We start from the raw sequence: 72,089 nt of genomic DNA, 5'->3' as shown, positions 1-72,089 counted from the left end.
TCACAGAAGGTATGAATTGTATATGGAATTGAGTTCGCTTTGAAAGGGTCATTATTATACTGTGGGTTCAGGGAGCCGTGGGACCGGCAGGGTATAAATAGAATGCTTTTGAGATCCAAACCTGCCTCGTCTCAAATATTGATTCTACAGTTTGCTAACTACGAAGGCAAATTGGAGCATTACATTCTCTGGGGAGCCGATGATAAGGTTAAATTTTAGCTCTTTGTGAAATCTCTTCTGATCCTAAATCTTTACCACCACAAGCTTTACCATACCACTGTGTTCACATAGAACTGTATTTCTATTCCTATATTAATGCTGACCCATTTATCTTTTATCGTCCTTGCATGTCAAGTTCGTAGGCTAGACAATGAGGTCTTTGAGGGCTGGGAGAGTTTATCTTCTCCTCCTAAGTACTTAGCACAGCTATGACTATACGGTACAGTAAAAATTCAAAAGAGTTCACAGAGTCCATGAAAATTGAAGCAGAGTATTATTTTTAAATCGCCACCACAATAAGCTTTTCAACAGACGCCCTTGTATTTTCAAAAGCTGATTTTTTCAAAATTATCACACATACACTTAGAGAACCCAGCTGCATACAGATTCTCAATGTCTTGAATTTTCTATGATCATTCAAGTCACAGAAAATATAAATAACTTTCTTAGAAGACATGAGATTATTTTTTTCTTCTTGCTGAAACAACTCAGACTTGATCAGCCCATTTCTGTGAAGCAAACTTTTAGGTTTGGATCGTTACTCAGACAGCAGGAAATAAGAGCTTTATTCTAAGTACACAAATGCATGATTTCCTTTAATTTTGGTATGCATTATGACTTTCTCTAAAAACATCTTTCTTGACTGCCAACAATGTCCTCAGCTCCTGATGTGGCACTTGGGGGCGGAGGAGGGGAGGCTAAAAGAGAGAATATGGTTCCATTCTTGCCAGGCAAAGGGACACAAGATGTAAATAAACAGCACAACCTGGTCAGTGTTATAATAGATCTTAGTACATTATACTGTGTGGAGGCAGAAATGCCCAGGTAACTGTGAAATGTTGGGGGAGGGAGGATTGGGAAATAATTGTGAATTATGCTAATAATGAAAGCTAGGTCCCTGCTGTGATGGGGTCCTTCCCTTTGAAATGCCTTCACTTTAATGGCTTTGTGGAAGTAATACCCGGTACTTAATGACAGATAAGTTTGGGAAAGTAGACCCTGATTTAAAAGAGGAAATGGCATTATAGGGACATCATCACGATGCTGCCCGTGCTTTGAAACTGATTTCAGCCAACAGTGAAACTTTATCTGACACCACAGTGATCTAAACAATAGTGTAATAAAATGACCTGTAATTAGAGAGCAAGATTTCTCCCCAAAAGCTTCCCTTTGGGGCGCCTGGAAACAACTGAGTTTTCATTTCTACTTGGCAGGGTTATGATGTTTGTTTGGATAAATGAAGAGCGGCATGTATAAGACCGTCTTTCCAAAAACAGCCAATGGGAATTTGGGGAAAAACAATTAGGCTGGCAAAGATGGATGTTAAGACTGCTCTTACGTCACCAAAGACAGCTCCTGTACCTCTGTCTAGGACGGCGGATACTGAGGACTTGGAAAATGTGTGTGTGTGTGTGTGTGTGTGTGTGTGTGTGTGTGTGTTTTGCTAGAAACCATCAGGTTCCACCACTGTCTCAGAAATGTGACGTGATCTTTATATTGAGATGGACATCCGTAGGGACGTCATTCTCAGAGCCTCAGTTTCCTTGTATGCAGAGAGGGGGATGAAGGTTAAACATGACCTCCTCTGGGAAGTCCTGCCTGAGACAGCCCTCTCCCTTCCCTGCCCACACCGGACACAGGAAGAGGTTTCCAGAGTGCTTGGCATCTTACCTTTTCTGTGTGTGTGACAGAGAAAGAGAAAGGGACTAATAGGGCCAGACAGGCAGGAAAGAAGAGAGATGGGAAGCATCAATTCTTCATTGCAGCTACTTAGTCTCCTTAGTTGTTCATTGAATGCTTTCTCATATCTACCTGTACCAGGGGGAGGGGGCAGAGCGAGTGACCCCTCACTCAAACCAGTGACCTTGGGTTTCAAGCCAGTGACCCTTGGGCTCAAACCAGCAACCATGAGGTCATGTCTATGATTCCAGCTCAAGCCAGCGACTCCATGCTCAAGCTGGATGAGCCCACGCTCAAGCAAGTGAGCCCTCACTCAAGCCGGATGAGCCTGCACTCAAGCCAGATGAACCCACGCTCAAGCCAGATGAGCCCGCACTCAAGCCAGTAACCTCAGAGTCTCAAACCTGGGTCCTCCGTGTCCCAGTCCGATGCTCTATCCACTGCTCCACCACCTGGTCAGGTCAGGCATAGTGTCTACCTCTATTTCCTCTGCTCAACCCATTGTAACCGTGGAGACATGCGGATCAGCAGCCCAGGGCAGTTCCCAGCCTCCCTCCTCATCTCCTCCTCCCACGTACAGATGCTGGGGGGGGGGGGGGGGGAGATGATTTCCTGAAATACGAACCGTGTCCCCATAGGTCCATGCCCTCCCAGCCCGCCATTATTTAATCAGGTGCATGCATTGCTTCAGGAAACTAAAGCAATGAGTTTTAGATTCAAAAACTTAGGTAATTAGATTTTTCTAAGTTCAGGGCCAAGAGGTATGAGGACATAAATGTAAGGGACTGCTCTCACAGATAAGTGCTTCCATCCCGGGAGCAGAGGGGAAGGGAAGGGAAGATGAGCACTGGTCTGCCTGCCCGGGCACGCATTCGAGAGCCGTGGCTACCTGTGCACCTGTTCTCCCAGGGAAGCGGGCAGGTGGTGGGCACTTTCGTGAGGGCGGAGGAAACCGCCGCGCGGATATCTCAGCAGCGGATTTGAGATGGTCTCCCTGTACCAGGCATGGATGGGGTACCAGGAGGTGTGGCCGCCTGGGCCCAGAGGACACAGGAGTGACCAGTGTCCTGTGCATCTTACTGACAGCCGGGTACAGCTCAGTGCCCCCGCATTTCCAGAGGGTACCAGTCCCCCAGCCTGGAAGTAGACGGTCGCTCTGGAATACCCACAGCACGTTACCATGCTTCACTTCCAAAGCTTGTTACCTTTTCTCTCTGAGTGAGTTGAAAATTCTTCAAAGGCAGCCCTGGCCAGTTGGCTCAGCGGTAGAGCATTGGCCTGGCGTGCGGGGGACCTGGGTTCGATTCCCGGCCAGGACACACAGGAGAAGCGCCCATTTGCTTCTCCATCCCCCCCTCCCCCCTCCTTCCTCTCTGTCTCTCTCTTCCCCTCCCACAGCCAAGGCTCCATTGGGGCAAAGAGCGATGCCCCGGAGGGGCAGAGCATCGCCCCCTGGTGGGCGTGCCGGGTGGATCCCGGTCGGGCGCATGTGGGAGTCTGTCTGACTGTCTCTCCCTGTTTCTAGCTTCAGGAATAATACAAAAAAAAAAAAAAAGAAAAAAGAAAATTCTTCAAAGGCTAAATCAGATTTTTTTCCTTTTTTTTTTTTTTTGCATCCTTGGTGCTTAACATAGTGCAGATACACTACGAGTATTCAATACAGTGCTGAAATAGAGATCGAGTTAATGTATGTATGTTTAACCATGTGTTAGAGAATACCGTGATGGAAAACGGGAAAACCAGGCAATGTGACTGAAGCCAGGTGAACATGAAAGGCTTGTTCTGAATGATGATGATGTTAAAATGAAAGAAAAGAGAAATCAGCTTCATGTCCAAATTCCTGAGGCCTCTGAATAGAACCTTGACAGGAGTAATCTGCCCTTTCTCTCCTGTTCTTTAAGTACACCCCCCACCCCAAAATCAATATAATTAGCCGAAGTAAAATTTCACCCTGATAGCACTTCCTCAATGGCCAGGAAAGAATACTAGGTCTTGTAGTGCTATTTGGGTAACTGGAAATGTCGATATCAATTAGTTCTGCTTTTCCTGCCTGCCACCTCCTATCCACAACCAATTCATAACGTCGTTTCTCAAACTTGCGCCCAAATAGATTGTTCTCCCAGTAAAGCCTCCGCATTACCCCTTCTGGGGGCCGACATTCTGTGATCTCCCGGGATGCCTTCAGAGAATGCTCTGTCCCTCTCACACAAATAGGAACAAAAACCCCTTTCTTCCTCGACCGAGAAAACGAAGAGTCTCTTTTTCTCTCTTTGAAGCGTGAAAGAAAAGGCCTATCCCCATCAGACTAAGTAAATAAGCAATAAAGCTGGAATCAAAGTGCAAGACGAGGACTTTTCAATCTCTGCCGGAAGAATGTTTTTATAGGTTGGCTACTTCCCCAGAGAAATGATTTATTGAGTAAAATATTTATCTGCTGCGGAAGTCGTGGTTAAAAATAAAGTCACGCTCTCCCATGTGCAGATGGGAGAAAAAAGACTCAACAAAATCATTGTAGGGAAATGTCTAAAGGTTTTACCCATTATGGATACTTTACCTGGGTGGAAATCATGGCATTGGAGTAAGTAAAAATAGAGGATTTGTTTTTGTTTGTTTGGATTTTTTTTTTTTTTTTTAGTATAGCTTAAAAAAAAAAAAAAACTTTGTCAATTATATGGAAGTATGATTCCTGGAAGTACTCTTCTTTCTTATTAAAAGACAAATCAAAATACTGTAGTCCCCACATCAGCGACACTCCATAGAAGGCTGAGCAAATGGTCCTCTACTGGAGAAGCCTGTTTGGTATCTTCGATCAGAAGCCAGATCTGATGGATGTTCGTATGCAGAACCAGTGCAGTCTTTCCCCAACTCTTGCCAGAGAGGAAGAGAGAGAGAGAGGTGTGAGAAAGAGCGGGCTACCCCATAAGCTTGTGGGAAATGTGATGGACTCTCAGAGATACACGGCAAGTATTTAATGAGGGAAAGCAAGTAAGCCCTAGATGGCCAAACTAATCAGTCAAAGGAAAAGAAGAAAAAGAAGGTGAAGGAAAAGAATTGCTGAGGCAAAATGGAAAGGAATTTAAGTCTCGGTAGCTCTAATTATGCCAGAGACATTTTTCTTCTCGGTGACTGCACTTTATTCAAAGGTTTAGTTACTTCTCAGCAAATTCTGAACCATTAAAATGCCCCTCTTCAGAGCAAAAGGAGCTAAGCAAAGCAGAATAATGAATAGAACTTTTTATCTTCCATTTTATTTAACCTGAGTGTCTAATAATATGGAACGTTTGATGTATGACCAAACCATCAACAAGCCTGTCTTCCCTGTAAATTAAACTCAATTCAAAGTAAAATTTAACAGCTTTTAAGTATCCAGTATTTCTTTCTTTGTTCTGTCTCCTCTTTTTCTCTTTGACCATTTTCCCAGTTTATCCCTGTATTCTCCTGTCTTTATTGCTATTAGTAAAGGAGGATTTCAATAAATCTTATTTTAAAAGGCTAACGTGTGATTTTTGGATTGTAATTGATATTTTTTTCTTACCCATGTCTATATATAAATATAATGACAGATGCGAAACCCATGTCTATATATAAATATAATGACAGATACGAATCGTAGTCAGTAGTAAATGTATCCACAGTAAGCAGGACACCTTTACGGCTGAACACACAGACTTTGTAGGTAGATAGATGGCTTGCGTTAAAATCTGAGCCCCAAAAGGTTCTACTGATACCTGGGTAGAGCTGAGCATCTCTCTGACAATGAGTGTACTTACCTCCTAGTGGTATCGGCAGGAATCAATAAGTTATGTCATGTGCTTAGAAGAGGGTCTGGCATATAGTAAATGAGAAAATAAGGGTCTAGGGTTATAATTATCAATGATCAACTTAAAGCAATGTCAGGCTTCTCCACCGAGTCATTGCCCAGGGAGAGGGCCAGTTTGGGGTTTTGTGGTAACAGTAAAGGACTCCTATTAATTAGGACTCCATTATTAGTCAGCTGACATGAAGTAATTTAATTGTCATGTATGGTTTTAAACCTTTTCTACATGTTTCTGCATTCATTAAGTATATATATATGTATATATACATATATATATGTGTGTGTATATATATATGGTCCACCCTATGATTGAAAATTATATAAATGATATTAACTTGCAGTCTCCCCTTGATATTAGGTTTTAAAATATCTATTCACATGTAAACATATGGAGCTAGTTAATGTAAGCTTAACTATTGCAAATAATTACCTTTTATGAATACATGTTTATCTGTTCTGCTACTAATGAACTTTTAGATATTTTCTAGCTTTTTGTAAAAAGCTAACATCCGTGTGAATCTTTTGCGGGTGTAATAAAATGTTTCTATGACGAATGCTTAGGATTGTATATTCTCCATCATTTGTGATAGACATCTTCAACTTCAGCGGGGGGTTCCAAACTCGGCTTCAAAGCCAACTACTGAGATATCAAATTAAAGTTACCTTTACCCTGCCAGTGTGCATGAAATGGTGTTTTACTGAGTCTTGCATTTTCTTAACGAATAGTAAAATTGGGCTTATTTTCCTATGTCCACTGGCAGCTTAGGCTTCTTTCTCCGTATGCTGCCTGATCAAATCCTTTATCCATCATTTGATGGGAATGACTATCCCTCTATTATTAGCTTCCAGAAACTTCTTCAATATTCTCCATATGAAGCCATTATGTATTTTAGATGTTGTAAATATAGCCTAGCCCTGACTTACCTTTTCTACTTACTTGGTGGTGAATTTGTCTATTTTAGTAATATTTATGTTAGTGCAGGTGAATTTATCAATCTTTCCTTTTATTGTTTCTGCTCTTCTGCATTTAAAAAGAAAATTTTCCATACTTCATATCATTGGGGTGACAGTTGTCCTAACCTTTCTTCTAAGTGGTTTACAAATAGGAAGTATAGTGGTTTCATTATATGTAAAAATTGGAATAATCACATCTATCTCATGAGAGTGTCATGGAGACTTCTTAAGAATTTCTGTTAGAGCCTGGCACTTGATATGGTAGATTTTCAGTAAATGCTAGTTGCTATGTTTTTCCACTGATGATAGGAATTGATTCCCAATTAACAGGAGTTAATGTCAAGATTCGGAGAACTAGAAGGGGAAGGGAATCTGAAGGTACCTTTGGAGGAAGAGAATTAGAAAAATAAATTAGTGTGAATCCACATTTGATTTTCTCCCTCCTTTCCTCACTGAGGGCCTGAGTTCCCAAAGAGCAGACGTGACTCAGCATCCGGGGCTCCGGGAAGAAAACAAAAGCATGTGATTTCTAAGATGCCCACGAAACAAGGTAAAACCGAAGTGCTTTCTGACAGAGTGTATTTAAGACAAAAGTAAACTACCAGGGGAATCTAGGCACCTTGCTAAAAAAGGATATCTAATCTAAGAGAATTTAATGTCAGGCATAAGCTCAAACCCTTGAGTGAAAGGTTTGAACAGAGGCTGGGAAATTTGGTGATTAGAGGCTTGAGTCAAACTTAAACACCCAGAAGCAAATCCTAGAAGTGAACTTCCAGCTAACAGACGTAAAGTGACTTAATTTCACCCTTCCCTTTGGAAGGACAAAGGTTTATTTTATGCTGGCACATATATAAGGGGAGAGTAAATATATCTGTCATAGGGCAGATGAATTTTATCTATCCCAGTAAAAGTGATCATTAATATTCACTCTGCACCACCGCCCTTTGAGCAGGGGAGTCACAGGACTGCGACGTGTGCTTCCACTATATTAGTTATAAATCTTTCCACGGAGCTTTTAAAAAGAAATAGCCAACATCCCTTGTCAGATTGAAATAAATCTATTGTTGAAGTGTTTATTCTCTTTTTTGAGGGATGGCTTTACTGCCATTTCTTTACTGGAAAAAAAAGTTACGTTAGTTGAGATTCCGTTTTTGGCGATTCTGATATTGCTGAAAGCATTTTGATGTGCATAATTCATGGACTGTGATGATATATATATAATAATTTATATATAATCATTTATATATATAATCATTTATATATATTTATATATAAAAATTTTTATATATTTATATAATAATTTATATATATTTATATATAATAATTTATATATTTATATATAATAATTTATATATATTTATTTATATAATAATTTATATATTTTTATATATATATAAATTTGAGATGTTGAAAAGTATCTGCAAAATTGGAAACCAGTACTGAGAAATTGGGTGGAAGGATGAACCTCATTTCTAAAGCAAACCCCTATAGTCCTGGGTTTTCGTTTTTCTTTTAATTTATGATGTGAAGACATTTGACGTATACTACCCCCTGCCCCGCCCCCAGTTTGCTCATTGGTAGTTAAGTCTGGAGACATAGCCCCGCCCAGTGCCTGAGCCAATCCTGAAAGAGTATTCAGAAGGTCACCCAGAAAGGCAAGCAGGACTTGAAGGAGGCACGCCACCTTCCAGCCTGGTACCCAGGGAGTCCTGGCTGTCGTCCCAGTGACCTGTTTATCTGTCACAGTGAGCTGTCCTCCGTTCATCCTGTAGGCTTTCTTAGACCTGGAGGGAGATTTCCTTCACAGGGCACAGTTCCATTGTGGTTTTTTAACCCAGCCTGCGAATAGGAGGACCAAATCTTGCCTAAGTTTTGTGGACTATCCTCTTTCCCGAGGGCTTACTTTTTTTTTTTTTTACTGGGCCTCTGAAGACTGTCCAAGCTTCAGCATGATCTGAACCAACTCACTTCAAACAATTCGCCAGCCTCCTGCACACACCTTCTTTCTATCCTCTCCTCAAGGGACCCTTGCAAAGAACCTGCATGTCGGACCACTTTTGCTAATACGGGGGCCGGATTGCAGCCCTAATCTCTCCTTGACCATTATAGGTTTATGCCTAGGACACTGTGTCCTCAAGTACGAGTCTCAGCCCGCAGGCTTGCGAGATCCCTATCTATGCCAAGCCTTTCCTCACTGTTGTTTTCATTATGTTAAATTGTTTTATTTATTTTGTTGTATGCTTTTCACCGGAGACAGATGTCTGACTATATTTGGAACATGTTGGTGATGAACCAGTTCACAAATATATTTCCGATGCCATTTTCTCCAAAATTAATTTGTATAAATCACTCCCCCCCCCCCCAGTCACTTTGCTCCAACTGCTCTCAAGTCCTTTTTAGAATATAGTATAATCTGACTCTAAATTCAAATGCTATTTTAAAACACACCAGTGGATTCTGCTTTCAATGATGGTGGGTTGGGTAATTTTTCCTGACCTTGCCAGAGAGGACAACTTAAAAATTAAGAAAAAAAATATATAATACACATATATATACACATATATGTATTATATATATGCATATACATAATACATATATAATACATATATATGTATATACAAATATACACATACATATACATACATACATATATGTATGTATGTGTATGTATATCTGTGGAGAGGTCCTCAGAGAGCTAGCATGTTAATGAAGAATAAACGAACAAGATTCCAGTAGAGGAGAGGCCCGTGGGTGTGTGTCCAGCTTTGGAACTTCTTTTCCCTGTAAGGCATTCAATGACTTAAAGGAAAGAAGGCCAAGCAGTGATTGGACAGCCTAATGCCTCTGGGAGGACAGATGCTGGCACTCAGGGCCGACAAGGGGAGATCCTGTTGGAACCCTTGTTACCGGGCTGAGCCCTGCGAAGAGAGGTGCTCTCACAACAACACAACCCAGGCTACAGCGTTCTTCGCAGCAGCTGAGCCTCGGCCCCAGAGCTGAATTCCTAAAGTTCTGTGAGGGTCCAGATTGGTTCTGTCCCCAAGTACCCGGCAGGAACAAACACACATCCTCTAAACTGAGTGCTACAAACAACTCTGCAAACATAATCAAAGATAACTGGGAAAACAAAGTAAAACACTCGTCCGTGAAAGTTGTTGCACCAGCAACTAGAAGGAACAGCAGGCAACGTAAGTCCACCATCAGGGACGCCCGCTGTGGCCACGTGTGTCTGCTTCCTGCATCTGCTGTGGGCACGTGTGTCTGCTTCCTGCATCTGCTGTGGACACGTGTGTCTGCTTCCTGCATCTGCTGTGGACACGTGTGTCTGCTTCCTGCATCTGCTGTGGACACGTGTGTCTGCTTCCTGCATCTGCTGTGGGCACGTGTGTCTGCTTCCTGCATCCGCTGTGGCCACGTGTGTCTGCTTCCTGCATCTGCTGTGGCCACGTGTGTCTGCTTCCTGCATCTGCTGTGGACACGTGTGTCTGCTTCCTGTGTTCGAGAAAAGAGAAGATTGAGGATTCTAGGAGAGAATTGCAACATAATAAATAGAGTAAAAGAAAGACTCTGGAACAGGTAGAAATAAACAAACAGAACCCAACAGAGTTATGAGTTTGGAACCGGTAAACCACAGCCAAAAATAGAATGGAAAGGAAACATCTAAAAGACCATCCACGTTGCCTTCGCTGACTTGGACCCTCCCTCCTTCTTTATTGTTAAGTACCCTTGCGATTATACATATTGGGCTCACGCTGGTAATCCAGGATAATCTTCCCATCTCGAGATCCATCCTTAATAACACTTGCAAAATCTCTTTTGCCATGCAAGGTGACATTTTCACAGGTTCGGGCAGGGTAACACGCACAGATTAGGATGGGGACATCTTTGGGGGTGGGGAGCATTATTCTGCATATCACAAAGCCTAGGTGGTTTCAAATGCCTCTTAGGTATCCAAGTGGAGATGCCAGGTAGATAGTTGGATATATATCTGGATGTCAGGAGAGAGGTAGAGACTAACTGTATGTGCGATCAACATACAGGCATGACTGAAAGCTAAGGAGTGGCAAAGACTAAGGAATTCCAAATTTAAAGGGTATGCATCCCAGTGACCAGAGAAAGCAAGGCACGTTCTATACACACAACTGGCCAGCTGGCAGGGCAGCCCCATTCACGTAGTGCGACCTGAGTTGATTACAGCTGACGTTAAACAAGGGGAAAGTGATCTGTTGCATGTGTCGTAATAACTAACGTCAGTAATATCAGTAAGAGAAGTTTCAACCTAATTGAAGGGGGTTGAATTGCGGTGGGGATCCAGTGAATGAAGCAGTGAATATGCAGGAAGTCTAGAGAAAGATTCGGGTCAAGGAAGATCGGTTTTCCTCTTCTCAAGAGATAGGGGGTCCTAGCTGATTTGTTCAGTGGATAGAGCATCGGCCTGGTGTATGGATGTCTCAGGTTCAATCCCCGGTCAAGGAACACAGGAGAAGCAACCATCTGCTTCTCTCCTCATCCATCTCCCCCTTCTCTTCCTCTTCCACTCTCTCAGCTGGTGGCTCAATTGGCTTAAGCGTTGGCCCTGGGCCCTGAGGATAGCTCAGTTCATTTGAGCGTGTCAGCCTCAGGTGCTGAGGATAGCTCAGTTAATTTAAGCATCGGCACCAGATGCGGATTGCTGGGTAGATCCCAGTGGGGGTGCATGTGGGAGTCTGCTTCACTGTGTCCCCTCCTTCTCACCTTAAAAAGAGAGAGATAGAAAGAGAGGATATACAAGAATATTCTTGTTTTTCTGTTTGGTTTTTGTTTTGTGACAGAGACAGAGAGAGGGACAGATAGGAACAGACAGGAAGAGAGAGAGATGAGAAGCATCAATTCTTCATTGCGCCTCCTTCGTTATTCATTGATTACTTTCTCATATGGGTCTTGACCAGGGGGTTAGGGGCTCCAGCAGAGTGAGTGACCCCTTGCTCAAGCCAGTGACCTTGGGCTTCAAGTCAGCAATCTTTGGGCTCGAGCCAGCGACTATGGGGTCATATCTATGATCCCACACTCAAACCAGCGACTCCAAGCTCAAGTTGGTGAGTCCATGCTCAAGCAGGCAACCTCGGGGTTTCAAACCTGGTTCCTCTGCATCCAGTCTGAAGCTCTATCCACTGCACCGCCTCCAGGTCAAGCGAGAATATGCTTGTTTGTTGATAGAAATGGTCTAGTAGTGGGGGAAAGGCTTGTAATGACAAAGAGAAGGAGTAAAGGAAGGAGGGAAGTCCTTGACAAAGGAGAAAAGAGGGTCCATCAAGGAAAAGGATGTCTGATGGGAGCGGAGCACTTTTCTGGGAATAAAGAAGAAAAGGCAAGAAGGGTGGGAACAAGTGGGAGCTGGTAGGCCTGTTTATGGAGCCACCATGAGGGCGCGCCCTTCCAAAGGCTCCGTGTTCTTAGTGGTCAGGTGAGTGTGAGGGAGAACAAGCTCGTGGGTGCTGCAGGTAGGACTTTGTACTGGACACAGAGCGGGTGGCTTGTCCCTGCGCCGCAATGTCTGTGGGCTTATCTGAGCAGACTCACAAGGCGGAGGCTGGAGCCATCCAGAGACCGCCCCGCACACGTCTGGCTCCTGGGCGGGGATGGCTGGGAACCTGCCCGTGGGCTCTTTGTGGGGCGTGGGCTCTCACCACACCACGGCTGAGTTTGAGAGGAAGTGTCCAGACAGCGAGCGAGCCTGAGAGGAGAACCCAGTAGGAGCCGCCTGGCTCTTTTCTCACCCACCTCCAGGAGTCACGTGGCATCCCTTGACCTTATTCTATTGGTTGAAGCAGTCACGGCTCAAGGGCAGGGAAACTTGAGTGCTTCTGCTGGGGAATGGTGTGTATAGCAGAATCCGTGAGATGGAGGACAGGGTCAGGGCCACCTTTGGGAAATACAACCTGCTACAGAAAATCAGAAAGTTACAACTAATCCGACATGACCGTAGCTGACGAGAGCGAGCGAGTGAAATGACAGTGCAGGGTCCCTCTTAGACAGTGCGCTCAGGGGAGCCATCCAAGGAAAAGCGACCCGGAGGCAGAGACATGATGATGAAAAAGAGTGGATTGTGTATCAATCTAAGAAAAGCCGGCCCTGGCGGAAGCAATAGTTAGTGCCCTTGCCCTGAGATGGGAAAAACTTAGCCTGTTCGTGGAGAAGAAGGAAGGCCAGGGTGTCTGGCGTGCAGCGAGGGTAAAATCGAGAAGTCAGGGAAGACGGTGGGAGAGACAGCGGGTCCCAACTGATAACAGAGCCCGCTGATTATTGATAAGACATGGGGAATTTATTCTAATTGTAATCGAAAGTCATCGAAGATGATTTTTTTAAGCATGATGAGCAAAGGGATCTCGAAGTTATTCTTTTAATAAAAGATCGAGCTTGGTGCCCCCATCAGAGAAGAAGGTGTGAAGGCCGGGGTCTGGAGAACGTGGTGTAATAACCGGAGGGGACACAGACCACGTGATAACGGAGAAGGCGGGAAGGAGAGGCCTACGGCATCAGGGAGATGAGGAAGCCTGGTGGGTGCTGCATCGGAAGCGGTGTGGGTGACTGTGGTTTGGGCAGGAGTTACCCAGTGAATGGGGTGCCATTAGCTGTGATGGGGAAGACTGGGGAAGCAGAGATTTGGAGTGGGGGAGGAAGTCCTAGCTCCAGAAGCAGCTTTAACGCCGGGCACACCGTGCGCGCGCCCTGGGCCCCGACTTCTGAAGGGCCCCGCAAAACCCCAACGATACACTTTTTTCTAATGACACCAAGTTTGGTTTCATATGTGAAATTTTAACGTTAATAGTACATAATATTTTTTAGTTATTTAAAAATATGGTTGCCGACCAGGTGGTGGCGCAGAGGATAGAGTGTTGGACTGGGATGCAGAGGACCCAGGTTCGAGACCCCGAGCTTGCCAGCTTGAGCGTGGGCTCATCTGGTTTGAGCAAGGCTCACCAGCTTGGACCCAAGGTTGCTGGCTTGAGCAAGGGGTCACTCGGTCTGCTGTAGCCCCACGGTCAAGGCACATATGAGAAAGCAATCAATGAATAACTAAGGTGCCGCAACGAAGAATTGATGTTTCTCATCTCTCACCCTTTCTGTCTGTCTGTCCCTCTCTCTGTCTCTCTCTGTCTCTGTCACACACACAAAAAATATATGGTTAACATGTATTTTTATTTTCCCTGTCTCTCTTTTTTTTTTTTAAGGGGCCCAATGTCTTCTGCGCTTGGGGCCTCAACTGACCTTAATCCACCTCTGCCTAGTTCTCTTTGGACACGTTGCCTTTGAAATAATCCGTTAACCAACACGCATTGTAGGCATCAAAGAAAAGGAATCAAAACACTGTCTTCATCATCACCTATTACAAAATGCACTAGAATTACATAGTGATTCACATAAAACAGTTGCATGACTCAAGAAAAAATAACTTAGAAACATATTCCTGGTTAAATGCGTATAATGCGCAGGTCAATTTTTCCTGCTAAATAGTGTTCTCTCCCCAACAAATAAGAAACCACAAGGAGAAAGGGAAAAAAAAAAAAAGGCCAGACGGGGCCTGTATTATTTAACGCCACACTCAGTCCCTTACAACATTTAAATTATTCACGTTATCATCAAAGTCAATACCCAGAGACTGCAGACCGCTGGCCGCCTTATTTCATTATTCAGCGCAACTCTGAGGCCCTGCTCTCAGCTGAAACTCCTGGGTCCTCTTCCTCCCGGACCCCAAATCATGCCGTTCTACCACTTCCCGGCTTTTTAAAAGGAAAGTGTTTGCTGTTTGCCGGAGGGTATCTGGCCTTTAGCAAAATGGACTTTGGGGACCTTCCTGGTCTTTTCCTCAGGCTTCCAGGCACGAGAGTCTCTCCTCTCTCTCTCTCTACCTCTTTCAGAACAAATGAAAGAGTGAAGATGTTCCCTGGTGTATTCCATTCTAGAAAACGTGTGCAGAAAAGTTTTAAAGAACATCCTTCTCTAGTATCAAAAGTAGTGGGAGGAAAAAATCAACCAAAGTGGTAACTTCTGATTTAAAAAAACAACAACAGAAAATTAAGAAGAGATTATTGGAGTCAGATTTGATTCTTTTGAAATTTCCTATATTGAGTAATTTTAGCTACGTAAGGTATATGCTCTGAGAATACTACACACAAGTAATCGCTACACGGATGCTTTCTCGTTGGGACAGAAACTGAATGTCGTGCCCAGCACAGCCATCTCTGGAGTCAGACGCTGCATCTGAATCCTGTTGGTGCTTCCTGTCAGCTGTGTAATCTTGGCCAAACTTTCAATTCTTTGAGCTTACATTTCTATATATGTAAATTGATTATCACATTAATAGAAACTTCCTCAGAGGGTTATTTGGAGTACTAAATACTTAAAGTAATTCAATAGAACTAAAGCACTTACAAAGACATGGCACGTAGTAGGTCTTGTGACAGCTAAGCCTATGGCTCAGCTATTATTGATTCTCTTTAAGTCTTTAATTGGCATCCTATGCAAGGTGACAGTAGTCATTATATCCTTACATGGTCCACAGAGATCCTTTATAGCCTTGGAAACCCAGAATTTCTCTTCAGAGGTAGGAAGGTAATTATTCAGAATATTGTGGAAAAGGGTAGGGAACAAGCTTCATTTTCCTTTGGAAATGTAAGAATTGTCATTTTTTGCCACCTGTTTGCCTGCTACAGTTGTTTCAATGACAAAGTCGTATTGAGATGATGTAGGTGTTGCAGAAGTATGGGGATGTGAAGGAGTGTGACCCACCATGGGTTCTTGGCTTTGCACGGGAAAGAATTCAAAGACGAACCCTCAGAGCTTACAGAGTTTACAGCGAAAGTGAGTTCACCAGTGAGACAATGAGAATGAGCTACTCCGGACAGAGAAGCCCCTCCCTGGGAGGACTGACCTCTTTCATTGGGGTGTATTTAATCAGGGGGGAGGGCATTCATGAAGGGGAAGAATATTCAGGCTTTTTCAGGGAAAGGGGCGGAGACTTCTCAGAGTAGTAGTGTCCTTTTAGGGGCTTTCCTTTACCCATAGTGGTGGTGGGGAGGGGTGTGTCGTTGAGCGTGCTGATGTGTTACAATGAGTGTCGAATGAGGGTAGGGGTTACCGTTCGGTAGAATTAGTCACTGTGTTGGGTCAAGCTGATCTCTGTGGTTCCAAGCTGTATATCGGTTGGGGATTAGTCTTACTGTCTCCTTGAAATCCCTCCAACCCTTATCCGTCACAGCCATTTCTCCACATACCTATCTCATAAAGACTGTTCGAGTCCTCTCGGTAGAATAAATCATTCAGTTCTCATATCAACCCTATAAGGATGTATTAGTTGTCTCATTTTACAAATAAACAGGATAAATGTAAGCCCCCAAGTCCCATCAGTGGTAGAAATGACTCCAAAATCCATGCCTGAGTGCGCGGTAGTAATGGCAAAATAGAAATGAAAGAAAATGACATAATTTATTGCTGTATTGAAGTTTCTAGATGTATATAAAACCAGCTTCTCATTTGGTTTGCAAATACACATGGAAATTATTCTCCACAGGATGGTTATTTTTGACCTCATTCATTAAAGAGAATATCTGAATTAAATGCAAGATAGAACACAATGTATTTCAGGACAAATGGCCCTGCACTGAAGGATAAGTGACCTTAGAATCTATGGGAATTTGATGGTTAATTTGTTAAACATTAAAAGGCCTCAGTTTCCTTAATTTGAAAGTAGAGTGCTAGACATGATTTTTTTATGACTTTCTAAAAAAAAAAAATGTTGAACTTTTTCTGAACAAAGGTCATGGAATCGATAATTTATACAAGGTTAATTACCTCAAAGTGTCAGGAAACTTCTCTGAGTCAGTTAAGATGTTGAACTCTCTATGTTAATCTACTCACCTAATATTCCCTGAAACTGGGGGTGCATTATTAAATTATTATTATTATTTGAATTTTCTTGAAAGAAAACCAAAGTTCAAAGAAGTCAACTAAATATCTAGTCACGGCAGAGCCAGACTTCAGAACCGGGAGGCTGGGGTCCACGTGACCACCGCCACTCGGACCGGGTCCTTCTGCCGCTGTGAAAAAAGCACGCGGGTTGAGTGAGTTGGAATTAATCCTACTGACAAAGCAGAGAGGCTGTTTGCAGAGGCAGGACCCCAAACAGGAACCGATTTTACTGTTTCGTCAATATCTACAGGGTTAAATGTTGGGAAATCGATTATTACGCAGCCTGCGGATGGCATCTTTATTCGAAATGCTGCCGTCCCAGTCATCTCCTCAGCAATTGCTGAGGACAGTCCTGTCCTGGGATGGTTCACCTGGCATCCCTTAGGAATACTCATGAAAATATCGGTCGCTTCGTCTGGACGACAGTACTTACTGGGCCACCAGGTGGATGCACAGGTCACAGACTTGAACTCAATGTCCCCAGCGGGACAGCACCCCTCGAGCCCAACAAATAACGTGATCCTTGTACAGCTTCTCCCATCTGACGACAGGTAAGCCCTGTCTTCTCAGGGAGGCGACTCTGTGTTTGAAATGCTTCCACAGGAATTCTAGGGTCTTCTCCTCCTCATGCCTGAGATTTCTATATTTCCAATAACGATGACTGGTTTTTTTCTTGTTGTTGTTGTTTTACCTGAAAAATATACTGTATATCCCCATGTATAAGACGCACCCTTTTACCAAAAATTTGGGGTATAAAAATGCGGTGCGTTTTATATAGTGGTTGTAGATTTTTTTACTTGCTTTTCCCACTTTTTCACGCTTGTTTTTTGTGCTCATTGTGGAAGACAGTGATTCGTCCTCAGACGCAGATGAGGACAAGCTAATGGATGGGAGTTCTGGACAGTGATGAGGAGTTGTATGAATTTTATGATGAAGAAAACTGAGTTCAATAACTTTATGTAATACTTTTTCCCCCAAAATTTCGGCCCCCAAGTTGTGCATCCCATACATGGGGAAATACGGTATCTCACCTCCCACCCAGAGGCAAAGGAAATACAACATGTCTTGGGGATTGTTAGTTAAAAAAAAATTATTTATAAATTGGAATAACAAGTTTCTGTTAACTACAGGAGTAACTCCATTTGGCTTAACTATCATTAATAGAAATTTTTCTGGAGGGCTGGTAACAGCTGTCAAACTTACTAAGTCCTAGATTTACTCTAAAAAAGTTGTTAGTTGCATTATCCTAGTATTATGTCTATACCTAATCTCACCTATCGAAATCCAAGACCATGTTAAGTTTTGGGAAAGTAAGGTGACCGTTTGAACTCCGCCAGTTAAAATCAGAGTGGAGGAAACACTAAGGTCTGGCTTCCTGTTAGATACTAGGGCATCACACCCTGGTATCTTAGAGAGGTTACAATACATGGATACTGTAACCGAACCAAGACTTAACCTAAAGATGGTTTCTGCAATCCCGGAAATGGAATCTTAAACCTGTTCATCAGGAATCTCCTAACAGCACCAGTTAGGTAGGTAATCTGCCCATTGGATCCCTCTCATCCCATAAAAACAAACAACAAACCATGAGCTTTTCCCCATTGCCATGTTTTAAATTCTAGAACCTTTTTCATCTTTCTGAATGGAAAAAGGAGGAAAAGGAAAGAAAATATCGATAGTATAAACACGTGGCCCATGGCAGGCCAGACCGCTCTGTCCCTGAAACGCTCCCCAGTCCTAAAGCACGTCTCCTCTTTCTGGCCCACTCTGCTCCGTTCAGTGTCTGCCTCCTCCAGCCCCGCCTCCCTCCCTTTGCCTTCTGACACTCCTCATAGCCAAGCCACCAGATCTCCCGCCCCGAAGGTAAGTGGTCCAGCTCTAGGGCAGTGAGGCTGAGAGCATCCTTGTGTCAAGCTCCATATCCGGGATGGGGGAGGCCAAGGGACCTTCTTCTAGTTGAGTGTTTCTGGAAGAGACTCAGCTCTGGCTTCTGTGTGCTTTCAGGTTTTAGTTGTTTTCTAACCGTAGACATTTGATCTGTCATGTCAGGGCAGGGTGGGGCGGGGGGCTGACTCCACCTCTCCATCATGGATGTCCACCTGTGGCATTTTTATGGGAGCGAAACAACCTTCTCTTTAGTTTAAGTTACCATTGTCTTGAGTTTCTGTCACTCACAAATGGGAGGGTTCAATGAACTGATGCCTATACCATGCTTAGAACAGTGTCTAGCTCATAGTAAGCAATCAATATGTTATCCATTATCATCATCATTATTATTGGCATATATCCAAACCCATGCCTTATTTCTGCCGAGCCCAGAATGCTCTCGTTAATTATTTAATGGCAACCAAGTTCAGGTTACAGCCTGAATTTTAAAAAAATCATATAAATGATTATTATATAACGTAATGGATAAGATGGAGGTGTGTTAAAAGGGCGCAATGTATGCCTGGGATATAATGGGACAGCTTCGCAGAGAAAGTAGCACTTGACCTGACATGTGAAGGCTCTAAGCTTACATGGTAAACAAGCTGAGACAGATTTGGTGTATTCTTTGTATCATATCCATCCAACAGAGTATATGGCTAAATCTTCCAACTTCTCCACTTGTACTATATGCAAATCATGCTATGGGGATTATAATTAATTTTGTTAGATTCTTTTCTATTTCCATTTATAATACTTTTTCATATGACTAAAACACTTTGTCAGGGCTTCAGAAATCCCAAACCTATTCAGTTTTTATGGGTTGGTGCATTGAACAGCTGGCTAATGTCATTCATTACACTCGGAGAAGGTGACACAGTTTCTGCATTCTGAGAGAGTAGTTATATTATTAAAATCTATGATAGCCTTCTTCTTCCAACCTAATATACTTGGCTCTCTACTCTCTTTACTCTAAACATGCACACAAAGGAACTATTTGTGAAATTAATAGCATTCTAACTTCCAAGGGGCTATTCTTCAAATCTTGCTATCTCTTGTCATTCTGGCTTGATCTTAACAGTTGTATACTTCTAATTCCAAATAATGCTCTTTTTTTTTATTATTATTATTATTTTTTTTTTTCATTTTTCTGAAGCTGGAAACGGGGAGAGACAGTCAGACTCCCGCATGCGCCCGACCGGGATCCACCCGGCACGCCCACCATGGGGCGACGCTCTGCCCACCAGGGGGCGATGCTCTGCCCATCCTGGGCGTCGCCATATTGCGACCAGAGCCACTCTAGCGCCTGGGGCAGAGGCCACAGAGCCATCCCCAGCGCCCGGGCCATCTTTGCTCCAATGGAGCCTTGGCTGCGGGAGGGGAAGAGAGAGACAGAGAGGAAAGTGCGGCGGAGGGGTGGAGAAGCAAATGGGCGCTTCTCCTGTGTGCCCTGGCCAGGAATCGAACCCGGGTCCTCCGCACGCTAGGCCGACGCTCTACCGCTGCCAAATAATGCTCTTTGGGGGCGATATCAGATCTTTCCATTCTCCTTCCTTGCACCCACACTGCATTTTGGGTGAACCATCTCGGGCTGAGATTCAGCAGGTGGTCTCCAGTTAGCCCTTAAAGCAAAGATAAACCCAGGACAGCGGTACTCAACTCATCTTCCATTGAGAATGATTCATTTTCAGTCTCCAGTGTAATGCATTGCATTACTTTGGGAAACCCTAGAAAATTAATCAGTAGGAAAAAAAAAAAAAGAAAAAAAAAAAAGAAACACCATGCACTTAGATGTTGCATCCATACCAAACAGCTACGTACATTTTTAAATGCTTTGCTCTAAAATACAGGTCAGCACTTCGCTGTCCGCAAAGTGCACAGTGAGTTCCACTCACTGCATTTGTACACGCCCACAGAAAATGGTCCGAAGGAGTGGGAAGGTACTGGACTTGAATGACAGCCCCATGACCCACGTCATGGAGTGAACCCTGTGGCTCACAGAGCTTGCATTGGCATCCGGTCATATGGTCTCACTGTAACCGAAATTATCCTCATTGAATCATTGCTCTCCATCTGACAGAGATGATGTTAAATCAATTCAAATTCATCTTATAATTAGACTGACCTTTGAGGCTTACGTTGATCTTCTGAGTGTTCGAGGAGTCTGTGGGAAATATTCATTTTTTTTTAATCGATATGTGGGGATTCTGGCTTGGCTCTCACTTATTAAGTGCAGAGTGGTGTTTTGCAGGGATGTTTTATGATCACAGTATGAGAAACATTTCATTAAGCTGTATTTGCATTAATTTGGCGGTTAATGGCATCTCAGATCAAGAGAGCTGGTTGAGCTGAGCCCTCCGAGGTTGTTTCTCTCCCCCGTTTGCAATGACATCTCCATTTCCTCGCTATAAAAATTCACTCCAGGAAAACATGTTCTCATTAAAGTAAATATATCTTCCCATTGGTTTCCAAGTTGGGATGCAGAGGCCTATGAAAATAATCATTTTGGAAGAACTCCCATAGTTCTTGTTACCATTGTACATTGTTAAATGTAATAAAATTCTCTTCTCGGCCCTGGCCGGTTGGCTCAGCGGTAGAGTGTCGGCCTGGCGTGGGGGGGACCCTGGTTCGATTCCCAGCCAGGGCACATAGGAGAAGCGCCCATTTGCTTCTCCACCCCCCTCCCCTCCTTCCTCTCTGTCTCTCTCTTCCCCTCCCGCAGCCAAGGCTCCATTGGAGCAAAGATGGCCTGGGCGCTGGGGATGGCTCCTTGGCCTCTGCCCCAGGCACTAGAGTGGCTCTGGTCGCGGCAGAGCGACGCCCCGGAGGGGCAGAGCATCGCCCCCTGGTGGGCAGAGTGTCGCCCCTAGTGGGCGTGCCGGGTGGATCCCGGTCCGGCGCATGCAGGAGTCTGTCTGACTGTCTCTCCCCGTTTCCAGCTTCAGAAAAATACAAAAAAAAAAAAAAAATTCTCTTCTCTGTAATATGCAACCTGAAGCCAAAAATGGGTATGTATTTTCTACCATGGCATCTATAGACATGCTAGCGACGGATATCATTGTATCGTTCAAGTTCAAATTCAAGACATGGTCAGGAAATGAATATGCATTTTCAGTTCTGATCAAAGCACCGGGACATACACCACAGGGAAAAAAAAAGTATATATATTTTTATTTCAAATGCTGTTACAAATAAGGATTGCTTTTACCACATGTGAGTGCATTTCAAGTATTTACTTGAGGTTTCAGAGACGTACCAAAGTGAAACTCACCTCTAAGGGCGGTGCTCTCTCTAAGCCCCCAAATGTAAGGTATATTCAAGGCATCTTCAGCTCTTTCAGACAAAACCCAAAAATGAATAAACTTGTTTTTCAGGACTTTTCTTTTCCAAGGACTGATGATGTAGGCACCCCGAATATCGGCAGGGTCAGTCAGCGATGTTCAATGCGAGGATCGGAGGTGGGGTCTGTTTTCCGGGGGGAGGGGGGGTGCCTCCTCTTATTGGTGCGGTGGCTCTGGGACACGAGCACGTGATCTGACGCTTGGATACGTCCTTTTCAATAGGGGTGAGTTTGAATGACTCTCCCAGAGTGCTTGATTCTTTCAGCAAATATTGACTGAGCACCTAGTCCATAACAGGAGCTGAACACAGAATGGTGGAGAAAAAATAACAGCACGGACCCCAACCCTGGCTGGTGGAGCTCACGTTTTTGGACGGGTTAGTAGTCACCCACAAAGTGCTCTGTGCTAAGCTAAGGGAAAACAATCCGTACAGGGAAATGCTGAGTGGGAGGGGCTGCTGGGGCCAGAAACTTCTGAGATGCCTTTGACCTTCCCTTCGCACTAACACGGAACCTCTCTCAATCTCGGATGAAACATCACATCTCAGGACACGGCTCTGGTTTCCGGGGCAACAGCTTGAAGGGGATGGTGACACAATCCCAAAACACGGGGGTGGGGGGCGCGAGAGACTCCGGGGGCACACTCTGACCCGTGGGAAATGGGAAAGAGCTGGGCCTGTGAGCCTCCGCGGCTCTCGGCTCCTGTGGAATAGTTTCTCCTGCGGGGTCGTCCAGACAGGTCGTCGGTACCACACGGCTCTGTCTCTTGTGGCCTCGTTGTGTGGACAGACATCTCCGACAGTAGACAGACAAACAAGCAAAACTCACGGTTTAGTCTGTGCATCTCTCTACCTCTCTACTCCTCTCTTTCACTTTAAAACACGTTTTCTCAAAACGTGTGCTCACACCTACGGAGATCCATTTTCTTGTCCCTTTTCCCTTGAATGACTCCAAGCGCGGTGTACTGCTGCCGCCCCGCCAACACCTCCCTTGTCAGAATCGCAGGCAGAGGATCAATACCGAGGCCACAGGAGAGGGAGGGGGCAGCTGCTGGAATCCACAGACTCTCCTTTCCTGAAAGTCTCTGAAAATAAGGGCAATTCTAAACATCACGTGGAGGCTTAGCTGTAAATCTCCAGGAAGACCAATGGTGGCGCACGTGAGCCTCCCTGTTCTCTGTGGATCACGACGCAACAGGAGGCTCCTTTTTCTAGCGATCATTCCGCCCACAGGCCACGTGAAGACCCGTCGTCAAGGACCATGCAAGGTCCCTCTTCCGGTCTGTCTCTGGACTTGCCAAAGGAAGAACGCATCCCTGCTGTATTAACTCACGAAGACAATAAGAAGTCGTTTTCTGGGTTCTAGGCAGACAGACAGTCAAATAAGATGTGTAAAAGAAAAGAGCAGGATAATAAACCAGTAATAATTGTAGCATTAGTAATAAAAATAACGATAACTTGCACTCACTGTTTATTATGAGAGAGAGAGAGAGAGAGAGAGAGAGAGAGAGAGATTATTTATGTAATTTACCTTTGTGATAACCCCTTTGTGGGTCATCACCATTTTGCATATCAGGACACTGGGGGGCATGGAGTGTGTCTAGCCAGGAAGAGCCATTGTTTATAAACTTACCGACATGCTTGTCCTCACCGCCTCGGTGTAGAACAGTTCCTAAGTACACACACAGTGTCCTGCACCGACAGCTATTAAGTTGGCCGGAGCACGCCTCCTCTCGCTAATTGAGGACAGTGGGATAGAACACAGGGAATCCATCTCCAAAGACGTGCTGCACGCTAAAATCTAGTTCAGATGCTCCTGCGTAGGTTTGTTCATATTTTTATTACAACTTTTATAACTCAGCCTAAGTCTCTACTACCGTATTTTTTGCTCCATAAGACACACCTGACCATAAGACGCACCTAGGGCTTTAAGGAGGAAAATAAGAAAAAAAAATATTCTGAATCAAATGGCATGTTAAAATAGTTAATAAAATATAGCACAATAATATTTCAGCAACGTAAACTCCACAGCAGTATTAACAACCATTAGCACTATTATTAACAAATGGGAAAAGACTTTGATGTTCAAATAATACTCTTCTAGTTGTCCGGGAACCCACAGCAGCTAAAAAAAAAAAAAAAAAAAAAAAGAACATTTGCTTCATAAGACACAAAGGCATTTTCCCCTCCACTTTTGGGGGAAAAAAGTGCATCTTATGAAGCAAAAAATACAATAATTGTGTGAATCCCTGTAACTGTGAAATTATGTGAACTGCCTGGTTGTAATTACAGCCTGACAGGCAGTCCCCTTCAGGACGATTACAGGATATTCTAACTTCGTAATAAATTCCAATGATGTTCTGTCTTAATTATACAAATTAATAGATCTGTACACATTTAATTATCGACTACATTGATATTCCCATAACTTTTCAACAGTTCCGCTAGAATATAAACATAGATTCACTAACGGGGCATAACTAACATGTTATCACTGGACTTTAGGATGGAACCCCCCCCCCCATTGATGTATGTGATTTTTCATAGTTATACAGGTATAAGATCAAATGATTCAATCTTACAGTTACATAAAAACATAAATATAGATTTAAAAGATAAATTCTCTTCTACTATTAGCAATCTGACAATAGGGATATGGACAAAATAACCAGATATAAAGAGATGAAATATACTTTGTTTGCTTTTTCTTAGAGAATGGTCTACTTCTATGAATAGTAAAGCCTAGATTTAAAGAGCTTATTGAATAGAATAGCTTTGCCCTAAAAATTTCAACTATGGAAAATTTTTTAAGGTTTTTTTTTTATGTTGAGTTCCTTTGAAGGGGGAAACAAACCCCCTTCAAAAAATCTAGAAATTTGTATCAAGTTTCAGATCTCCCTATTTGGAGAAATGTTCAAAGGTAAACCTTGGTCTCACTAAATAATTTTGGCAAAATTAGTTTACTAGATCTCTCTCCTTTTCAAATCATTTGTCACTTCCCTTCTCCCATCCCAAATATCCATTGACACCATCCACATTTCCTTGTCAGTAATTTGAAAATAATCAGCCTTGTTGCCTCCCCCATTTCTACTGAACATTTCTAGTTCAAATTAAAAAAAAAAAAATCCTTTCACAGGTGATTAATTGGAATAGCCTCCTAAAATGAGTGGGTTGCTTTCTCATGAATTTTCCTTTCAAATTTATCGGCTACACTGAAGGATATTTGATGTGACCCAGGTTTGTGGCTGTGTCCCCCTCCCTCCACTTCCCGCCTTCTCCCCTCCCCCCCAACACTAAACCACTAACCGCATAGACTTATACATTTATTAGCTGCCATTCTGTTGTAAGCAAAAGCTTTCCTCCTCCCGTTTATTTTCATTGGTTGGTTGATTGATTGATATTAGCATAGACATTTAGACTCCTCTCCACAAAGTTTGTATCAATTTGCACCACTACCAAAAATTATGTGGTGATAGCTGGTTCCCCACAGACCTACCAACAGAAAGTGTTGTCATTATTTTAAATGTGCATCAGATTTTATTATCTTTCTTCCATCTATGTCTTCTTGATGGTCTTTTGATGTTTCCCTTATAAAGTAATTGTTTTATTTAGCACAGACATAGTTACATGGTATATTATTATAGCAAATTGTGGCTTCCAGAATTACAAATGGACCTTCCTCTTATAGTAATGAGCATGATAGGTATAGGAGGCAAAATTCTGAGATGGCTGCCAAGATGCCCACCCCTGCTGCAAGTGGCCCAAAGAATACCCTTTCCTGGAGTGTGGGCAGGACCGTTGACTATTACGGGATCACCCTCATAAGATTAAAATATGTTTTTTTGGCAAAGAGGATTTTGTATTTATATATATATAACTTAGGTTTCTAATGAGTTGACTCCAAATTATCACAAGAAGGTTTCCTTTTGATAGACTTAACTTAACCAGGCTAGGCTCTAAAACAGACAGGAGAGAGAAGTAGATGCTCTTGACATGGGGAAGGATGAGACCCACATTTGTTCTCTTTCATTATTGTCTTTGCCTTTTGGATTTCCTTAAGAGTCCATTTGGATTTTACAATGAAATTTTCTATTTCTCATTGTGGTTTTGCTAGGTACTTTATTGAATCTGTAGATAACTTTGGGGAATATCAACATCTTAACAATATTAAGTCTTTCGATCCACGAGTTTGGGATATCATCCATTTTTAATATCTTCTTTAAATTCTTTCAGTATTGTGTTGTCATTATCAGTGTTGTCTTTTGCCATCTTGGTTTTAATTCTTAAGTATTTTTATTTTTTGTGGGGAGCATTGCTACTGCAAATAAAATTCTTTATTTCCTTTTCAAATGTTCTATTGTTAACATGTAGAAATGCACTTGATTTTGTGTGTTGATTCTGTATTCTGCCACTTGCTTGATTTGTTTATCAGCTCTAAGTTTCTTATAGTGTCTTCTGGGTTTTCTACACCTAAGTTCCTGTTCTAAGCAAAGAGATCATTTTACTTCTTTATTTTTCATTTGAATGCCTTTATTTTTCTTGACTCATTACCCTGGCAAGGACTTCCAATACTGCATTAAGTAGCAGTGGCAGGTGGACATCCTTGGTCTATTTCTGGACTTAGAGAAAAAAAAGAAGTATCAAAGCCTTTCACTAACTATTGAATATGCTGTTACCTGTGGGTTTCTCATATGTGGCATATGCTTATTATGTTCATATGACAAGTTGGTGGTAATTTGTATCAGCAATAGAAACATATAATAGTGAAGAAAACTCTATTCCGATAAAGTAAAACATAATTAGAGGTGGACCACAGTGTCTATTTGTCTCCTCTTTAGAGGAAGATCCAAGGACGAATTTATACAAGGACAATGTCATAAAATACTGTATAAAGGGAAACAACTTTGCTTTTCTATATAAGGGTCATCTGCACACTCATTCAATAGAACATCCAGGTACAGCCTACGTGTTATGTCTCTTAATTAGGTGAGTTAGGTGAAGCATCTTACAGCAATATCTACTTCTATCATCTTGTATCCTCCGTTCAGCATCTCTGTCTACCGAGAAGGTAGGGAAAGGTAGGAGCCCTCACCTTTGGAACACTGTGTAGATTGGTCTGGGTTTGGCCATCCAGGCAGTTATTTTTAATGCTTTCTTGCTTTTCCTATCTCCAAAGAGTTGAATTTAAAGATTGGGTCAAGGAACGGCATAAGGTGTACATACACACATACATTTATACACATACACATTGATCTCACTGTGGAAATATAAAATGTATTATACGTGCATAGTCACATTTAATAAAGGAGTTTATGCTTACTCATTCTCTCTCTGTATCTCTTGATTTAGCATTACATCTTCCTCTTAGTCAATCATCAGAAGATTTATATCATATTATTGGTCTATTGCAGATCCTCTCTTTAACAAGATCTAATGTAGAGTTAAGATGCATTTCTCCTTGTCACTAATAAATACAATATGTTCTTTAAAAAGGACGTTGTCTAAATATATATGCAATAGAAGAAAAGTGCTGACAATATTTCAGAAAATAAAGAACTATAATTTAAGGTTCCATTAACTAAATCCTGGGCTTGATTTCTTGTCCCATTTGTTAGAACAGCTTTTTTAAAATTTATAGCCTCTAATGTGTCTGAAGTCACAGCTTCTTGTCTCTAACCACGTCACCCTTAAGAACAAGAACTCTGGAGCCAGACTCCTGGGGTTCAGATCCCGGGTACATTACGTATTTGTTTTGCAACTTAGGGTGGGTTTCTTAACCTATCTGCCGCTCTTAGTCATGGGAGACTTCAACTTCAATCTGAACTCTCTGCTCTAGAGTATCCAATCAACAAATTTACTTCTAACCTGATCCCATATCTATAAAGAGTCATTCCCCTGCATGTTCCCTAGGTTTCTAGAAATACAAATTAGAAAATTTTTTAAAAACTTCAGTGTGGTTTCCACCTTCATACAAGTCACTCTAAAATTATTTTTTTCAGTTGTAGTTGACATATAGTATTTTATATTAGTTTGGGGTATACAACATAGGGATTAGACTTTATGAAGTGATCATCCCAATAAGTCTAGTAGTTATTACAATATTATTGACTATATTCCCTACAGTGTACTTTATATCCACATGACTTTTTATAACTGACAATTTATACATCCCTTCACCTATTTTGCCTAGCCCCTAACCTTTCTCCCATCTGGAAACCATCAATTTGTTCTCTGTATATATGAGTTTGTTTCTGTTTTGTGTGTTCATTTATTTTGTTGTTGTTTTTGTAGATTCCACATATAAGTAAAACCATGTGGTATTTGTTTTTCTCTGTCTGACTTATTTCACTTAGCATAGTCTCCATGCTGTCACAGATGGCAAACCCACAGCTAACATCCTCAATAGCAAGGCTGAAAGCTTTTTCTTTAAGATCAGGAACAACATAAGGAGGTCCACTTTCAACAACTTTTATTCAACATAGGATTGGACATCCTGGACACAGCAATGAGACAAGAAAAAAAAATAAAACTATCCAAAATGGAAAGGAAAAAGTAAAACAGTCATTATTTGCAGATCACGTAATATCATCTAAAGATAATTCTGAAGAGACCACACCAAACATAGTAGAATAAAGGAATTCTCTAAAGTAGGAGGATTTCAAAACTAATGTTCAGAAACTGGTTGTATTTTTATAAACCCAATAACGAACTATCAGGAAAAGAAATTAGGTCACATATTTTGCCTTACCCTCTGGGGCTAGGGTCTGATTAAAGGTATAGAAGCAATAAGGGATGATGCATCATGTTAAAGAGAATTCGCGGTCCCTGGAATTCAGCTACTTCAGGAGGTGACATTGCCATTTCCTGCAGTAGGAAGAGTTGTCTTCAAACAACGGAGAGAAGGTTGTTTCCACAGGCAAAGGAGGCTCAGAAGTATTTAGAAATCTAGTTCCCAGCATCATTAGAATGTGTTCCGTCTCATCCCATCCCTGTTCAGTCAACCACTCCTTCCTAATGAATGTCCAATTTTAATCTAAGAGATCCTGTGAAGTTGTAAATGTAATTGATTTTTAATATAACCATAAAAAGAGACTTTGGGCTTGCGTTTTCAGAAATCTGAGGAAATGCAGGTTGTATTTTAGGGCAGACTTAGAAGCATTCTTCCCTCTCATCCTTGACTGGAATGTCAAAACGCTGAACTCCTTACACAATTTCTCCAGTTCCTCTAGCACACTTAGAAGCAACCCATGAAACCTCTTAGGCTCCTCACTTTTATAAAATATTCTGTGGCAATAATTACATAGTCACCCAAAACCATCGCTTCTACAGACACTTGATTATAGGTGTCTGTCTGCAGGTGGTATTTTAAGTAACTGTTTACCATGGACTAACCATGTCTGCATTACCGTTGTCCAGGGGCTCATTAATGTCTTGAAATATAGTTAGATCAAATAATCAATTCCAAATAGCCCAGAGCCATTTCAAGAACCCTTTCATAAGGTTCCCCTAGAGCTTCTCCTGGTATGAACCTCTCGGTAAGTTAAAGTTCAGTCAGGGAAGAATAACAGTAAGTGATACAATAAAGAGCCCACTATAGGGAAGGCACGATACACAATTGTGGGTATTAAGAAAAGTGGTTGACTCTGTGTCCAATGAGAGCACAGAGTCACTGGAGATCAGGCGAGACAGCAGTCAAGGAGAAACACGAGGCATGAAGCAGGGGCGAGACCAAGGGCAACCATAAACGTGAAGGCAAACTCGAACCCACCTAGATCTTCCATGGCCTCCAACCTTGATGATGCCGGGATGTGGGGGGGGGGGGGAGCCAGTGTTCTCCATCTGGTCCAGTTTGCAGACACTAAGGGTAGATCCACTGGGATCTGAGCCCCTGCGGTTCTAGGTGCTGCCCACACCACCTTCTGTGAGACAGACCAGGGGCTACGTGTGTGAGCCACGGTGGGGCCGGCCCTGACCCTGACCCTGACCCTGACCCTGACCTTCAGAGCACAGTGGCTGTCGTTTCACTGTTGCCTTGCAAATGGCACACAGATCTCTCTGAGGCCAAAGCTAACCTGGAAAGGAGAGACTAGGACATGTAGCTCCCTTTAATTACGTGGATAATGTCCCACCCTATCAGAGCCGGTGTCATGGGAAGCTACAGCATCCAACAACTCTTGGACATTTCGGAAATCAAATTTACTTCAACCTGATTACTTTGTCTTGATTCATTATCTTAGCCCTTAGCTCTTCAGTGTTACATTTTTCTGACCTGTTGCTTAAAACTACTAAAAAGCGATACCCTACATGAGGTTTAATTTCTACTAAGTGTGTTACTATTTCCCTAGGTCAGGTTCCAGAGTTTCTATATGTAATAGCATGTGCAGTTGCAGATAACGGAGCCCAGATGCATGGCGATTGTGAGCAAAAAGAAAATAGGACTAAAAGTAAAAACCTGAACCATGTAATTTCCTGACAATGTTGGTCGTGCCAATTAAGTTTTAGGTGAAGTCTTCTCATCCCTGGAGTCCAGAGCTGAGCCCCACAGTAACTAACAACCCATGGAGTCAGACTAAATTCAAAGGGTTTTCCATAATCGTGTGACATCTGAAAGCTCTATCAGTGGAAAAGGTTCTTGCAACAGAAAACGCGTATTATCTAGTACCGTAGTATATTTGACAAAGAAATAAACATGTTAAGAGCTTGCTATGCTGCCTTAATTTGTATAAACATTAACCCTTTGAGCAGTGAGTTTTTTTCATGCTCGCTGACCCCGGGGAGCGAGTTTTTTTGTTTGTTTGTTTTTTCCAAAAAATGAGATGAATTCCAGTTACAGTTTTATTAACTTAAAATCATGTTTGTTTGATAATCAATTTATGGAAACCAGAAGAGTATACATTTGCCCTTTTTAAATGTTGCCTCACACATTTTTAAAATAAATCGATCATACTCTGGATGGTCAGGAGGCACGAAGACGTACATGAACATGCGTACTGCTCAAAGGGTTAAAACATAATGTAGCAGGGGACAGTCTCTACCTTCCATAATTCTTCTAAATGGAAGCTGTGTTTTAAAGGAAGTCATGTCTTTTCCTGGCTGTCACCAACAGGTCTTGCCCCCACTGCACAGCCAGTATTCTGAGTCCTTTTATTTAACACAAGAAGGATGACATTGCTTACTCTAAAAACCGCACTACATTTTTATGGACTGTCCAAGCAGCCATTTCAAAAATCGGCATGCTGGTCTAACGGGTTTAAAGCGTGTGTGTTTTCACTTGTACTTTATACTGTTCCTTTGAGGTGATTAGTTATTACTATAGAATTAACAAATAGACTAAAAAGAATACATCTGCTAGAAAAAAAAAAAAAAAGTCATTGCTCCCAGGGTATGAATTACCCCAGAACTGTTTGCGGAAGTCAGAATCTACCCATCCACCTCACTGGGACGCCATTCCATACCTGTTCTGTCCTCGACATCTTTCAGAAGTATATATAAATATTTAGAAATCTAAAGGACAGCTTATCAAAATCTGTATGCTCAGTTATTTTAATAACCTTTTAAAGAATTCTGGTAAGTCTTGCTTTCTTTTTATTTCCATTCAAGTTTTCTTTTCTTCTTTGACGCCCTTTTTCTCCTTGGTGTGCTCACTTTCCCCTCTTCCTTCTGTTCGCCGATGCCATTCCTGCGGTCAGCTGTCACTGCTCTTTCAGCATCATTCATCCCCGTGCATTGCCCCACGCTGTCCCCCACTAGAGTGGTCAGCTCTGTAATAATTCAGTCTTCTTATCTCCTCACGTGCCTGTCACCTCCTGCTCTCCTGTGAACGCCTTGGAGTCAGAGACTGTGTTTTCTCTAAGCCCCAGTGTCCAACATGGTATTGGTAGAAGGAACAGGGCCTGAAGAACGGACCAGTGGATGTACCGCGTGGTAAAGGCAGAGTGGGTTAGGAATCAGGGACCGTTTTTCTCAATGCAGAGGGAGTAGTGTCGTCGAAGATGTCTGTGGGAACCCAGGCAGCATCAGTAAAACCGTGTTTGGACAGGGACTATAGGGCTAAACTGCAAGAGAACGATCAACGCTCTCAGCACCCTGGCTTCAGTCGCGCTGTTCGCGCGCTTTGTAAATGGGAGGCGGAGGAGCCGCAGTCAGCTGGAGCAGACAGCCCGTTTCTGGACGGTTGATTTAATGCTTATCTCTCGTTCACTGGGAATAAGAAATTTCTCCTATGAGTTAAGGGAAGAAATCATACAAAAGGGTAAGAATCATTGCTCTGTGTTTCTAAAGGAACCATAAGTTGAAATAGAAATAGAATGGACACGAGACCAATTTAAAACACACGGTGCACGATTCACTGCCTGGATGCCGCATCCGAGACTGGTGGATCCTCACGGCAAAGCGGGGAGAGACGGACACGTGCTCACATAGGACTGACCGGTCTGTGCCGGCGTCTGGGGAGACCTTCAGACACGGACACCGTGAGAAGGAGCGAAAAAGGCTCTCTTCCCGGTTACGTCCTCGAACAATGAGATAGGCTCAGGTCGTTTTTTGTTTTTCTTTTAATACATGGCTAAGTTGAAAGATATAAAAAGGGCTACCTTTCTTCATTCGTTCATCGGCGCTGTAAGAACTTTTGCCTCCAGACTTGAGTATTGGAGCAAACGATATTCCTTAGTTTTATTTCTTTTGATTGTATTGTTGTCACTTTCTATTGGTGATTCTTACATTTCATTGGAATCGAAGAACTTCATTTTGTTTCCCGTAGAGGTGGGTCAAGCCAGCACACAGTTTTATAAAACTTGGAGGGACCGCTGAAATTAAAATGGACTTTGAAAGAGAAAGAATGTCTCCCAGAGGACTCTGACTTCTCACTGTGCAAAGGGAGGATGAAATTCTGGTATTCTGGTTTTAAATACCACACACACACATACACACACACACACACACACACACACACGATGGGATTTACAATTTCATCCTCTTCCCAAGAATAGATCAATTTTCTTGTATTATGAGTGAGACAGACATTAAAAACTTTTTAAAAGAAAAACCAAGATATAAATTACCTGGAAGACTCCTAGCTCCGTCATCCCAACAACGCCAGACTTGCTGCACCTTACGTGTGCGACTTGACTGTGGAACATTCTCCATACTAAGGGTCACGTAAATCAATGACTTACGTGGACTCTAGTGCCAATTCCCCAAATCATTTCCATAGATAATGCGTCCAGCATGAAGTCTGTTTGGTACAAAGCCCATCTAGACAGAGGCTAAGGTAAATCTAAGGGAATTTCTAGTCTACAGAGATTGTGCGTTGTGTTGAAGTTACTATGCATTTTTAATTAAAAATAATTTTCAAATGGTTATGCTATCCCTAGGGTGCAGGAAATCAGCGTTTGTAATGATCAAGATAGACAGTGTGCCATATGGTTTTACATGGCGTTATGGCTTTATAAGTAACAATTTTAAGAAACTTTAAGTGTGTCTGTGTGTGTATCAAATATGCTGAGAAGGCACGATGTGCTTTCTCAGATTGGGAAAAAAGGGAGAAAAACGTTAATTCAACATTTTTACATATCTATATCTGTTTTTCTGTAATTCCTGCTCCTCATTAATGGAATGTTCCCGAGGGCCCTGAAGTGCAGCTAAGCATTTGTTGAAAATGCATTATGACTTTATTTCCGCCCCCTCTCCCATAAAAGGGGGGCCCTGGTCCATCTCCATTTTTATAAATTAGCCACTGCCACCGCCCGCGCTGAGGCTCCAATAGCCCCGAGCGGAGTGCTCAGTGGCCGGCGGGGGGGGGGGCGGGGGGGGGGCGGGGGGGCGGGGGGGGCGGTGTTCACGGTGGCTCAGCCCCGCTGCCTCTCCGCTGAGACATCCACCCGAGGTCCCACCCCCGCGCTCCGGGTGCCGTGAGAGATCACATCGCGTTTGTCTCACAGAGCATGGGGCGACCTCAGAGCCTTGCCCTTCAGTTTCTAAGCCTGTGGGACACAGAGCCTGAAGCGGCCTGCTTGGTTTCCACGGGCTGTGGCATCCTCAGAATCAAAACAAGAGCTTCTGCTTCCACTTTAGGATGTTTTGAAATTATGAAACATAAGGCAGCCTCTTCCCATTCTGTGTCCCAGTGCTGGGAGGGGGCTAGGTGTATTGGTAGTTTGATGAGAAGTAACTTTTCCATTATAGCTAAATTTCAACAATCTACAAAAAGGCCTTTCAAGGACCCATTACTTAAGCAGTGTAGACTATTGTAGGGAGAGGGCACAGCGGGCCCCAGGGGTTAGAGGCCAGGTAGGCATTTCACATGCCATGCTAGATCAGAAGGCTGAGAAGCAGGTAGAACGGTCTGAGACACAGAAACATGGTTCCAATTTTAATACTGGCATGCAACTTGAAACAAGAAAATATACTCACTTAAATTTTACTTGGGTATTGTCCATTATAAAAGTAACTGGTGGAAACAGTCCAAAGATCTATCATCTGATGAATGCATGAACCAAAACGGGAAGAGCCATACTCTGGAGTATTATACAGCCCTAAAAAGGAATGACTCGTGAGTAATACATGCTACCACATGGGTGAACCTTGGGACATCATGCTAAGTGAAAGAAGCCAGACACAACAGGCCACACAGTGTATGGTTCCATTTATGTGAAATATTCAGAATGGCAAATGGGGAGAGGCCGGGAGCAGAAGAGTGGACAGAGGCCGGGAGCAGAGGAGTGGACAGAGGCCGGGAGCAGAGGAGGGGACAGAGGCCGGGACAGAGGCCGGGAGCAGGAGAGCGGACAGAGGCCGGGAGCAGAGGAGCGGACAGAGGCCGGGAGAAGAGGAGTGGACAGAGGCCGGGAGCAGAGGAGCGGACAGAGGCCGGGAGCAGAGGAGGGGACAGAGGCCGGGAGCAGAGGAGGGGACAGAGGCCGGGAGCAGAGGAGTGGACAGAGGCCGGGAGCAGAGGAGCGGACAGAGGCCGGGAGCAGAGGAGCGGACAGAGGCCGGGAGCAGGAGAGCGGACAGAGGCCGGGAGCAGAGGAGGGGACAGAGGCCGGGAGCAGAGGAGTGGACAGAGGCCGGGAGCAGGAGAGCGGACAGAGGCCGGGAGCAGGAGAGCGGACAGAGGCCGGGAGCAGAGGAGTGGACAGAGGCCGGGAGCAGGAGAGCGGACAGAGGCCGGGAGCAGAGAGTGGACAGAGGCCGGGAGCAGGAGAGTGGACAGAGGCCGGGAGCAGGAGAGCGGACAGAGGCCGGGAGCAGGAGAGCGGACAGAGGCCGGGAGCAGAGGAGGGGACAGAGGCCGGGAGCAGAGGAGTGGACAGAGGCCGGGAGCAGGAGAGCGGACAGAGGCCGGGAGCAGGAGAGCGGACAGAGGCCGGGAGCAGAGGAGTGGACAGAGGCCGGGAGCAGAGGAGTGGACAGAGGCCGGGAGCAGAGGAGTGGACAGAGGCCGGGAGCAGAGGAGGGGACAGAGGCCGGGAGCAGAGGAGGGGACAGAGGCCGGGAGCAGAGGAGGGGACAGAGGCCGGGAGCAGAGGAGGGGACAGAGGCCGGGAGCAGAGGAGTGGACAGAGGCCGGGAGCAGAGGAGTGGACAGAGGCCGGGAGCAGAGGAGGGGACAGAGGCCGGGAGCAGAGGAGTGGACAGAGGCCGGGAGCAGAGGAGGGGACAGAGGTCAGGAAGAGACAGAGGCCGGGAGCAGAGGAGGGGACAGAGGCCGGGAGCAGAGGAGTGGACAGAGGCCGGGAGCAGAGGAGGGGACAGAGGCCGGGAGCAGAGGAGGGGACAGAGGTCGGGAGGAGACAGAGGCCGGGAGCAGAGGAGGGGACAGAGGCCGGGAGCAGGAGAGCGGACAGAGGCCGGGAGCAGAGGAGGGGACAGAGGCCGGGAGCAGAGGAGTGGACAGAGGCCGGGAGCAGAGGAGTGGACAGAGGCCGGGAGCAGAGGAGGGGACAGAGGCCGGGAGCAGAGGAGTGGACAGAGGCCGGGAGCAGAGGAGTGGACAGAGGCCGGGAGCAGAGGAGGGGACAGAGGCCGGGAGCAGAGGAGTGGACAGAGGCCGGGAGCAGAGGAGGGGACAGAGGCCGGGAGCAGAGGAGTGGACAGAGGCCGGGAGCAGAGGAGTGGACAGAGGCCGGGAGCAGAGGAGTGGACAGAGGCCGGGAGCAGAGGAGTGGACAGAGGCCGGGAGCAGAGGAGTGGACAGAGGCCGGGAGCAGAGGAGTGGACAGAGGCCGGGAGCAGGAGAGCGGACAGAGGCCGGGAGCAGGAGAGCGGACAGAGGCCGGGAGCAGAGGAGGGGACAGAGGCCGGGAGCAGAGGAGTGGACAGAGGCCGGGAGCAGAGGAGGGGACAGAGGCCGGGAGCAGAGAGCCGTGTCCAGTGGCAAGGGCAGCGGAGAACGGGGTCTGACACCTCAGTGGCTGTGGGCGTAGAAGGTGGTCTGGAATGAGAGTGTGATGCTGGTTGCACAACATCATGAACACGAAATGCCACTACATTGCACCTTTTAAAATGGGTTAAACAATCAATTAATTACCTGCTACTTGTATTTTACCACCATAAAAAGGTTATTAGTATGGAGTTAAAAAAAATAGTAATAACTAGAATAGGTCGTTTGCATTTTAAAATTGAGGCAAAAGAGTAATTACCAAAGACTCATCAACAATCGCAGACCCTGTGGCATCCACAAGAGGAGTCAGATTACTTTTGACTTACCCATATTGAATAATACACCCCACTTAGCCTCGTCTCCCAGTACAGCAGGAAATAGGAAACTCTTCTTTCAACCTGAGCGAACCACACGTCTCAGAAAGCACCTGAGGAGAGTTTGTGTGTTGAGAGTGTCTTCCTTAACACCCCTCCCCTCCCCCATGACTTCCTAAAGAAGCCGGCCCTTTCGAAGGTATGGCTCACGCAGACTTCTGGACCACTGCATTAAACTCTATGATACTACCACCATGGAGGAAGTCAATGTCACTGACACTTTGGTCAGGAAAGAAATGAAAAGTTGGTTGAAATAACCCGAGGACAACAGATGCAGGAGGAAGACAGAGAGATAGAAATGCTGTCCTCTCTCGTTGTGTCTCTGATGTGTGCCAGGTTTGATTGGGAAGTGAAGAATCAGATTGAATTCTTTCAGATCCTGGTGTGAGGGTTTTATAATCGTATGTCCAATGGCATGTTTTCTCTTCTCCCGGGACCAAGCGAGGGTGACGCAGGGCTAAAAGGGAAGGGGTAGGGGAGGGGGGTGGGAAGACCACCTTTGCCGAACTCAGGCTTACATGCAATCGTTGTCATGATACCTTTGACAGCGGGTAGCTGTTTTCAGTACATCACGGCCCTTTGTGAAACTCACCGTGCTACCGTTCATGGTGAGAGGCTTGATGAAAAGCTATAATAAGGAAATAAAGCTGGAAGAAGGGGTAAAACTCTCTGTACCAACACATTTTAAATCCACATACAAGGGTAAAATAATTTGGGGTGTAAATATTTCATGCTGAGTCAGCCTTTCCCAACATATGATCTCCTGCCTGGAAATGAATTAGGAATTTTGGAAAAGCTGCGTGGATATTATACAACCGCTGGCAGAGAATTGTGTGGATGGCGCTTTAAGAGACTGAACCACGAATAGTTCCCCAAACTGCCTACTTCAGCATCAGTGGGTAAAATGCCAGTGTCAACCAGTTCATCTGGTCATCAGGTAAAAAGAAAAATCATTATCAGTTACATTTATTAAAAACATTTTTATGAAGTAAAATCAGTCGCTTGGTATCATGTAGCCAAATGTCTGAGCAAAATGGTGAAATTCCTTGTTTTCCCTAGTTTTGAAGACTTTAAGAAATACGCTTTATCCACATGATACACAGATACAAAAATATATATATAAAAATACTACTCACAAAAAATTAGGGGATATTTCAAAATGAATAGGAAGCGATAGCATATCCCCTAATTTTTGTGAGCGGGTTATAGACACGTAAACTAATACGGTGAAGTTAACCCGGAAGTGATATCGAAAAACGGAAAAAAAAAAACAGTAGTGTCACCTATTTAGTTAGTTATAAGGGAATCGGGAACATAATCCCTTTTCCAGAACACTCTTAGAAGACATGCCATACGATGCTAGGCGCTTCCCTGTGCTCCCTGAATGCATGATGGTAAAAGTACAAGCCTGTGTGTATTGATTAATTACAGGTGCACTGCCTTCCTTCATCTTGAAAACAGACCAAGGCACGGAGATTTCCATTGTCTTGCTGGAAGTCAGTCTAACAACTGGCAGAACGTGGATTTTGGGTGAGGTCGTCTGAAGCCGGCGCCTGTGCCCTGAGCTTTCGTTCTGTCCTAGGAGAGAACTCTAAATATTATATATGAAGCTCCATGTGTGAAACATCTGCAACACATTTAACCCCAGTTCCTCACTGACCCGACGTAATGGGGCTGCAAATACTGTTCTCCGACTTCCCAGGGCCCTTCCTAAAATGTTGATGCATCTGAAGATGCAATAGAGGTGATCACAGTTCAGAGCTTTCGTGGTTCAGGCTATTTAACATGAAGCTTCCATCTCAGACCTAAGTCAGGAGCCATTTCTAGTCAGTCCTAATAGAGACAGAAATACTCCTGTGCATTTTGGAAAGTGTTCAATGAGGACGCAGTATCCTTACGGCGCTGTCCACACTCTCGGTGTGTAGTTGTGGGTCCTACAGATGCCCCGAAGCCCTACACAGAGGGCTCATGTGGGAGATGGTCTTGAAGGGAACCAACCTGTCTCACTCTCCCGGACACACGAATGTCACATGATGGAAAACTCGACATTGAATTCGTTCCAGATCACCTTTCTTTCTCTTCTTCTGCCTCACTTCCTCCATCGCCTTATCACCTTCCGAGTTCTCCCGCCCAAGGGGAGCCGGTCGAAAACCAGGTCTGAGGTCTGCAGCCTGAAGTGCAGTGGAGTGGGGAGAGGATTGTGTCTAGAAACTGAAAGCCCAACTGTAACTCTTGATTTTGCCACCATCTCTCCAGCTTTGAATACCTCGGGAAATCACTGAATTTCTCCGACACTCTTTCTTCGTTCTATAAAATGACATAATTATACCTGCCCCGAGCTTCTGTGAAGAATCGGACGAGGTAATGTGTGTGAAAATGCTTTGCGCCACGTCCAAATGTAAGTTGCTCTTTTTGGTAGGAGGATAATTTAATAACCAACCGCTTCTCGATATAGTTATAAATCAAAGGGCCATGAAAGCTCTTTAAAAATAATGTATTCTGACTGCCTTGATCTCATAACCAGTCTAAGAAAGTTGTGAGCTGAAGTGGTAGCCACGAGAGAGATGCAGGGACCAGCATTAGTTTCCCAAGGGGGAGCAGTGGATCTGAGCCCCAAGAAGGGAGGTTAGAAAGGTCACAACACCCCATGAACGCTGTGGGTCAGCCGGCCTTGCGGACACCCTGGCATTTTTCAGAAACTCCATTTTGTTCATTCGGTTAAAGGGTTCTGAGTTTCTGACAGTTCAGATATGTCCATGTTGATTTATGCATCTCAAAGATAAATTTGGATAATTTGAGCCGGTGAGCCACTCTTATGCTGTTATTGATTATGAGGATGAAATATAAATGTGCCCAGAACTTTCTCTGCTATAGCAACTGCTCAAATGAGTTGTTTTATTTCTACATGGACAGAAATAAAAATTTCAGAGACTGCGTTGACATTTAAGAAACATTTAAAAGAAGATAATTCAGTTCATTTTTCATTGATAATATGCCAGATTCCTCAGTCAACTTCTTTGCTTCAAAGACCTGTAGACCACCCAAACATACATGTGTAAAAACAGGAGAAATCCGACAACAGTCCAGACTAGGTCACACCCAGATTTATCCACAATCCTGTTAAACACGACTCTAAGAACTGCAAGTAAGAAAAGTGAGAACAAGTTCTGACTTTATAATAATAATAATTTTAAAAAGGGCTTCAATGTGATATTTATTTCACTCTTAATAATTAGTAGTGGTTCGGCTAGTGTTGTATTAGGAAGGGAAGACAGAGATTTAAGAAAGAAACCCGAGAAAAAACAGAGATAGCCGTTAAACAAAGCACAGGAGAATTGGAGTTATGATTCCATATTTCATTTTCACAAAAGAAAGACCAAATATCCTTTCGAGTTCAGTTCCCCGAGGGTCTCCAAAATAGAACACTGTATTGAAATCAGCAGGTCATGCACAAGAGGTTGGTTTAACTGCTAATTAACACTCCGTGATATACTGAGAATTACATGCTAATTAATTCTCGGTAGGCCTAAATGTCTTTTCTTCTGTGTCATTTTCAATGACCACATTAATATGAAGGCTGAGGTGGCATGTTTGCCACATGAATTAGTAATCAATGAAAATGCGTGTCAAGAATGAGACCTAATAGGAATGTTTTAAAAGCGGAGATGATTGAAGTCCAGAAAATCACTTATTAGAGGGGAAAAAACAAAACAAAACAAAACTCTCAGGACAGTCACATAAATGCCAATGTGGATATTTTGAAAAACAGAGAAGCATTACCACAGGGAGAAAAGAAAGCGAGACAGGAATTCGAAATCTAGAGGACCCCCTTCCTCCGCACCCTTAACGTCAACAGATTGGACATGTCTACAGTCAATGTGACCCAGCTCCATTTGGCGAGGTCTCATAAAATCCCTTGAGGATCACAAAATCCTTTCAAGATAATGTGGTTTTTTTTTATGTCAGGACTTTCAGAGGCCCCTCCAGGTGTGGACAGCAGCAGTCAGGATGGTTGAAGGAGCACACTGCCCGTGCCCCGGGGTGACGGGGTGACGGGGTGATGGGGTGACGGGGTGATGGGGTGACGGGGTGATGGGGTGACAAATGCCCGCAGACAAGTTGGGTTTTGTGGGGTAGCCACAGGCTGAGGCGTTTCACTGGGCATTCCTTCCGGAGAGCTCAGTCTTTTTAAATTGTGGTCGTCAAGTGTGGTCATCACTGTCTCCCTAGTTTGAGGGCGCCCTCCGTCACTGTCTCCTCTGTGCCCTTCGAGGGCAGAGAGCCTCGCTCGTGGAAGAACCTCTCTGCCACAAATGAAAACCTATCAAATGGGTTTTAAAACCTCTGTGGTCGATCCTTTTGTGAAAGCCCCACCATCCATCGGACTTTAGATGCGATTTGTCTGCTTATTTATTTATTCCTCTCATGCATTATTCTATGTGGTCGCCAACATTTCAAAAAAAAAAACAACCACCTAAATATTTTACAATCGTTAAAGCTGTCTGGAGAGCTTTTAAAAAACAAACAAACAAACAAACAAAAAACACAAAAAACATTGTTGCAGAAAGAGTATCCAGCAAAAGCCTCCCTTTTTGGTGATGTAAGGTTGAACTGTGACTGCATATCACAATTATAATTTTTCACTTGCAAAATAATTCATCCCTTGAGTAAACATGAGCTGTGCATACATTTTTTTTTTTAATAAGGAGAAAATATGCATAGCAAGTCAGAAATGGTAATGTGCACCCAATAATGCATATCACACAAGGGAGCACCGTTGTTTTTGCTTTCTATGGACATGTTGTTTTTAAATAGCAATCTCATTTAGAAAGGTCAAACTGAAGTCCCACAAATGAACGTACATTGCGTTTTAATGAACAGTATCGGTACATATTCCAAATCAAAATGAATTTTCATTGGTAATGTTATGAAGAGTCAAGGTACACAGAGACCAAGGGACCTGGGAGGATGAAAGAGCAGGATTTCGTGGCTGACACTACCGTGGGATTGCTGTGATCTTGCATAAGGTTCTCAGCTTCTGTCCTTAAGTTTCCACATGTGTAAAATAAATACAATGACACTTGCCACAGAGTGGTCTTGTGAGAATTCAGGGAGAAGATGGATGTAAATGATCAAGCATATTGCCTGGCACAGGGAAGACAACAAATGTAAGAAAATAATCAAGATAAACCCGTTTCCTTTCATCAGTGGTACCATACATTTAACTCCCAATTGGGCTTGACCTAAGGCAGTGGTCGCCAAACTCATTAGTCAACAGAGCCGAATATCAACAGTACAACGATCGAAATTTCTTTTGAGAGCCAAATTTTTTAAACTTAAACTATACAGGTAGGTACATTCCTTATCGAGGTAGCGCCCGCACGTGGTATTTTGTGGAAGAGCCACACTCAGGGGGCCAGAGAGCCGCATGTAGCTCGCAAGCTGCAGGTTGCTGGCCAGAGACATAGGGGGAACCGGTGCCGGTACTGAAAAGTAATGAAAGATAGCACTAACATGCCAAGCTAGTGCCCTGGAAAGCATCAGAGGTTCTGGTCAATATTCACGAATATCAATCAATGTTGAATATCATTAATTAGGGCTAAGAAATCTTACTTTAGTCCTGGTAGATGCTTGACTAGCCCGGTCTCTTCACATCTTTGAGTATTTGTTCTCTTCAAGAGAGGAAACCTATGGTAGTGAAATGCATATGTATAGACCCTTGGAGACCAGACTCTATAGAGTCTAATCCTGGTTTTAACATCAGTAGTTACGCAACACGAAGCAAATTGCTTGGTCTCTCTCTGTGACTCAGCTTCCTCCTCTGTGAAATGATAAAAGTAGAATATCTTGAGGATCTCAAATGAGTCAAGGATAATAAATATTTAGGCGAGTGTCTGGTATGAAGTGAGAAATTGATTTATTACTGATACCAATGAAGGTAAGCTGTTGATGTGAACGTTTCCTCAAGCTCTGAGATTCTATAACCATTCTATTACTCCTATCCACTAACATAAACTTTCCCAAAGCTGACACCCTGTATCACTTAATTTCCTCTCTCCATAACACTCTTTCTAAGCCTGAGGCTAAGTATTGGAGACAACTAGCCTGCCTATCCCCAGTATATGGTACACAGATTATAGACCTAACTACAAGTATTCTGTGTGTGAAAATTGCCATGATTTAGGTGTCAGCAGCCTACAGTTTAGGGCACCCGTTTTATTGCCAAAATAGAAGAGTGCAGAATGTCATTCTTCCCTCTGTGGCACTGAGGTCATGAGCATGGGACCAAGGCAAGGAGCGCTGGAGATGTTTAAAGGAATTTCATTGTCCCTTAATGTAGCTAAATGCCTCTTCCATTTGTTATATTCTCATACATCTTCATCTTTCTCTAAAATTTTATTTTCTTGGCCAACTTTTATCATAATCCTGGCAAACTCTCTCACCCTGGCATCTGAGATCTGTGCGCTGCGGGACTAGAGGGCGTCCCAGAGAAATCTGGGGACAGGTATGCATATGAGACAAAGGAGTGACATTTGGGAGCGCTTGCCTGTAACATAGGACCAGCCATAATGCCTACGAATTTAATAAAGATGTTAAGCTCTTTTTTTTCTCTCAAGACGATTGATCGAGTCATGCAATTTTATATTCCGTGTCAGTAGTCACTGGGCATCACGATTCTCAGACGGTTCTGCGCCCCCTTCTACTCCATCCATTCTGATAAGATGTCATTTGATTCGCCACAATGTGTCCTCCTTGGTGGCCCATTTCTCAACCTTTGCCCAAATACCTTGTGATGTAGGTCAGGTTCTATCGCTCATTACGCTCAGAAGAGAGATCCCAGTCCATGCCCCCATTAAATCTTCAATAACTAGTTTACAGAAAGAAAGGCAGAGAAATAGGGGTGGGTCTCCCTATTGAAATCCTCACACACAGCCTGGTGCAGGCACACCGCTAACACTGCGTCCTGGGTGTCCTCTGTTAGACTCTTACCTGCCTGGGGAGATTGGAAAAGGTCCTTAAGCCCTTCTGACTCCCTGAGGGGAGTCTCCTTCATCGCTAGAACCTTCTCATCTCAGCTAAATATTTCCTGTGTTTTAGCACCTCTTTCTCGGACCAGCTTTTAGGGTTTGTAGTCTCTTACAAATTTCCTTTTCCTTTTTATTTTTTCCTTCTTTCAGGACCTGCCAGAGACTCTGCGGGTGGTAAGAGCAGGTCTTCCCCATCACTGCTACTGGCAGAGGTACCCAGAATGTTCCTGATCGATTGAAGCCCGGCTGGAGAGTCCCTTCCTTCTGGGAATGGGAATGCTAAATTCCTTTGCAAATTAAAAGCAAACACAGCTGCTGAACTGTCTTCTGTGGAGTTTAGCCCGGCCCAGATTAACGGGCCTCAGGCAGTTTGGGGCTCTGAGGAACTCACTGTTCTGGGGGAGTTACAGGAACGTACATACCGGCACTGAAGTCTCTTCTTTAAGTCAAGATTTCCAACACCACATTTTAAATTCTAAGACGATTTAGAGTAGGTTCTTTCTGTGTTTGCAGGGGCCATTGTGAGATTGCGAGTGTGCAGATACAGAGGGGATGGATGGTCAGTGAGATGGGTCACTCTCACAGAGGAGGCCTTCATATACATACATACATATATATATATATTTGATGCATATATGGAGAGGTATAATATACATAATACAGTAGTACCTTGAGATACAAACAGACCAACATACAATTTTTTTAAGATACGAGCTGCAACTCAGTCTGTATTTTTCTTCGAGATTCGAGCAAAATTCTGAGATATGAGTCGTGATTTGGGAAGCTGCCGCTAGTTGGCGCGTTGGTGCACGGGGCCAGTATTGGCAGTTTGATATACGAGTTGACTGACTTACGAGCTCGGTTACAGAACGAATTAAATTCGTATTGCAAGGTACCATTGTGTGTGTGTATGTGTGTGTGTGTGTGTATGTATATGATGATGATTTGGTACAGTTAAAATGACTGGCTGTTTAATATAATCTGTCCCATGCTTTTGCATAAAAATAAACAAAAATATAACAATAAAAACAAGCAGAAATCCTCTGCCTATCTTACCAACTTTATAACAGCACAGTCAGGGAGGTAGACCAGTCTCAAACAGTCAATCCCCATGTCACAGAAAGCCTTATAATATTTCCTTAGTCCTGCTTTTTAGAGTTTTTTAAAAAATATATTAATTGTCTTTGCTGTGGCTATTAGATTCTCCTGCTGCAATTTACAGCATTTCAAAATACCCCCCAGAGGAAGACTGATCACAAGTACTTCCTCAAAGACTCTAGTATTCTGGGTTCTTCATTAGGGTGAGGGTGCCCATATGTCCCCATTCTCCTGAGACACTTCCGGTTTGTATGTCTTCCAGCAGAATTAAAAGGCAATCAGTGTCACCAACGAAATTGGTTTTTCAAGATAGTGGATCCCGGTCAGGTCCAGTCCGTAAGGGATGAAATATTCAAGTGTTCTGGGTCCTATAAGAGAAACAGGCCGGGGTCTGGACAGGTAAAGAGAAGCCGGCACTCCAGTTGGGTAAGCATACACAGCTCAAATACTGTGCGTGGGGAGAACCGTTTGAATCAAGTGCACCAGTAAGGGAGACACTAGCAACCTGAACCTCCACATCTGACTCAGACAAAGCTGTTTCCAGCCAGGTGTGAGGTCCGTGGGAGAGCTGCAGTGACTGCCGAGTCAGCAGTCTAACCTTGCAGGCCGCCTGGGTCAGGATCCCTAAGGGCTGCAGAACTATTCCCACTCCCGCTTGGGCTTTGAGCAGCAACCTGACACCATAGCGCCCTCGCTTTGTTCCTCAGCAACCACGAAACGTGCTCTAGGGACACCTGCGAAGGAGCAGATCACTCTCACGGGAATGGAACCCCGCAATGAAGGAAAGCCTTCGGAGGAGAAAACATTTCATCCAAACGTTTCGAGGCAGGTAGACACGTGCCGTGTCAGCCAAGGAGATGCCACAGGCTGCTGCAGACGCGTCTCAGGCAGGGACTGTGGCTGGAGGTACAGTGTATACCCAGACCCACCACACCAGCCCCGGACACAACAAATACGATCTTGATTTACAGGCCAGGTTTGGTCCATTATGAACACTGCGACACGGCCCTTCAGTGGCCAAAGCTGCAGGTTATCTTCTTACAGGCATTTGCCATTGTTGTTTAATTAAAAAACATGGTGACGATCTAGACACATGGCTTTCCAGTTTCAGTCCCCACCCTCCTCCGTCACTCGTTGTAACCAGGTGACCACGTCATATAAATGGCAGGGCTAAGTTGTGACGTGGTGCTCACTCTCAAAGGTGAGGGGAACAGCCTTTTCTCCTCATTGCATTTCCCCATGGGCTGCAGCGGGCAGTCGGAACCCCGGGGATGGGGCCCAGCGGGCAGTCGGAACCCCGGGGATGTGCTGCAGCGGGCAGTCGGAACCCCGGGGACAGGGCCCAGCGGGCAGTCAGAACCCCGGGGACGGGGCTCAGCGGGCAGTGGGAACCCCGGGGACGGGGCCCAGCGGGCAGTCGGAACCCCGGGGACGGGGCTCAGCGGGCAGTGGGAACCCCGGGGACGAGGCTGCAGCGGGCAGTCGGAACCCAGGGGACGGGGCTCAGCGGGCAGTCGGAACCCCGGGGACAGGGCACAGCGAGCAGTGGGAACCCCGGGGACGGGGCACAGCGGGCAGTGGGAACCCCGGGGACGGGGCACAGCGGGCAGTCGGAACCCCGGGGATGTGCTGCAGCGGGCAGTCGGAACCCCGGGGACGGGGCCCAGCAGGCAGTCAGAACCCCGGGGACGGGGCCCAGCGGGCAGTGGGAACCCCGGGGACGGGGCCCAGCGGGCAGTCGGAACCCCGGGGACGGGGCCCAGCGGGCAGTCGGAACCCCGGGGACGCGGCACAGCGGGCAGTGGGAACCCCGGGGACGGGGCCCAGCGGGCAGTGAGAACCCCGGGGACGGGGCCCAGCGGGCAGTCAGAACCCCGGGGACGGGGCCCAGCGGGCAGTCAGAACCCCGGGGACGGGGCCCAGCGGGCAGTCAGAACCCCGGGGACGGGGCCCAGTGGGCAGTGGGAACCCCGGGGACAGGGCCCAGCGGGCAGTGGGAACCCCGGGGACGGGGCCCAGTGGGCAGTGGGAACCCCGGGGATGGGCTGCAGCGGGGAGTCGGAACCCCGGGGACAGGGCCCAGTGGGCAGTCGGAACCCCGGGGACGGGGCCCAGTGGGCAGTGGGAACCCCGGGGACGGGGCGCAGTGGGCAGTGAGAACCCCGGGGACGGGGCCCAGTGGGCAGTGGGAACCCCGGGGACGGGGCCCAGTGGGCAGTGAAAACCCCGGGGACAGGGCCCAGCGGGCAGTCAGAACCCCGGGGACAGGGCCCAGTGGGCAGTGGGAACCCCGGGGATGGGCTGCAGCGGGGAGTCGGAACCCGGGGACAGGGCCCAGTGGGCAGTCGGAACCCCGGGGACGGGGCCCAGTGGGCAGTGGGAACCCCGGGGACGGGGCGCAGTGGGCAGTGAGAACCCCGGGGATGGGGCCCAGTGGGCAGTGGGAACCCCGGGGACGGGGCCCAGTGGGCAGTGAAAACCCCAGGGACGGGGCCCAGCGGGCAGTCAGAACCCCGGGGACAGGGCCCAGTGGGCAGTGGGAACCCCGGGGATGGGCTGCAGCGGGGAGTCGGAACCCCGGGGACAGGGCCCAGTGGGCAGTCGGAACCCCGAGGATGGGGTGCAGCGGGCAGTCGGAACCCCGGGGACGGGGCCCAGCGGGCAGTCGGAACCCCGGGGATGGGGTACAGCCGGTGGGTGGTCGGAGCCATGGGGAAGGGGCCCAGCGGGCAGTGGGAACCCCGGGGACGGGGTGCAGTGGGCAGTCGGAATCCCGGGGACAGGGCACAGTGGGCAGTCGGAACCCCGGAGATGGGGTGCAGCGGGTGGGTGGTTGGAGCCATGGGGAAGGGGCCGCCCACAGGAATGCAGAAGCCATGAGCCGGCCATCACCTGCAGTCCTTCCCTCAGACCCACGTTCTCCGTCTTCGTAATAATTGTAATCAGAAGAAAGGTAAACACATCTCCTGTTTAAGGCTCTTGTTATATTCGCCAAACCTGATCTTAACTGCTCTGCCTTCTTAAGAGTTACCCGCAGCTTAGGGAGACCATAGATATAAACGACTGGCCTCACATCGTTTCCAGTTCATCTCTGAAAACAGTGTCTGAAAACCGAGTTCTCTTGACCCGAAATTATTTTAACTCTGCTTTTTGTTAAATGACTGTCTTTAAAAGTGCCTGCCTCCCCATTTTTTTAGGCAAGCTGAATTATCAGCTCTATTTCTGAGTGCGTTTTAGAGGGGAAAAATCATTTAAAAGCCTTTGTGTTTAATGACACAAAGAAACAGCAATCACTTTTTAAAAGGTTGTGGGATTTTAAGTGAAAACAGCAATGCCATTGTGAGCTGGAGGAACAGCCTCGGAGGCATTAGGATTTGGGTTCTAATTTGCAAACAGGTTTGTGTTTGGATTAGGATTTGACTTCTACTTCCCTCTATGGATTTGGGTAAAGCTTTTATTAATCACTCATCCTGAAGAGTGGCTTGAGTCTGTGTGGGATGGGACAATAGCGATCTTCTCATTTCATAAACCACAACAATTGAAAACGCTGAGTGACTGTGGGCATTACACCCGAGCTTTCTGCCCCTTGCTTTTTAAGACGCCGCTTGCTTTTTAAGAAACCATGTCATTTTTCAGGAGTTCGTGATTTGACTCAGAGTTCATTTAGGGTCATTACATTGCGACAGTGTCCATATTGAAATTATTTGGAAGCGTGTCATTTTAAATGAAATTTCTTAAATGAGTATATGTGTGTGTGTATGTGTGTGTGTGTATATATATATATATATATATATATATATATATAAACATGTGTATATTATATATTCACATATTTGTGTATGTGTGTATAGATATGAAATAAAATGCTCAAAGAATTCTAGACAAACAAAATTATAATAAAATCATGTAAGACTCTAAGGCAGGGGTCGGGAACCTATGGCTCGTGAGCCAGATGTGACTCTTTTGATGGCTGCATCTGGCTTGCAGACAAATCTTTAATAAAAAAATAGTAACATTAGAAATATAAAACATTCTCATGTATTACAATCCATTCATTTCCTACCGCTCCTGTTCATGGTTGCAGGTGGCTGGAGCCAATCACAGCTGTCCTCCGGGACAACACCAAATTTTTATTGGATAATGCGTAATGTACACAGGTCGTTGTATGGCTCTCGTGGAATTACATTTTAAAATATGTGGCGTTCATGGCTCGCTCAACCAAAAAGTTTCCCGACCCCTGCTCTAAGGTAACATCTAGGATGACACAGATTTGTATTAACAGCTAATTCAAACGTTAGGTCACAAGCAAGTGTTGTCAACATGCCTCCCACCCCCCGTTTCTCAAAGAAGGAAGTGGGCTGGGAGGTGGTTACCTCCCGGGTGTGGAGAGAGGCTGGGGTAGAGGGACGAGGCCAAACGGAAAGGGGGTTGGCCAATGGTAGGACCTAGTTTTCCCCAGATTCTGTCGGCCCAAACCCTTCCTGGATGAGACCCGAGTTCCAACAACCGCGGAGACTTCTAACGTCTGCTTGCTCCTGGCCGGGAAGTCCCCGGCAGCCCAGCACCTGGGTCCGCCCCACAGTGAAGCAAGGCACGAAGGGGACACTAGGAGACGCTGGCTAGCCGGGAGCAGCCCGAAGCTCACTGTCGGGAAGGAACCCTGCAAGGCCAGCAGGCCAGCCTGGGAGCGGCCCCCCACCCCCACCCCCCACCCCCCCCACCCCCGCCAGTCCCTCCAGGAACCTTCCCGGGAGTGCCTGGCTCTCTCTAAATACCCTTTACTGAATTACAGCGGGAGCTGTACTGTACAGAGAAGAAAGGTGAACCTCGTGTGAGCTCCACAGTGTCTCTCACCTCCCGTGAGTCGTCCACACACCCGCCTGCGTCCACCCAGGAAATTCTGAGCGGTGTCTGCCTGGAGCCCAGCCTCCCCGAGTAAATATAAATATTGATACTTGATGCCTATCCAGACTTAGAACCACAAGGACACGTCATTGCTTTGGGGGTAAATATTGTTGTCTCAACAAGATGGAAAGTCCCTGAAGGCGTTAAGACCTGCCTGTCCATTTCTTTGACTTCTCAACAGCAACGGCGGAGGCCATGCGGAGCACACAGAGCCGCTGTGATCGCGGAATTCACTGGTTCTGTCTTTATCTTACAAGGTTTTTCCCCAGCCGAGCCTTCTCTCCCTGGGCACCTCTCTGCCCTGGAGTGGCGAAGATGGTGGTAAGAATTAAATATAAACACATTATATCAATGAAATATTATGTTACACATATAACTACGTCGCTGTAGACATACATAACTATATAATTATATGTATATAAGTACTCATACACATGAATATTTCATAGACGGCACAGAGCGACTCTCGGTGGGAACTCGACCCAGGAAACCTGGGCGTCAGGAAGACAGTTTGCTCTCAGCCACGGAGAGGAATGAGAGGAATGGGAAGCCCCGTTGTCCACGCTGAGAAAGCAATGTCCTGTGACGCAAGTGGCGCTGAACGGAGCAGTTCATGGACCGTGTGACTATTTGTAGGACGGAGAGCTCAGCAGGTGGTGTAAAGGGTGGCCCAAAACAAGCGGAAGGACAGCGGCCCCTAGTGGCTGCGGAAAGACAGCGGCCCCTAGTGGCTGCGGAAAGACAGCGGCCCCTAGTGGCTGCGGAAGGACAGCGGCCCCTAGTGGCTGCGGAAAGACAGCGGCCCCTAGTGGCTGCGGAAAGACAGCGGCCCCTAGTGGCTGCGGAAAGACAGCGGCCCCTAGTGGCTACAGCAGAAGTGATGAAAAGGGAACCCAGAGGCTCTGAGCGAAAGTGGGCACCTCCCTCCTTGGGAAGCCCTGGGGAGATGGGGCTCTCAACCCTGCCGTCCTCCCAGGAAAAGCCAAGAGTCACCTCGCCCAGGACCACCCCACTGAGTTCTAAATGTCAGACTGTCCGCATGAAAATAACCTGGGACTCTTACCAGCACTGTATTGTTGGAGGAGAACTCCTAAAATGATGGGTAGTTTCTGTGGGGCCGCAGGGGGCGGGTGAGAACCAAGAGACGGGAAACGGCATAAACATGACTGTGAACGTGTTCAGTAGTTCACATTTCTGTCATATTTGTGAGGCATGCCTGGTGGGATTAGCACAGTTTTATTTTCTGAAAAGCAATGTGGGAAAAAATATTGTTTCCTTTTTTTACTCTGATTGGTAGTTAAAGGGAGCTGTAAGCAACACTAGAATAGCACATATATAGATAGAGTGAACATTTGTCATTATCTTAGGGTTAATTTCTGTGTGCGGCCCTTAAGGTCGCAGCGTATACCTTTGCTGACTCCAAACTGAGTTCTGACAGGTGTCTCCTTTACCTCCCACGGGTAGTTTACAGGGGAACTTGCTCACCAACACTGGATATTATCTTCTTAATTTTTAATTTTAAAATCAATTCAGATTCACAATGGCTTTCGAGATCAGCACCAAGAAGCGTACACACTCATTATTCATCCCTCTTATCGAATAGATTCTTCAGCAGTTTATACCGTTATGTGGATATTAATTCTCCTAACTTGGTATACTTGGTTAACCGAGTGACAAAGAATATGTTATTTACTAGCCAAAGTGCCCAGGTTTAAACTGAAAGTTTTTTGCGTGTGACACTCACTCCCAGATTTTAAACCTGAACACATTAAGTGGAACACCGCAACTGTTGAAAAGCCAGAGTGGAGATAAGAGAGAATGGTGTGATCACATCTTAGATGTTATGTTCAGTTCTGGCAGGTACATTATAGAAAAAAAATAGTGAAATCCTGTAGAAGGTGCATAGGTGAAGAGTGATATAAAGAACAGCAGAAGCGGAGATGATTATAGGAGAGAAAAAAAAACTTGGGGAGACATGATACTTATTCCCAACATTATCATAAAGCAGTGTCACAGGAAGAAGGATTATAGTGAATTTGCATAGAGAATTACAACCAATATGTCGGTTATTTTAGGCGTAATGCTATTTCATATAAAAATAAAATTCTCAATTGCTATTTTGCATAAAAGAGAAAACTGAGTAGAAGTATATAAAAGGGAATAATTATAGCACCCACCTCGTAAGTATTACATTCCTCACTTAATGCAGCGTCTAGTGCAAAGTTAATACTCAGTAAATGGCAACTACATTATTATTATTCTCATCATTATCATCATTATTATTAGAGTGATGGAACTTACTGCCCTAGGGGAAATATTAGAGCTGAGAGCTTTTAAAGAAGTGTTTGTAGACTAGAGAGAGAATGATAACATTTGCTGGGAGGTTAGGTTACGCCAACGTATTTCCTTCTAGAACTCAGATTCAATGACTAGAGTTACATTTTTGTGTTCAATGAGATAGCGTAGGAAAGTCACATAATGAATTTAACTCAGCCTTTCCTAGGTCACCGGCGGACGCTTGCCGACATGGACATGCCCTTCTCGCTCTGTTTTGCCATCCTCCAGAGGAGGAGCTACCGCAGAGAGAGATAATGAAAAGAGGTTGAGCATGAGAGCAGAAACAAAGAGACTGGGATAATGCCTAAACTAGTGAATGGCTTCCTGAGAAATCCAGAAATCGTTCTGCTTTAGGGCAGGAAGAAAGCAGAGACAGTGAATCATTTTTGACGTTTTCATTTTAGTTCGGTTACGAAAGGAATCATACTAGAGAGCACAGGTGCAATAATGTGCTTCTGATGCCCTTTCTTCCTCTTTGTAGAACCATCTCTCCCATCGTCTAACTTCCACTTGCGTGGTAAGAGTCACCCCGGCCGCCTGGACCTGATTCCCATCCATCCATCCATCCATCCATCCAGACTCCCACGGAGTCCGCAGCCTCTGTCTCATCTCCCCTGATAAATTACCTGCATTCAACACTGCACTAAGGTGCAATAAGCAAGCTGATGAACTCTTGCTACCATAATGCAAATTCAATATGTTGCAACTTGGAGATAATAGACTTAATTTTAACAACGTCTCTCAGTCATACATCAATATATAATATGTGTCGGTAATGAAGATTCCAAGCAAGAGGGGGACTGTTAGGTAAGACTGGAGGTGTATCTTAGTGCTAGATAGAAATCTATGTATTTATGAGAAGAAAGAAAATGGACTTGGGGAACACAATTAAGGATAACACTAAGTAAGGTGCTGTTGGTGGTCCGGAAGTGTGGCGTGCCCCCTTATACGTGGCTGCAGCCTGGTATTGGCACAGGCAGGTCTGTGGTCAGAGCTCGCTTTGCTTCTCCATTGGTTTTTGGGGGTTTCCTCATGGTCCTGGCTGTGGTGTGGACCCTTTAGCTCTTCATATACTGATGCTTCCCAGTTTAGACCAAAGTGGTACCCATGGGTTGAATGTCTTCCGGGGTCAAGTCGTCAGTCTGGCAAAGACTTGCTATGGTGTCTGAGCAATGGGAACACGCCTGGAAAAGCCCTGGGTCCTGAGTTTGGCAGAAATCAGGACCTAGCACATCCCAAGGATGCGCCCCTCCCTTGGGAGTCATCCTACACAGAATTGATCATTGCGGCCCCGCCTATACCTCTGGGGAAAAACAATGGATGTCTATGCTTCATCTAGTGCTTGGAGGGTCAGAGAAGGATAGAGCATTCTACATGGTCAGAGAAGGATAAAGCTATTATACATAATCTTTCATCATTTTCTGATTTAATTAATTTTACTGTTATACTGAATTTTAGGAGGACGAAGTCCCTTTTCACTGATGATCTAATGATCACTTTTTCTACGACTTCTCTAATGTTTGATACAGAAATAACAAGGTATTAGCGTACAACAAATTACCTAAAGTTATTTCAAATCACAGTGTCACCCAAGGATAATGAAATGAGAAAAACTTGCCTAACAAATAATTTTAAAGAACAGAAGATCACTATACCGAGAATTAAGTTTAACACATTATTCCAAAAGAAAACCCCAGGAGAATTAATAGAATAAAGCTAATTATTATTATTTTTTAGATTGTGAAAATGAGTTACCCTCATTTTTATGCAGTCAGTTGCTAGGTGTGGAAGAAGAGTAAAGAGAAGGCCATCAAAGATTATAGTGTTTATAACAGAGCACAGATTCAACAGTGATGAGCATAAGAATCTCAAGCAATTAAAAGTATGTGATCAGGGATAGTTTTTCTCTGGAAAAATATCAAAGGGGGTTAGAGTTAGGTCTCTCTGATAGGCAATTATAATTTCTTCACAGCTGGGTAAGTTGACAGGTAGGTTGGAAAAGCTAACGTACATCTCTGGCGCTAGGTAGAGCCATGGAGTCAGTAGGACCGAAACACCCACAAGTTACAACCCACGGAAGAATACTGAGCCAACCGAAGCAGCCCACTCAAGACTCAAGAGTCTTAGTGAATTTTGTGAATGAGATGAGGATGGATGCCGCTGAAATTATAATTATGAGAATACATTCAAAGGAAATGGGGGGGAAAAAAGTTTAAGGATGTGTCCTAGGATTTGGTGTCCCTAAGCCATCGCCATCCCACAGTCTGGTCCACAGTCAGCTAGGTTCTTCGTCATTGTCTTTTCTTTATGGTTGTTATTTTCCATAAGAGTCTAGAGCCATCTGTCTCTGGTGGTGTGGAGGCATGTGACCTGCTTAGCACCTAAATGTTCTTCAGAAGGTCATGCCCACCTTCCGTTTAAGTCAGTTGGGGAAGCAAATCAGAGGCACAAAAGCTTGCCCGCTCCTTCTACTGTCCTCGTTCACGGTCCTTGCAGAGAACACAGCTGTGCCCCCCGGCCCAGTTCTGAGAGGGAAGCTCAGTGAGCGGCCCTAAGTCAGTGTCCGCTGTTACTATGACAAATGAGGAAGACACAGAAAGTCATGGAAGCTCAATGAGTGTCCCTAAGTCAATGTCCACTGTTATGACAAATGAGGAAGACACAGAAAGTTATTTATCTTTAATAAAGAACTTCAACTTGCAAAATTATTATTTTTTAAACAATTGGGAAGATTTGTCAGGCTGAACAGTTGGAAAGAACCACTCATCCGTGTTATGTGGTCGGCCTTTGACCTTCAAAATGGTTTTTGCTCCATGGCATTTGTGCAATCATTTTGACTAGAGAGAGTAAGACTCATATATTAAAGACCTACTATGTAACTTACTAAAAATGTTGTCACATATGTCAGACCATGTCCTTTTTATGGGATCCCTGGGGAAAAAAACTGTTTTAAGGCATCAATATCAAGAAAACACGCACTTTTTATTTTCTGATATGTTCTAATAAGACTATAAATTAGTATATATATAGACTTTGCTTTGACTAAATTGAAAATCTGAATTAAGGATTTGACCTCTTTTCTTTGTTTAATATTTAATTGTGGAAATTTTTAAATGCTAGGGAAGATAAACAGAATAGTGCATTGTATACCCAGATGCCCATCATCAAACTTCGATAATTGTCTAGATTTCAGTTGTTCTTTCATCTAAAGCACCTCTCATTCCCCATAATCATTATAATCAGTTACTGATATAAAATGTATGCACCTCACACTGCGCGAATGTGAACTGCACAGTTCTGATGATGGCCGTGTCCTCGAGAGCTCGGTCATGACATAGAATATGCCCCCCTCCCATCCCCTGTCCGTCCTGCTGTGAGAGTCACATTTAATGACTAGGTAGGTCCTGACGGCGTTTAAGTCTGTTTCACCAGCTTCTTCCCTCAGCCACTTTCCTGGTTCTCTTCCACCTGGGTATCCTCTGTTCACTTTTACCTTGGACCATGACACACAATACCAGAAGATAAATAAGATTAAAGAAATATATTTATCTAAATATATGTAACCTATTGACAATACTTTTTGGAATAAAATGGAATAATCAATCTGAGAAAAGGGGAATTTCCCATAGGTTATTTCCAAACAGATATAAGTTGATCACATCTTTAAAAGGAAAAAAAAAAAACTTTTCTAAAACAACTGGCAAAATTTTATAACCACCACCGACATGCAGGAGGAATGTGAACACATGTTTTCCAGGAGAGCTGGTAGGAAACGCACGGAATTATGATGTAAGTGCACATGAGTGCTTTGTCAATGAATTTAAACTTCATAAGCAGTTGGACCTAACTTAGGACCTTTCAAACAAAAACAGATTTCTAAAATGATGTCCTTTTAGATAAGCAGCGCATGCGAGGACCATTTCCTTTCTCTTTTTTTTTTTTTTTTTTCATTTTTCTGAAGCTGGAAACAGGGAGAGACAGTCAGACAGACTCCCGCATGCGCCCGACCGGGATCCACCCGGCACGCCCACCAGGGGCGACGCTCTGCCCACCAGGGGGCGATGCTCTGCCCATCCTGGGCGTCGCCATGTTGCGACCAGAGCCACTCTAGCGCCTGAGGCAGAGGCCAAGGAGCCATCTCCAGCGCCCGGGCCATCTTTGCTCCAATGGAGCCTCGGCTGCAGGAGGGGAAGAGAGAGACAGAGAGGAAAGCGCAGCGGAGGGGTGGAGAAGCAAATGCACGCTTCTCCTGTGTGCCCTGGCTGGGAATCGAACCCGGGTCCTCCGCACGCTAGGCCGACGCTCTACCACTGAGCCAACCGGCCAGGGCCATTTCCTTTCATTTTTAGCGTCTCACCCTTCGGTCTTTAACATCTGCATTTAGCACGACAGGCTGCACTCTTTCCTGATGAGACTTGTGGCTTCTGATTCGTTAATACTTTCTAACTAGAATAAGTTACGTTGGCGCATTCATTTGAATGGCTTTATTTATAAAACCCAATGTGATCTTTTGGTCCCATAACCTTACAATATCTACGTGAGAATAAAAATCGCTTTTTAACAGGTGGTGTCATATAATAGTTTCCTATATTGATTAATCATAAATGCAAAGGTAACATACATCATAATTGCTGTGTCCCATGTGTAGCTAAATTAGGTTGGCATTGGAGGAATTGTAGAATTAGCTCTGTTGCTGATCGAAGCACCATGTGAACTCTTTCACAGGGCTTTTCCTTCTCCCCTGACAGTGAGTTTTCTCGCGTTTCCCCAGAGGGCCTGCCAGAACTTTAGTGTCATTGGCTGCTGGTCTCTCTTCCCATCCGAGAGCCCAGACAAATCTTACATATCTGATCTTGGGTTGAAGGAAAGGTGCGATTATTTCCTCCCTTCAGGAGATTCCGTGGAAACTACAGGAAGCAGTCGTGTCGACAGACACCTGGTATTGAAGGGCAAGGTGTTGGTTAATGTGCCGACCTGACATGCCAGCTGGCCCCCCGTTTCCATAAGCGCTGAAATGGCCATCAGGGATGCAGTGTTGACAGATAAAGGAGATGACACCTAGAGCAGCCCGCTAATTTTTTAATTCTGCACATCAGCTAATGACACGGTCCAGCGTGATCTCTCTTCTGTTTCATCCCTCTGAAGAGATAAGTTCACACGAAGGGCAGAGAAGAAAAGAGGAACAAGGCAGAACTGAGAAGAGAAGGGGTATGTGAGTTTTCACAAAAGTTTGTATTTGTCTGAAGTGAGAAGCGGGAGGCAGAGAGACTCCTACGTGTGCCCGACCAGGATCCACCCAGCATGCCCACCAGGGGACGATGCTCTGCCCATCTGGGGTATTACTCCATTGTAACCAGAGCCATTCTAGTGCCTGAGGCAGAGGCCATGGAGCCATCCTCAATGCCTGGGCCAACTTTACTCCAATGGAACCTTGGCTGTGGGAGGGGAAGAGAAAAGAGAGAGAGGAAGGAGAGGGGGAAGGGTGGAGAAGCAGATGGGCACTTCTCCTGTGTGCCCTGGCCAGGAATCGAACCTGGGACTTCCACACACTGGGCCGATGCTCCACTGCTGAGCCAACCGGCCAGGGCCTCTACCTTAGAACTTCTTAAAAGATGCTCATTGATCTAAGTATGTCAAGGATACAAAATAGATGTATTTTGTTTCCTTACAAAATATCAGTAGATAATTGTAGATACAATAAAAAAAATCACCACGACTCCAAAACGTAGCATCTAATTCAAATGGCACCTAGCTCTCACAGTACACATGTCACAATTTCATTCAGAAAAAAAAAATGTAGCAGGCATTTTTGACAACATTTATCCCTGCAGCCTGATTCTCCTGTGTTATTTCCATCTTCTCCTTCCTCCCTTTGCCTGTACCTTCTGCTTTTCTCGGAGCCTGTGTCCACGTGCGAAATAAACAAATGTGCTTTCACTGCTACTCAGAATACGTCAGCAACTCCGTGCAGAGGAAAAGACAGCCGGTCATGGTCTCTATGCTCATTTCGACAGGAAGGATGAGCCACACCACCCAATAAAAGTGATTTCAATATAAAAACCATGACGAAGCAGAGCCCCTCGCAGGTGATGTAGCCCATGAGATGAAGTGAGCATCTGCTTATACGTGTCTTCACAGACTATTAGTGCCGCCTGGGTGAAAACGGCTTCTCCTCTGCCATAAAGATGAGTTTATGTGGTCTCCTGGAATTGCCTTCTTGCAATTGGTAGACAGTATGCTCATGTGATATGGGTTGAAAAACCACATCAATACATTTATGGAGGCGGAGATCTAAATTTTTTTTTCTTCCTAATCAAACTAATTACACATTACAATTTTGAGTTATTATTCTCCTATCCTTTCCTACTTAATGAATCTTTAAAGTATATTATAATTCATGAAATACCCTATTATAAAAATCAGCCAAAATCACGCAAGAAGGAAAAATAAATGTGTAAGTCCTTATTCAGACGTTATCCGCATGCACATTTATAAACACGGCTGTTTAAATATAGTATGCTGAATGTCTACATACAAATATAAATGCAAGAATGGGTATAATTATATGGCTATCAACCAGTAAAATATTCAGGGCACATTATACTTGGTGGAATATATTTTGCCCGGGTGAGTTGAGACAGATTGTATAATAAAATGAACATGGAAAAAGCGGGGTTTAAGTCAGGAAACAGAACAGTAAAAGCAATTTCCTGAGTTATTTAAATGCTCTCAAAGAGGAATGTCATTACATCCTTGAGTTACACTGGCATATAATTACACGAGCATCACCAACAACAATGCCTTACGAAGGAAAACAGAAGTTATTATAGGAAAATTATTTCCCATCATAAATCTTCATTTGGAGCTCAGGTAAATACACACAAAGGGGATTTGCATGTTTTCCAAATTAATTCCAGTCATTAAGTCATCAATTATTATGATTCGCAAAAAAAAAGTTTGTTTCTAATTACAGTTTTACAGACCCTTTGAGCGTGTTGAAGGGTTTCGAGATGAAGTCAAGTCTGTTGTTTCCCGTGGAACGGATGAAAAGAAGATGGATTGGGGCGGGGGGGTAGACAGGTGAACAGATACGTGACGTGAAACAAAACGCAGATCGTGAAATTTAAGTAGGGGTTTTCTGGGTGTCCAATGGCATTTCTTATCATTTTTATGTGTGTTTCATAATTTTCCTAGTAAGATGCTGAGATACAGTTTGGAGAGCATAAAGGGAAGGGCGTGTTATAGGAAAGCTGAGTGTTTTAGATTAGAACATAGCATCTGTCGAAACACTAACGAGGAACATGCCTGAGAAGGAAAAGGAGTTTTATGTGTGAAGAAAACTGTGTGCTAGCCTGACCAGGCGGTGGCGCAGTGGATAGAGCGTCGGACGGGGATGCCGAGGACCCAGGTTTGAAACCCTGAGGTGGCCAGCTTGAGCGTGGGCTCATCTGGTTTGAGCAAAAAGCTTACCAGTTTGGACCCAAGGTCGCTGGCTCGAGCAAGGGGTTACTCAGTCTGCTGAAGGCCCGCGGTCAAGGCACATATGAGAAAGCAATCAATGAACAACTAAGGGATCACAATGAAAAACTGATGATTGATGCTTCTCATCTCTCTGTTCCTGTCTGTCTGTCCCTATCTATCTCTCTCTCTGACTCTCTCTCTGTTTCTGTAAAAAAAAGAAAAGAAAATTGTGTGCTAGACTTTGACCTTTTTACTCGATCCTGTCAAATATGGAAAGATCTTGACGTGATGTGCACAGATCGGGTCAGTTCATTTAATTAAGCATTGTACACTACACTTTTCAGATGCTACTCACCATACAGCCTATCTGCTAGGTCCTAACCATATAATTGGCAAATAACACCTAGAAAGATAATAAATAGAAAATGAAAGAGAATGCTGTAGGTAAGATGGTGGATAAAGGCCAGGCACTTTGGAAATGGCTAGAATGATAGCCCCGCACGGCTGGTCTTAGAGAAAGCTCGGTGTTCGTGGGAAGTCTTGCCGTGGTCCCAGGAAGGAGCAAGTTCACGAAGGAGAGGGAGAGCAACATGGAAGTGCGGCCCATCCTCAGATGCACGTCCACCCGCCATTCAATAATTTACTGCTTTAATGGGCTTGCTGGGGTAAGGTGGTAATAGGCACAACATGAGTCTTAGGAAGACAAAGACAATATTAGTCACCAAACCCTTAATAGGTGCATGAGAAAGATTGCGCACAAGTATTACCGTATTTGCCCATATAGAAGATGCACCCTTTTTCAAAACATGTGGGGTCTAAAAACTTGGTGCATCTTATACAGTGGCTATAGGTTTTTATTTAAGAAGTGTGGCATTTCAAATGCCATAGATGGAACTGAGGACGAGGTGATATATGAAGAAAGTGATTGGTCATCAGACACGGATGAGGCCAAGCTATGGATGGGAGGTTTGACAGCGATGAGGAGTTGTGTGAACTTTATGATGAATAAATTTGAGTTCAATAACTTTATGTAAAACATTTTTTCCCCAAATTAAGGTGCGTCTTATACATGAGGAAATACAGTATCTATTGCCTGGTGGTGGGGTAGGATTCTTCAAAATTCCATTGAAACTAACCAAAGCTTAAAATCACTATGGTTATCCTCATGGTCATTCATGCTGGCCACCCAAGGCCATCTTTCTTTTTTTCCTATTGGTTTTCTGAATGGATTAAGTAACTCAGACCACCCCAGCGAAGTCTAATTAGGCTGAGCTTGTGAATGGATCTAGGGAAGAGCGTGTTTAGAGCTGACGAGGCAGCGGGCGAAGAAGACCTCGCCGGAAGTCATCCGCAAGAGAAGAGCGTCTGGGCAGCCTCGTCGGGAGCCGGTGCCGCGTGTCCCCGCACACGTGTCCCCGCCCGTGTGTCCCCGCGCGTCCAAGAGTGGATTCCGGCTCTGCAACTCCCTCCCGGAACCCCAGTCTCACTTGAAAAGAATCAGTGTTCAGATGACACTTTAAAATTTTGCTGTAGGAGAAAGACAGGCAACGCTCTTCTCTGCAAAGCTTTCAGTTCTTCAGATACAAAATGCCTCCAAAAGTTCAAAGATTTAATTACATCTTACAGCGACGGCAGATGGAGTCATGTGGAAAACTGAAGAAGGCATTCTGAGCATGCGTAGCTTGCTTCCTCGTTTTGTATAAAGGAAACGCAGGTTATTTTTATTTTTTTCGATTGCAGTGGACATTCAATATTATTTTAGTTTCTGGTGTACGGCATGGAGGTTAGACGTTGATATAATATATGAAGCGGCTCCCCCAATAACTCCAGCGCCCACCTGGCACCATACAGAGTTAGAATATTAGTGACCCTATTCCCTGGGCTGCACTTACATCCCCGTGACTGGTCTGTAACTGCCCATCTGTACTTCTGTCCCTACACCTTCTCCACCTACTGCCCCACCCCCACCCCTCTGGCAACCATCAGTTTGTTGGTTGTTGTTGTTTTTTTGTTTTGTTTTGCTTAGATGAAATGCCATCTGAACTAATGATATATTTGGAAGAGTGTTAACTGATTCAGACGATTGCAGGTAATAAAATGGACTTATGTGGTAGCATCTCATTTTTGGAGAGCAGCTCCCAACCAGTGAATGATGGAGATTTATTTATCAACAACCAAACTTCACACTGTGTAGGGGAAGTTAATCTCCTTGTCCTGAAGACACTCGTCTTTCTAAGTGGCATGCACTTCCGGCGAACTTACACCACTGAGCATTTGATTCTCTGGGCTGTGTTTTCGGCGTTGAGAAGACACTATTCTAAGGCAAACCCCCTGAGCGGGCACCATCTTAAATACTCACCAGCTGTCAGATAACACGGCCTCAGAATCTAAGCCTCCAAGAACGGGCACAAGCGAGGCACTTGGTGATGGTTCTGGGAAGGGAGGTTAAAATCTCCCAAAGACCTCCTTTGCCTCCTGCGCCCTTCTCTCTGAGACAGGCGCTGACTGTCGTATTAGTCTAACATCTGTGAGGAGTTAGAGCTAGAACACAGGCCAGCGACCTCATACTAGGTTGGTGAGATGGAGCAGGCAACCAAAGAGATTTAACAGAAAAGGTGCTGTCCAGCCTGTTTCTGAAATCCACCCTCTGTGTAAGAGGGGCCGGGCTTTGTCACTGCTGCTGACAAGGAACAGGGGCAGATCTGAGGACTGTATGAGGCTACACTACAGCAAAGGCATGGACCCAGGCAGCCCCAGCGCTATGGAGCTTTGAGCTATGTAGGGAATAACGGGTCTCAGTCCCTGGTTTGGTTTTGAACAAGGGAAACACTTTAAGAGATGGTGAATAGGCTTTGTTTTGAATTTGGAAGCTTCGTGCTTGGAGCAAATGATGTAATCATTATTCTCCTCAGAATATTTTCGTCTATTTCTAGTAAGTTGCCGAATATTCTAATTTTGGAGCCAGAGGTCACTCTTGTGTATTGCTGCCTTAAACAAGGAAGGATGAAGACTTGAGCACAAAAGACCCCAATAATTAACTTGCAGAGAAGCATGAAACTTCACCTCTCGGGAGGGCCTTAGAGATCGCAGAGTTCAACCTCAGTCTTTACGGATGGAAAAACTGAGACCGGGGAGGCTATATGACTGTCCAGGGTCACAGTGCTCATTTCCGGCAGCCCGGGGACTGGGAACCCTCGAAACTGCCTCCTTGCAGTTCTCCTGTTCCGTGGAGCTTTTCTGTGATTGGCTACGAACAGGCACATGAAAAGGCCTCAAACCAAAAGCCAACTCGAGACTCATATTTCTTATTCATCCAGCTCATAAAAATTCCCAAATTTTCCCAAATTAAAAAAAATATATATTTGTGAGGTGTTATGTCTCAAAGACATGCCACGGTATTTTGGGTGGGGTTCTAGGTATGGATCATCAAGAAAGGGTATTTATTGCAGAGCTGATTGATTCACCCTGGGATTTTTGTCCTTCTAAAACACATGGATTCTCTTTGGAGATTAAAAACTGTATAGATTTGTAAACAGTATACATAGCATGGACACATAGACAAATTTTAATACTTCCATTAAGGGAGAACAGTAAGTCATAACTACTTTGCTACTGAACTTTGTTTAATATCTGTGCCAAGGAAATGTCCTTCTTATCTTGTCTGGTTTGGTTGGCTTGTCCTTTGTCGTTTTCTTTGCTGGCACAATCACCTAAAATATCACCTTGGAAGAGCAACTTGCTTGTCTTTAGTTCAAACTGTTGAAAAACCTCTTTGGGTGAGTTCCTTTATGAAACGTGATCCTCACTTCTTTATTCTTACAATCCTTATTCCAAGACTGCAAAGAGCTGCCACTAATTCATAAGCTTTCTTTTTTGGTCAAACTCTTCATTTCCTAGAGTGAGAGTCGAACAAGTGGGGGCTGACTGGACCCCCCACGCCCACTCCCGCTGGTATTTCGGATGTAAGGCACACTGCCCTGAGCCGCAGGGCCAGATGGATCGGGGCTTGGCCAGCCCATCCCTCCCACCAGGCAGAACGTGCCGACCAGGACCGCCGACAACCACAACATTGCCTTTATGGATGCGCTGTAGATGACCTGAAACTCTCCCATGTTTCATCTCATTTGATATTCCCAACAATACTGCCAGGAAGATATTATTACCAGATCCAATGAGGAAAGTGTAGTTATACCATAATTTATTATTATTTTACAAATAAATCGTTCATAAAAATTATCAATTATTTATGAAGTGTTACCGTGAAGATCTTCTCAGAAGCAGTCGTCACAGCTAACACGTACCGAGTTCTTTCTCTACGTCTTTATGAAAAAATCCTGCAGGTGTCATTCTTTTTCATCTGAGCAGACTAAGTCTTAGCAAGTGGAAGTCATTTGTCCAGGGTCACACAGCCAGTAAGCAGAGGGGGGCTGTCACTGGATTCCACCAGCCGGAGTGTCTGGCCACAGGTGAAAAGTGCAGTTGAGCTGTGAACATTTGAAAAATAAATAAATAAAGGCACGGAGGGGGACAAGAGACAAGTAAATCAATTCCAGTTGTTGTTGGTGCAGTTGTTATTGTGTTCCTGTTACCTAAGGGGATTCCTGCTGGCGCCCAGTTGAGAACAGGGCAGATTCCATCATTTCCTTTTTCTGATTTTTGTCAAGATGAAGAAGGCGCTGCAGAGTTCCAAAATATAGTGACACGTGGCACCGGGACTAGATGGTAACGGAGTTTTGTCTGTGGGGATGTGACGTGTGTGGGCGTGGGAGCTGGTATCCTCCGTTTACAACTCTTGGTCTCCTTTCTGCCTCCGCCATCTTGCCGAGCAGCTAACCTTTAATAACCTGCTTTAGTGTGTTTCTTTTTTTATTTTTATTATTATTGTTAATTATTGTGTTGACATGGTTTCAAGTGTCCCACTCAATATAATACCGTCTACCTAGTGTCTATCGTCCGTGTTAAGTTCGATTTGCCCAATGGCTATGTAGTAAGAGGCTGGCTGTAGGGGACTGGGGTCAGGGTACTTCTTCTCCCCACGTCCCTCCCTGCTGGGGCACTAGGGGTTGGCGGCAGTCCTCTTGGATTCTGCCAACTGCTACTTCCGCACGCCCTCAAACATATGGTAATGGCTCCTACCTGCTGTGAGCCCAAGAGGACCACACTGTCCCTGGTGCAGCCTCTTAAACTTTGCTCCCCTCTTTGTGAATACTCCCTTTAGGGAACTTGACTCAACTGCACTATTCCTCATTAGTGTGAGGTCCCGGCCAAGCTTGAAACCAACTTCCTCTGCCTCCAGAGGCTATAGACGTTCCTTCCTCTGCCTCCAGAGGCTATAGACGTTCCTTTACCACATGAGAGTTAGATCACGTGACACACATTACAGATGGGAAAGGCCTCTCCCTTTTTTTAAATGTATCAAATGGAATCCACCTGTGACAGGGGTGTGGCCTCACACCCAGCTTCACAGGTACGTCGGATGTAAGCACAGGTTCTGCGATCGCTGGGCTGGACCCTTCGTGTTACTGCCTCTCAGTTAGAGACGTCGGATTTCTACCGTTGCCTAAATAAAATCACCAGCACGTTTCCAAGAGTTGCCCACCCACCCCACACAAATTTACAACCACATCCGCATTTTCTACCCAAGGCAAAAGGCACGCAGTCACCAGAAACATATGGTGCCCGGGATACATTTTATATCGCGATTTGTGGTTCTCCAACCTCCGTTCTGTTTTTTGTTGTTTTTTTCTAAGCCACTTGATAAATATGTATTTTTTATTTGAATTGGAAATTATATGCATGATATCAGATAAACAGTCATGCCAACTTTATATTGTGTGGTAATGGGACTCATGAAAATTTTTCGTGGGACACTATTTCATGCTACGTGATCAATGAATACTAGTTTCACTGTTTCATTTTTTTAACATCCTTGACACCTTTAACAAGAGGTGTCTGCTGTGTTTTCTTCTCTCTGCCATGGTAAAGAGCCACGAGAAGGTTAGAGTCTTTGCTATCAAAAGTCACATCCTTTCCGTAAAGAGATCCACGTCTGAGGCTTCCTAGTAACGAGGATCCAAGATGAAACAAGGCTGGCTCTCTCACACGTTTGATCTGAGTCTCTTTCCCTTTTAACAGCACCGACTGTCAAAAGGTGCAGCATCTGTGTCCTCTGAGGGGAACCACTAAAATAGATGTCACTGCAGGAGGACAGATTTTACCGCAGTTGTCTGGAATCAGGAATTTAAAATCAAGCCCAAATGGGAGACTCGAATAGAAGCATTACTAGACACATTCCTGCTTTTTAAATATGGGTCATTAAGGAAGGCCAGGTCTGTTGAACTTGATCATAAATCAAATTAAACTTTTGTCATATGTAAGATGAATCAATCCTTGATCTCTAGACCAAAGGCTTCCAATCTCATGTCAATGGTTTAGTGATGTCTGTCCCATTCACATACCTGGTAAAAAGTATGTTTACAGAACAATGTGTGAAGTTGGGTTAATATGTGTTCAAATGTGCTTTGACCCAAAACAGAGTTGGAAGAACCTTTTTGACATTTACCATCAAGAAAATATCGCGGTGGCCAGCCCTACACAGGCCAGCTCACAATTTTTTATTTTTTTTATTTTTGCAGTTGCAGAGTGTTTGATTTGCCCTTTTTTTAGCTCCTGCTTCACTGTCTATTTCAAATCTTACTCAAGCTTTTTCTTAGGTTAAAGCAACAATTGATGTAAAGGTGCCGAGGAGACCTCGGGGGGAGCGGGTGTGCAGCCGGGGGTGTCTCGGTAGTTTTGAAAGCCTCATTTTCATCTTCAGGGTTCAAGGTGAAATAGCCAACTTTAATGAAAATGTAACAAAAAAACCTTCATTGACGTCAACGGCAACACAACTGAAACCTTTTCTTACTCAGTTCCTGCTCACACACCCTTGTTCCAGGTCATAATGGTCAGAACCATGATGTTCCTCTTAAATAATAATAATGCAGTTGTTTTCAGGGAAGATAATGGAATCAAACAGAGCCAGACTTGAATCTCAGATTTTTCACCTGCAAATTATGTGCAGAGCTTTACAAAATTACTAACCCACCACTCTGTGTCTTTAAAATATCAGTAAACTAGAATAAAAATCATAGAAATCCTACCACCTCTAAATACCACTGATTTTAAATAAATGTACAGAAGCATTGGCTATAAGATAATTATTATTTTATTCCAGATACCTGCTGGGAGCTTAATAATCGAGATATTTTAAATAAATTATTAAGAAATTTCTTTTTGTGACATAGTTTCCCGCTCTGAAATTATTGAATTTTTTAAAAACCCTTTTAAAAAGTAAGAGGCCACTCTATGGTAGTTAATAGATAGCATCCTTTTAGTGTGAGTTAATATAACTGGTTTAGATAAAAATTATGATTATATGAACCTTCATCTTCCCTTCCTTTCCACTTAGGAACTATTTTTAGTAATCTTGTAACCTATTATCAACCACTTCACTCCAAAATACACACCACTAGCATAGTGCTTTTATTACGGAGAAAAGAAAAATTTAAGTCATGGACACCATGCTAGGGTTCTCCATTATAATCTTGTTTAGAACACTATGTCTCTTCATACATTCTAGTTATATTTATCCCTATATAGTTATTTGGATGCCTGTTCATATTACCATTATTTATTGTTATCTAATAGATGCCCCAAAAGTTAAAAGCTAGAATAAAAAATAAAACAGTATTATACTTCATTATTTTATGGGTCAGAAATTCAGACAGGGCTTGTTGGGTGGTACTTTTTTTTACCATGTGCCATAAACTGGGGTCATTCAGTGGCATTCAGCTGGTGTTATAGCTAGTCTAGAGCGAATAAGATGGTCATTCACAGGACCTCTGTCTGGGAGGCAGTGGATGGAAGGTTTAGGTCAGCTGAGCCTCCTTCTCCTCCCCTTAGACTGACGGTCCCTCAACACTATTGACCCTACAAGGACAGTAGGACTTCTTGGGTGACAGCTGAGGGCTCCAAGAGTACCAGATACAAAGAATCTAGCACAGTGCCTTAGACATGTCGAGGAATGAACAAAAATTTATGAACTGAGTGATTGCCTCCCCTGGCAAGGAACTCCATATCTCAAGGGTACAGTAAGTTAATATTGAGCATCCAGGACACTGTGTTAAATCACGCCCACTTGGGCAATGAGCAAGTTTTTAAGTTTTAAAGCAGTTTAGAAATGTTGGGAATGAACGTTTTGGTATGTAGACCCTTAACATCATTAGAATCTCTGTTTTAACATTTTGGCAACACAGTCCAAATTCTATCAATAAATCTGCAGTTCTCTATGTGAATGAGCGTCCTGAAAATCTTGGATGCATTGTATCTGAACATTCTTTCTCAGCGACTGCAGCTAAGTGACTCCACTGTCTCACACCCCCATGTTCTGGAACCTTCAACCTCATTTTTCCCAGTGAGAATTTAACAAGACTGAGGTAGACCAGAAACAGCCCTGAGATAGGATTCCGAGGACCTGCGTAACTACCACACGCACTTAGGGAAGCAGGGCCCATTCCCTTAAGTTCCCTTTCCATGCCATTAAGTGGGATAGTCTCACTAACTCACGGCATACCTGTGAGGATCAGTGAAGAGAATGTGCTTCATAAACAATCAGGCCCGTGGGAGATGATCTTATCGCTGAACATTGGGTCCCCATTTCTTTCCGGCACCAATGGGCGAATCCTAGATGGACGTCTAGTTCTACAACCACCCTCGCCTCTTACAGACATTGCCTTGCGTATCTCGACCTTCCAGGCCAGGCAAGCGTGGTTCAAGTTTTTAGCGTCTCTGCAAATTCTTGTGTTAACGTACATGTCAGTCTTTTAGCAAGTATCACTACATGCTGTAATTAAGCATATAATTATGCTACAGTGGGAAATACAATGGTGGGTGAGAAGCCTGGTCCCTGGTCCTCACAGAACAAACGCACTACGAGAACGTGGTGAAAGTCATTCTTATTATTCAGTGAGCCTCGATGAGCTAGCGTGTTTGGGATCTGAGGAAATGGCATTCTAGCTGAAGAGAAGTCAGGTAAACACCATACCCCCAGATTCCAGGACTCTCATTCCAGAGTTATTATCTCTACCTCTACTTTCCCACTTACACATTTTTTTTTTTGTATTTTTCTGAAGCTGGAAATGGGGAGAGACAGTCAGACAGACTCCCGCATGCGCCTGACCGGGATCCACCCAGCACGCCCACCAGGGGCGACGCTCTGCCCACCAGGGGGCGATGCTCTGCCCCTCTGGGGCGTCGCTCTGCCGCGACCAGAGCCACTCTAGCGCCTGGGGCAGAGGCCAAGGAGCCATCCTCAGCGCCCAGGCCATCTTTGCTCCAATGGAGCCTTGGCTGCGGGAGGGGAAGAGAGAGACAGAGAGGAAGGAGGGGGGCGGTGGAGAAGCAAATGGGCGCTTCTCCTATGTGCCCTGGCTGGGAATCGAACCCGGGTCCCCTGCACGCCAGGCCGACGCTCTACCGCTGAGCCAACCAGCCAGGGCTCCCACTTAGACATTTTGATGAGATTAAAAAGAAAAGGAGGGAGGAAGGAAGGGAGGGAGAAAGGAAGAGAGGGAGGGAGGGAGGGAAGGAGAGAGGGAAGGAGGGTGGGAGGGAGGGAGGGAGGGGTCAGGCAAGACATCGAGATTGAGCAAGTTCTTATTCAGATAGACTACATTGCAAAAGCAACATTGCTGGAATCACCTAAATTTTACAATTATCATTCAATACTATTTAGCAATAGCCTAGTGCCCTTTAGAGGAACAGACTTGAACTTGCAAATAAAAAAGAAAAAGGATGAACTAAAAGTTTGTTAACATAATTACCCCTACTTTTGTTCATAGCTAAAAATGTGTGATTGGTTGTACATGCCCAGAGCTCTTGGTTTCATAGCTTGACACAAATTCCTTCCACTCACCTTGGTCTAGAAACAAATTTGCTAGAAATTGTGTTCTCCCTGGAATGGGAAGGTCAATGATTGAATTAATGGCATTGGGTTGTACATCCAACCCGATCAGAAAAGCTACAAATATCTGACAAAACATTCCCATCCCGAAAAGGCAGGAATTATTGGCACCGCAGGGCATGTAGACCCCTCTCTGGGAGCCTTTATCGGGGCACGGTTGGAAGCGGGCTTTCCGGAGCAGCCTGTACTTACCCTTGAATCACGCTGGTCAGGTCTTTTCCTGAGAGAGTTTGGCTTTCGGTATTTATGGAGCACAGTAGACAACTGCTTACCTCCGGGCGTGAGAGTCAGTCCAGGGCTTCCGAATCGTTGTGCCAGGACTGCTCCGTTGCCCATGGAAACAAAGGCTCCTTTGGAGAGATGGCGCTTTGTGAAGGCAAGGCAGAAACTAAGGGCATCGATTTTGGCCAATGTCCTAGTTGAAAGTGTATTTGGTACATGAACAACAGCCACAAAAAATATTTGCAAAGGATTACACTATTTTACTGTCGTTTAAGTGCTCATTTTTGACATCTCTAAGTCATCTACAGTAAATAATAGGTTCAGACTCCTTTAAATAAACTGGTCCTGAGTAGAGGAACTATTGGACCGGGAACAACTTGTAGACATTCTTGCACCCCGGCACAGAGAGGGTAAATGCCAATGCTAGCGTGAGGGAAAGATCTGCACATTGTCACTGAGAAGAAGGCTCTGGACACAGATTAAATCTGGACCACAATGCGTGTTTTAAAATGTCATGAAAATGGCTTGGACTAGAATTCCACAAATGTCTTCCATCTTTTTCCCAACATTCAACAAACAAATGAAATCTCACGCTGGATTTCATTATGAATAAACGTTCCCGGGGCTGGGAAGCCTGGCCTTTCCGGGAGCCTTGTAATTAGCTCGTGTCACGTGCCCAGAGAGCAGAGCAGAAGCCGGATGGCAAAAGAGAGAATGAGAATCCGTGAAGGACACTGTGATGGCAATCTAGCGTGGAATGTAGAGGGCCAAGGGGAGAGGCATGGAAATGAGGAAGAGGGAGAAATTTCTATTTATTGACCTCTTCATTTGTGCCAAGATCAGAGTCTGAAACTTTACATAGATTGTCTGTAGGTAACCATCCTAATAAAACAGAAACATATATCCTTGTCTTTATTTTAGACCCTGGGAGACTGCCCAGAGAACTGTGGTGAGGAACTTAGCAGGTGTCTGAAAATATGTGACTAAATGGATGTAACTTTTCTAAACTGTTTCTAAAATTCTGAGTCAGATTATACCCATCTTTTTTTTTTTTTTTTTTGTCACTGTACCTATAATACTGAAGGCATGGGTGATGTTTAAGTAGTAGTATTTTTTTTCAATGAGTTATGGCATTCCCTAAAATTGAACATGATCGCTACATTAAGTGATGTGTTCCGGACATACTGTCAAGCCTGGTGGAGGTTGGAGTGTGAGAAGGGTCACTGTTGTTGCTGAAACACCTTTCTAATCTGATTTCATTGTACTTAAGACTCAGTCTTGATGTCCTCCAAAAGCAGGGAGTAAAGCCATTCTCTTTGATAACCAAGAAATATCTATAAGAACAAATATGGCAAAAGAAATAATAAAGCCCGAGTTTGTAGAGATTGCGAAGTATGTGAAAAGTATGGTGATTGTCTTGTATGGATCTAGTAGGAGACAGGCAGACTTCCTGGATACAAACCTGAGCTCTTCAGCTTGCTAGCAGATGACCCTGGACCTGTCACTTAAGATTTCTGCCACTCGGTTTCCCCACAGCCGACCTGGGAGTTCTGTCATCTCCCTCACAGACTTGTGCTGAACAAGTGCCATCCGGCAAAACTGTTCGAATCACCACCCCAGCGGCACGTTGTGAGAAATATTTCCAAACGTCTCTCAAGCACTAAAGAATATGGATATTAACCGAAAGAATGTAGGCAATAAATGTCAACTCGGTTCGAGATGCATTTATGGGTACCTATTGTATGAAGTGTGAGATAACACATCTCATTTGGCTTCCAGGAGAGGATTGTCCAGTGGGGAGAAAGACACCTAAATTATTTTAATACAAGGTAGTAAAGCTGTTAGAGAGATTTATACCTAAGATTTTATAAGGTATTACAAAAGACAGTTAGGAGGAGGAAAGGTTTCCTGGGGATAAAGACTAACCTGAAATTTAAAATTCAAACACAATTAAGCCAAGCGAAAGTTTGATCAATGCCCCATGGAGACAGCAGGAGCTATGTCAACCTCAGGGGGATCCCCAACAGCGAAGTATAGAGAAGTGTACACAACACAGTCTGTGTGGGTCTCTACTCCCACGGCAGAGAGATTGGACTTTGTCCTGTCGGTGGTGACAGTGACATGGACACATTTTTATTTTGGAAAGATCACTTTGGCCGCAAGATGGCGGTGGACTGGCTAATGGGGGGTGGGGAGAGGGGCACACTACAGGTGAAGGGTGAGGTGGCTATTTCATTAAGTTCATGCTCCAAGAACAAGAATCCATTTGAACTTGGTATCAGATGGTGCGAGTGCAAAGTGGAAAATCAATTTCGGAGCAGCTTAGGGGGGGGATCAGAATGGTTTGGCAATTGGTGGGATGTGGTGGGTAAGGAACAGGCTTCAGTGATGACTC

General features: G+C 44.6%; 1 protein-coding gene across 1 annotated transcript; it reads left to right on the top strand.

Moving 5' to 3' along the window:
• The first annotated feature begins 34,552 nt into the window (after positions 1-34,552).
• Positions 34,553-49,892, top strand: LOC136382926 (collagen alpha-1(I) chain-like). Its single transcript, XM_066352311.1, has 8 exons — positions 34,553-35,323; positions 37,189-37,248; positions 43,819-43,842; positions 44,453-44,560; positions 45,437-45,679; positions 46,017-47,591; positions 49,559-49,701; positions 49,853-49,892. The coding sequence occupies exons 1-8, from the start codon at positions 34,553-34,555 to the stop codon at positions 49,890-49,892; spliced, it is 2,964 nt and encodes a 987-aa protein (XP_066208408.1).
• Positions 49,893-72,089: the final 22,197 nt, after the last annotated feature.

Source organism: Saccopteryx leptura, chromosome 11 (genome assembly GCF_036850995.1).
Source record: "Saccopteryx leptura isolate mSacLep1 chromosome 11, mSacLep1_pri_phased_curated, whole genome shotgun sequence".
NCBI classification, from domain to species: Eukaryota; Metazoa; Chordata; class Mammalia; order Chiroptera; family Emballonuridae; genus Saccopteryx; species Saccopteryx leptura.
Note: the sequence above shows the minus strand (reverse complement) of the source record. Positions and strands in the feature narration are given on the sequence as shown.

Coding starts and splice junctions, on each gene's coding strand:
- LOC136382926 (XM_066352311.1), top strand. CDS start 34,553: ATGGGGAGAGGCCGGGAGCAGAAGAGTGGACAGAGGCCGGGAGCAGAG. Junction 35,324..37,188: donor GAGCAGAGGAGTGGACAGAG/GCCGGGAGCAGA, acceptor TACCTTTGACAG/CGGGTAGCTGTTTTCAGTAC. Junction 49,702..49,852: donor CTGGAGCCCAGCCTCCCCGA/GTAAATATAAAT, acceptor ACTTCTCAACAG/CAACGGCGGAGGCCATGCGG.